This window comes from Mixophyes fleayi, chromosome 1, assembly GCF_038048845.1.
Source record: "Mixophyes fleayi isolate aMixFle1 chromosome 1, aMixFle1.hap1, whole genome shotgun sequence".
NCBI classification, from domain to species: Eukaryota; Metazoa; Chordata; class Amphibia; order Anura; family Limnodynastidae; genus Mixophyes; species Mixophyes fleayi.
The window spans coordinates 335470508-335542596 of record NC_134402.1 but is presented as its reverse complement, the minus strand read 5'-3'; the positions used below and the strand labels follow the sequence as shown (position 1 = coordinate 335542596).

Below are 72089 nucleotides of genomic sequence, written 5' to 3'. Positions count from 1 at the left end.
TGCCTGGGAGTTTACCAGACCAGACATTATAATCTGCTCTATGACGCCAACTTCCCCAGTTTACTAAAGTCTATAAAACAAAATCTCATTGACTGGTATAGGCACTACATTTCCTGGTTGGGGAGGATAACGGCTGTTAAGATGAACATCTTACCTAGGATCCTCTATTTATTTCAAATTCTCCCCATCAAAGTCCCTTCCCCTGTTCAGAAGACGCTACAGAGGCAAATACAGATTTGTTTGGTCGGGTAAACGACCCAGAGTACATGCCTACACCCTATACAAGCACGCCTCAGGGAGTAGATTGGGCCTTCCAATCATTCATAAATACTGTGTTGCCACCCACCTTTCTCAGATGGTCCTTTTTCATTCTCATAGACATACATGACTCTGGGTGGACATTAAAGCCAATCTTTTAGAGATCGCTTTGAACTTTAATGGGAGAAGGACATAGGGGAGACACTTGTGCTAGAGAAGTGGCTCAAAATTAGAGAACGAATTTCCAATTGTGCTATATGCATTCGTTCTAAAGAAAACACTTATAAAACACTATAAACTGCACTTGTACGTGATTTCTTCCAAATCCTGTTGGAGAAACTGCGGTTAAGATGGCTCTTTTATTCATATCTGGAGGACTTGCCTTAAGATTGTGAGTTTCTGACACTTCCTACCTGCCCATCTTACATCTTTTTACACCATTCCATTCCAGACACCAGCACGTGTACGATGGTTCTGATTAAACACATTCTTAATGCCACAAAATGCACGATAGCTGCTAACTGGAAACAACCTAAACTCCCTACTCTCACTGCAATATTTAATAGACTTTGGTAAACTTATTTGCTGTGAGGTTATAACGAGTATATTGTAAGACCAACCTATTCAATTTCAAGTTATCTGAAACACCTGGCTATCCCATTACAAGGCTACTGTTTGACTTTTTCCTCCACATAGATATCTATATTTCAACTTTTACACATAGCGTGGTGGACCCCTGGTCAAGTGAGTTGGTATAACCGAGGTGGACAATCGCTCTCCCCTTACTAACGCTCCTCCCTTACTTCCCCCTGCCTTTCTCACAAACTGCTCCTCAGCTATCTGGTATCCGTTAGATATTTCACACTTCTGGATACCTTTTATTTTGTCTACTTACATCTGTGCATTTGTTTCTCATTGCAACGTTGTATAGATGAATTTGCTCCCCACTATGTACACAGTAGTTTGGCTCTTAGTGTCCTCTCCCCTTCTCTTTTTTTCCTTTCTGTACCCCCCCCCCCTGATTTTTTTCCTACTTTTTTCTGTTTTGATATGTGTATGTAAAAACTTCAATAAACTATATTTAAAATAAAAACTAAAAACAAAGAAGCCAGCTCAGTGGATAAAGCACACCCCATAGTTGTGCTACTGCAGCCATTAACCATGTGAATGCACAGCATTTATTAGTCATATTGGGGTGGAGGCTAACATAAGCACCCCCAAAAGTTGGTTCCTGTGGTTGTAATACCATGCTTGCTTTGGAAATCAACAAATAAAAGAATCAATCTCACTAGCATACATGAAACAAGGTAAGAAATATCTAGGTGAGAAAATAACTTTACTTTTTCATGTTCCAAAACAATTAAAGCAGCAAGCCCACATAGATATTTTTTTCTTTGAATAGGAAGTTAAGTACACGCATGCATCTGCATTTTTCTTAGCTATCTTCCTACAAATCATTATCTCATTTTCAAAAGCTCACTGTTTTGCAAACAAAAATGGCTGCAAGAGATAGTCAGTCTACACATATACAGGCTCACAGGTCTTAGCATGTCAGATAATGGCAGATAAGGAAGAAGGAGGAATTTTGACAGTGTACACAGAGCTCAGAGGGGTCACAACATCAGGTGCTATGTAACTGTGGTTGCCGTGGTAGTCATAAATCATTACTAACAGCCTGAAGAAAAAAGAAAAACTAGGAAAATGGTACCACATTCTTCATATATCCTGCCAAAGTAATTTACGTAAAAAAACACCTGATTAATTCATCGGATTGCAGCTTTAATTAAATACCTATACATTGTACACTATTGTGTGTTATTAGACTAAAATGTATGTGTTAGATATAAAATATTTTGATGCAAAACGTTGACCTAGCTAAATTGTTTATTTTTGCACCAGAAAAGTTCTGAAATTGTATGGTAAATTGTGTTTTATGCATTTGTCTGTCCAGAGATATGTATGCCTCTTGTGTATATCTCTAAATTACTGTAACTTAAACAAAAATGGGTAGCTCTATATTACTATTAACGTGGAACTCTCATCATTTTTAAATAATTTCTCTTTTTAATTTCTCTTCTTTGCTGGCAGTTCATCCATAATGGCAGTAACGTTCAATGCAAAGCAGGAGAAGGAGACAATTTGAACAGGTGTTCTAAGATGACCTTTTCCCTTTAGCTAGGAGAAGAATTAAAAGTAAATTACAAGAGTTTTACCTATTTTTAACGCACAGTCAACGTAGTCAATTCCATATGTGAAGTTTTATGACCAGTTGACAAATCTATTCTAGGTACTTAACTGATTACATACTGTTGCTATTTCTTAAATGTTTGAGTCAGAGAATTGTTTAATATTCCTGTCTTATACAGTATTTTCTTTTCTGTTGCTGGAAACAAGCAAATTATTTATTACTTAGGAATTATACATAAGCGTTTCTATTAAAGCAAATATATATATAAAGTGTATGCATATTTTTGTTAAGCACATTAATTGTGAAATCTTTTGAGCTGCCTATTAAAATATTGTTTTTAATGTACCATGAAGCACCCCCTTTGTGTTACTTTTACAGAATATTTTTAAACCTGTGAAGATTCGGGGAAATTATATAAAGGGGTGCAAAAGCAGACAGAAGGAGAGTTATGGTGCAAGAAACCATTCTAGATATTGTTTGCTTGATATATATATATATATATATATATATATATATCTATATCAAGCAAATATATATATATTATATATAATATATATATATAATATATATATATATATATATATATATATATATATATATATATATATATACAGACACACACACACGGTGCTGTGCAAAGGTTTTAGGCAGGTATGGAAAAAGTGCTTCAAAGTAAGAATGCTTTCAAAAATGGAACTTTGATAGTTTATTTTAATCAATTAACAAAATGCAAAGTGAATGAATGGAGGAGAAATCTAAATCCAATCAATATTTGGTGTGACCACCCTTTGCCTTTAAAACTGCATCAATACATCAATTCTTCTAGGTACACTTGCACACAGTTTTTGAAGAAACTCGGCAGGTAGGTTCTTCCAAACATCTTGGAGAACTAACCACAGATCTTCTGTGAATATAGGCTTGTTCAAATCCTGCCGTTTCTTCATGTAATCCCATACAGACTCGATGATGTTGAGATCAGGGATCTGTGGGGGCCATATCATCACTTCCAAGACTTCTTGTTCTTCTTTACACTGAAGATAGTTCTTAATGACATTGGCTGTATGTTTTGGGTCCTTGTCCTGCTGCAGAATAAGCCAATCAGATGCCTCCCTGATAGTACTGCACGATGGATAAGTACCTGACTGTATTTCTCAGCATTGAGGACACCATTATTCCTGACCGTTCTTACTTTACAGCAATTTTTCCACACCAGCCTAAAACTTTTGCACAGCATTGTATTTGGATATATATATATATATATATATATATATATATATACATAATAAAATATGTACCTGACAAGCATGATTTTTCTTTAAAAAGACATACTAATTGTGGGATAAGATTAGTAATATATAAAATGATAATATTTAATATGCACAGTATAGAAGAAATAATGCCATCTAACCCAACTGTCCCTGCAAATGCCATCATATATTGGTACATACCTACATCTAGCCAGTAAAACTCCATATAGCCTCACATACCACCTCATGGCAAGTATACCTCCCTATATCCCCATAGGCAACTACATAGTCAATGTGCCCAATGTAGACAACCTCCGTATAGCCAATATTGCCACATAGCTAATTTTATGAAGGCATATGAGACTGGGATACATCTTCTTAATGGGCTGCAAAAAAAGGACCCTAGTGTATATGTGTGGTAGGGAATTTAGATTGTAAGCTCAAAAGAAGTAACTAACGTGAAAGAATATATATTCTCTGTACAGTTCTGTGTAATATCATGGCACTATATAAATAAACAATAAACCATACTTTAATAACATTAAATGTCCTTGAAATTGTGATAGAGTGTTTTTAATTTAATAACTTCCTGGTATAACTATTACTTTAAAGCATCATTTTGCTACTTTTTGCTAATTTAATCTATTGATATGAAGGTATGTATATAATATTATTGCAATATATGTTTAACTATCACATTCAATTCTGTAGTCTACTATTTAGACCACATTTATGATATATATGAGTGTAAGCTTTCACCAAATGGTACTTGGTAGTACAGTCAGTAATACCCTTAAAACATAATTTTATTGATTGAATAATGACTTGAGCGGACAAATAGCTCCTCACGACATTTTTGTGATTATTTGCCCTTTAAAAAGGCGGGGAGGTCTCTCGACGCAGAGAAGGCTTTTGATAGGGTCTCCAGGTCCTTTATGAGAGCTACCCTCAAGGCAATGGGACTTGAGGGTCAATTTATGTGTGGACTAGCTTCCTTATATCATAATCCATCGGCTACCGTCTAGGCTAATGGCACTGCATCACCCCCATTTCAAATTGCAAACGGCACTCGCCAAGGCTGCACACTTTCCCCATTGCTGTTTGCTCTAACGATGGAACCACGGCCTCTCGAGTTCGCAACAATCTGACGATCGAAGGGATATAGGAGGGTAGGACCGATTACAAGATCTCCATGTACGCAGATGACATTCTACTTACAATTTCTAACCCCCTCACCTCCCTCCCCGCTTTGCAGAGTGAACTTAGAGAATATGGTACAGTATCTAACTTTAAAATCAACATAGACAAGTCCGAAATCCTCACTCTCAACTTACCGCCCCACCTACTAGACTCCCTGAAGCACCAATTAAACTATAGATGGCAACCGGATAACCTCAAGTAGCTGGGAGTATATCTGACAGCTCAACATAGTCAATTATATGCAGCTAATTATCCCAGACTACTGAAACGAGATTTCAAGTAATGGGATAGGTTATACATTTCTTGGCTGGACCGCATAACAGCGGTAAAAAAAAAAAGGCGGGGAGCAGCTTACCAAAACATTGTGCAAGCTCACAAGAGCCCTTTTGGAACACATGCTCTGAATAATGTGTATTTGTTCGCTGCATGAGCAACAACTGTACTGCTTCATCCTTTTCCAAAAAGAACTGAAAGTATTGCTAGATACAGCTTTAGATTTGGGAGTTATTAATAAAGACAAACATAGGTTTTTATGCCCATCATACCCACTTACAGCAATATATTATCATCTACCCAAGTTACATAAGAGCATCATTTCACCACCGGGCAGACAAATTATATCTGGGATAGGGCCAATGACCTCTGCGTTGTCCTTTTATGTAGATATATTTCTACAACCAAAAGTTAAGAAATTTAAATCATACATTCGGGATTCTATGCATTTAATGGAAATGTTAGAAAACAGGGTGGAAGGAAAATTATGCCTTCCTAACTCTTGACGTGGAGTCCTTATATAGTAACATTCCGCACAATAAAGGCATCGAGGTAATGAAATCTATGTTAACAGATGACCCTAACCTGACAGAAGAACATGGCTGTTTCATTGTTGACTCAATACGATTTATCCTTTCCCACAATTATTTCTTGTTCGAACAGAAGTATTATCTTCAGGTCATGGGGACAGCCATGGGGACCAGGTTCGCGCCGAGTTACGCCAACCTGCACATGGGAGCCTTCGAAGAGGCCCGTGTTTTGGGGGTGGATTCGGCGCGGACCTGGTCCTATTTGCGCGTTACATTGATGACCTATTTGTCATCTGGGGAGGAGGTGAGGTTCGAGCTCAAGCCTTTGTGGCGGCTTTGAAGGATGATTTCAATTTGAAATTTGTCAGTCAGTGTAACCAGACGGTTATGGATTTTTTGGATCTCTAGTTATTAGTTAAAGAAGGGAGAATTGAAACATCCACTTTTAAAAAAATGGTAGATGTTGCCAATTATTTACATTTTAAGAGTGCCCATTATCACAAATGGAAGAGCAACATACCAAAAGGCCAGTTTATGCGCTTTAAAAGGAATTGTACTTCCAATGCAGTATTTGATGCACAGGCTAAAGATATGTTGGTGGATTTTAAATATAGAGGATACCCAGAAAATCTACTTATTCGATCTTTGGAGGAGGTTAAAAAAATGGAAAGGGTTAATATGTTAGAAAAGAAAAATGTCTCAGAATCATCAGAGACAGCAAATACACAAATATTACCCCCTGTAGCCTTTATTTCCAAATTCAATAAGAAATTGGAGCAAATACAAAATATTATTAGAAAGAATTATCCTATCTTACGACAAGACACCACACTAAGAAAAATATTACCAGAAAATCCAAAAGTGATATTCAAAAGAAACATCAACCTTAAGAATATCTTAGCACCTAGTCTCCTTAAAAAAAGATCCGACAGAATCCTCAGGTCAGAAGAATTCGAACAATTGGTTACCGAATAGAATAGAAGGTTGCTACAAATGTGGCAACCATAGATGTATTATGTGTACACATCTGGAGAACAGATTAAAAGATGTTTCTTATCTGGACAAAAAATTCAAAATAAAAGGGTTCATTAATTGTAATACCTGTTATGTCATATATGTTTTGAGATGCAGTTGCAATATGTTTTAAGTGGGAAAAACAACAAGACCTCTCAAAATTAGATTTCTAGAACATAGAAGGAAAATAATTATTAAAAATATTAATCATAGTGTCTCTAGACATTTTAATCTGGTACATGAAGGTAATATTGATGATTTATCCGTATGTGGAGTTGAACATATAACTTGTACACTTAGAGGAGGGGATCGATACAAGAAGTTGTGCACACAAGAGGTTTTTTGGATCCAACAATTAAATACACTAAGCCCAACAGGTTTAAACGAAGTGGTCAAATTAAATGATGTATTTTCATAAATGATCACCGCTTAAATATGTAAGTTAAACCAATCTCCCCTTCTTTGATCAGTTTGAGAGGTTATCAGATCAGATCCATCTATGACTACTCTAGATGGGTGAATACAGGGTATGTTCTCTATGGGTTAAAGAATTAGAAGTATATGCTTTTTCATAGATGTGATGAAATAGTGAAATCAGTTTTATCACATATTTTAACAAAATCCATGGCAAATCAACTTCGATAGATTGATTATATATATGATACATTTACCTTTGAACGGTGCAATTGGGAATAATAAATATGGACATGTACTGTGTATGTGTATATGTTATAAAACGATTAAATAAAATAAGTATTGTGAAACTCTTTTAGAGATCCCCTTTCTTAACATTGTTAATTTGATATGTATTAATATTGTTATTCTTAATTTACTATTTTCACTATTTATAATATTTATTTGTTTTATTTGTTATTATCTATTTAATAATTTTTATTATTTATATATATATTTTCTTGACATTTATTATCATATGTTTTATATATATATATATATACACATGCATATTATATAATGAATTTGCTGATTTTCAGTTATTTTATTGTTTTAATTTGAATCCACGTGTAGCGATTTATTTAGTTATGATATATATGAAGAAGTGTTTTTGAAACAAATTCCAAACTGTGATTTATGATTCTGCTCCGCTCCTGAATGGAGAAGAAGCAGTTAACTTGCGAACCAATTGATTATGTGCAGGTTTGTTAAAACGAGTGAAACAGACAGACTATTTAAAGAACACTTCTGAGCACAAAAGAAATTCTACTTCCTCTGATGAAATCACGGTTGTGGTGAAACGCGTCAGGAACGATAGGAACAAGTCGCACTAGTTTACTCCACTTGAACTATTTACCACTGTGAAGCAACGGATTGGAACAGTCCCTTTTACCTTATTGCCGAGGTCTTTGGATTGCCGGAGTTACCCGGCTGAAGGCTATACAAATCAGCCTGGAGGATTTCTAGGAGTGTATCTACACACCGATACCAACAGTCCAGGAAAGTAACAGTTTTTTCATTTATTACTACAATGCATTGATACAATTGCTAAACTGTCTGGACTTATCTCACAAGTTGTTTGACTTATGGTTATACGAAACACGCTCCACTCGGTGCTACCAATCAGGGTGCATTTTTGCTGTGAGGGGGAGTAAAAGTGTCATAAGAAACTTACACCTTTATAACATCTTTACAACATCTATGCAACCATTTCTTGACGAGACTGTTACGTTATTTAAGGGATCTGTTCCTAATCCTCAGATCTATATTTTTCATCTGGAACATTGATTGTGCTTACTACGGTGAAGTCTGGTTATAATATACTACAGCGACTCCCATTTATTATTCAATATTTTTGGGAAGGACTTCGGATATTTATTATATATAGTTTCACAGATCTAGATCATAATATTATTAATTCTTGCCGGCATTAGTTGAACAAGTGGTAACAGTATCAGTGCACTGATAATTGACAGTTGATTGCTGTTTTAACATTGTTATTTTTATTTTTGGTTTAATAAACTGCCTTTATATATTTCCTACACGTGGATTCATTTACTTATACTGGGTGGTGTTTTGGAGTCTCAGTGCTGTTTTCCATTTTATATAACTGTACTGCTTCAGCCTGTTTAAATGCAGAGCATGGGAAAAGTGTTTTGGAAAAATGTGTGGTTAAATTCTGAAAGGGTGCAGGATACTTGTTATCTTCCCATATACTTAAACTTGTACTTACAGAAAGTGTATAACAAGCTTTAGATGTTGACTGTACCCAGCAGAAAAAGTATTGTTGATATGCTGTTGATATTTATCAAAATGATTTGTATTTTAGCTATTTTAAAACTCTGCAATCATAGAAACAAAGAACTTAATGCCAGAAAAGAGCCTATATGTCCACCTAGTCTGCCGTCTTCTGTGTGTGTCTTTCACCTTTTTGTTGTTTTGTTAGTATCCTCCTTCACTCCATTTTCTGTGCTTACCTTCTCTTACCTTAGTTTCTTGCTTCTCTGCTTCTTATAGCTGGTTTCACTTCTCTCGGCCCCTCTTACCGACATCACAATGCTGCCAGTGAGAGGAGCCGGGATCCAGCCGGGGACACACAAAGTGAAATGTGGTGATGCATTGTAGCAGCACCGCAATGTAGACATTATTAGTGTTTTTAGTGGCCACAGTGGTGCCCGTGCCCTCCCAGAGCCGGAGCAGCTGCCTAATGGTGACGCCGTCCCTGACTACTGGGCTTCCTGGTAGCCGGACACTCCCAAGGGACAAGCCACCAATGAACCGTATTCATTTTTAGGCCATCCCCTCCTATCTTCCTCCTCTCTTCTGTCGAAGTCAGCAAATTAGATAAAGTAATTTCAATTAAAATCGAGCAAACTTGGTTGTCTTTGTTTGAAAAGATGCGTACGGCACGCTACGGCGTGGAAGGGCACGCTACGGCGTGGAAGGGCGTACGCAGCTGCAACACATGGCAACAACAGTATTTAGTCTTTTACATACATTCGCACAAACACGCACACTTGTAAAATAGTACACATTAATGGTAGTTGCAACACATAGTCATTTATGTCGAAATATAGTAGTATTTATGTGTAATATTATAAGTTATATGCATATCAGTAAAACATATGGTACACGTTGAAGGAATCATGTCATGTGTGGTGTCATACTAATCCCCTTCACATTTGCGACTGCCCGGTTCACTCTGCGAAGGGATCACAGAGCGCATTCGCAAGTTATTAATGTTAAGGAATTATGGACTATTATGATTAAGAAATCTTGGCGGGAAGATCAGAACCCATCCCCTGGAGAGATGACCCCCTCCTTTGGATTCCTGAGCTTAAACTAGCCTATGATCTGCAACCCCCTGGACCCTCCTGATGCCTGGACCAATAGAAGCAAGCCACACCTTTGCATTGTTTTACTGTATCTCTGTTTGCATATAAGCAGCAGCTCCTCATCTAGTGTTCAGTCACCTAGACCACAGACTTCAGGACTGAATGACTGTTCACTGGATCCAGAGTGCCTGCGATAAGTAACGGCTGTACTTATTATTATTTCGCTTGAATTATTCTGCTACTTTTTGAGAATAAATATTTGTGCGTTGGAAACACAAACCGAGATTCGACAATCGTTATTGGATAGCGACAAAACGCTCATAACAGTTCTATTACTTCCACAGGTGCACATTACGGGTTCCGGCTACAGAGAATATCCCCCCAGACCCTAATCACTTGATCCACAGGTAGATTATGCAATTTGAGCACTGCAGAGGCAGCACATTTGCAGTGTTAACAGATCCACTTATGCTAAACAGGATAGCAGCCTGTGAGTCAAGGGGTGCAGACATCTTAATAGTAATCTCAATATTTCCTGTTTAGTTAAAGTGAAGGATCACATACAATAAGCTCTCACCAACCCACTCCCTCTTTTGTTTCTGTGAAGCTGCAGCCTGGTGAATTTGCATAACATAACTGTATGACTGTAAAAGATGATTATTCAATTAATATGGTAAAATAATATTTTCCTGTTATTTTTCTGTAAAAGTAAATACTTTTAATGTAGCAGTGTGGTGATCACATGATCAGATCGACAGCTTTTTTTTTATGATATGCTTGTTAACGTTTATTTCATGTGGAATGAAGAATAGGGTACAAACTCTGAATTACTCGGGCGCAAATGTCCTATGTTGCTATTTTGTGGGGGATTTGAAGAACATGGATTTGCTACAGTGGTGACCGTATAATTAAAATGTACTGAGAAAAATGTATAACTACATCATTCCTAGATACAGTAGAGAAATGTGAATGGGATATTTAATATAGTGATTTGGGTGCAATATTGGAGACATATATATTTGCTTTGTTCCAAAATCAAGCATTGGAACCCCCCCCAATAGAAATATTACATGTTCCTGTGTTCTCCTCCTCTCTTCTCCACCTCTCCCCTTGGTATATTTGACTGTGTCCATCAGTTTTAGAGTATAGGTAAGTTTCTTGGGGGAATTAATGTTATGTGATGAGGTGCTATTTATAATATGAAAGGTTGGTATTAAAGTAATGTGGGTTGGCATTAATGTAATGTGTTAATTTTTATTGACCTGAGTGGAGATCAATGTTATGGGGTGGTTCTTTATTAAATGTCAGAGCTATTAATGTAATGTGTGGTTTCCACTTTGTTTCATGAAATATTTGTGATACATGACAATATTATATAGTCTTTTTTGTTATATATACACTCTCTGGCCACTCTATTAGGTACATCTCACTATTACTGGGTAGTATCCACCTTTGCCCCCGGAACAGCCTTAAATCTTCGTCCCATTGATTTAACTGATGGTAACATTCCTTAGAGATTCTGGTCCATGTTGATATGATAGTATCACACGGTTGCTAAAGATTTGACGGCTGCACATTCATTCTGTAAATCTCTTGTTCCACCGCATCCCAAAGGCAGTTTATTGGACTGAGATCTGGTGATTGTGGATTCCATTGGAGTACACTGAACTCCTTATTGTGTTTATGGAACCAGCTTGAGATGACGTGCGCTTTATGATGTGGAACATTATTCTGCTGGAAGTAGCGATTAGAAGATGGGTAGACTGTGACCATAAACGGATGCACAAGGTCAGCAACAATACTCAGTTAGACTGCAGTATTTAAACAATGCTTAATTGGTATTGAGAGGCCTAATGTGTGCCAAGAAAACATTCCCCACACCACCACCATCAGCCTGCACCGTTGACACAAAGCAGCATGGATCCACAGATTGATGTTGTTTATACCAAATTATGACCCTACCATATGCATGTCACAGCAGAAAAGGGGATTTGTCAGACCAGGCAAAACTTTTCCAATTTTCAACTTCAATCTTCAACTGTCCAGTTATGGTAGCCTATGCCCACTGTAGCCTCAGTTTTCTGTTGTTAGCTGAATGGAGTGGAAACTGGTGTGGTCTTCTGCTGCTATAGCCCATTCATTTCAAATATTGATGTACTGTGCATTCAGAGATTTTCTTCTGCATACCACTGTTGTAACACATATGTATTTGAGTAACTCTTGCTTTCCTGTAAACTTGAATCAGTCTGGTAATTTTCCTCTCACTGGATGTTTTTTGTTTTGCACACGATTCTCTGTAAACTCTAGAGAATCATTTAACTGTCAAAATCACCTAAATAACATTTCTTCCATGTCCTGGTGTTTGGTCTCAACAACAACTGGATCTCTTGACTCTGTCTGCATGCTTTTATGCAGTGAGTTGCTGCCACATGATTGGCTGATTAGATATTAGCATGAACTATCAGGTGTACCTAATAAAGTGGCCACTTAATGTATATAATTATAAATAACAAGCACCTATACTAACACTAATAATATATATGTATACCTCCAGCATTCAAACCTTTGCACCTTTGTGGATCTGAGTACTATGACCTAAAGAACCAACAGCAAACTGTGCAGGAAATGATTGGGCAGAGGCCAGCAGCAGTAAGTAGTTGGAACATAATATATATATATATATATATATATATATATATATAGTGGTAGGAGCCCGCTACTGCAGAAGCACACGCGAACAACTTCTTCCTTTTTATGAATGGAGTACCCTGATCTGTGAGAATTTCTTTGGGTATTCCCAAGCGTGTAAACATCAATACAAGTTCCTTAGCTATGGTGCTGGACTTTGTATCGTAGGGGAATTGCCTCTGGATACCTGGTTGCATAGTCAAGCACCACTAGTATATATTGGTGCCCACGTGCAGATTTTTCCAGTGGCCCCACAAGGTCCATAGCTATCCGTTCAAAGGGAACTTGTACTATTGGTATTGGAATGAGAGGTGCCCTGTACATGGGTTTGGGACAGGTTCTCTGACAAATGGGACAGGACCGGCAATACTTTTTCACTGCCATGTGTACACCGGGCCAGTAAAACCTAAGCAGAACTCGTTCCCGTGTTTTATCCTCCCCTAGGTGTCCCCCACAGACATGTGTGTGCAGGCTCGGACTGGCCTGCAGGGCAGCAGGACTATCCACCGGTAGGCCCCGCCACGTTATAGCCACGCCCCCTCTGTTGTTAGGGAGGAGCTAAGAAAACAGCTGACTCCCGACTTGCATACAATTCATCTATTTGGACATATGCGAGAACAGGAAGGGACAGATGCGTTCCGCAGTGGAACACAGGCGCCTTCCTCTCCAACAGTAACAAGCACGGGCCACGAGAAACATCCTCTGATTTCAGTACACTGGGTACCCGGCCACCATCTCTATATACATTGAAACTGTAAGTAAACAAAGTTAAATTTGAAAGCATCGCAGCAATAACCATGTGATATATGTGGACAGTGATCTGAATATTTTTATTTCACTAGCAGAGACTTAAAGAAATACCAATTCCCATCTACTGAACTTGTATGCTATGAACATTATTTTATTGAGATATCAGTGACTGTGTTACATCTGGATCAATGCAGCATTTATACCCACTGCCATTTGCCTCCCAGTAGCTAGACTAGTCCAGGTCTTTATATATACCTAGGGTTGTCTGATTTTTTATGTATGTTCAATTGATGCCATACCAAATGTATGTATATAGAAATCAATGCCTCATAATATAAATACTGTGGTTTAATTGGAGTATTTTATTTGTCTATATTAATGTATTTTTATGTATTTTAACCAGGATTCAATAAATTGTAATAAAACTAACATTAAATGTTATCCCACTAATTGAACCGAGCCTCTTGCTCATAGCCTAATACAAGATATAGAAAAATACGAATTGTATTCAAGATAAAAGAATACAAATTTTATTATTAGTATTACACTTGGAATAATACATAAGTCAATGAGCGCTTAACTTTCAGCATATTATTAGTACGTAGGGAGGGATAACCTGTGTTAATGCTGCTCTTGCAACAGTAGGGGTAGAGCACAACTCCTCCCCCCCTCCCGTTTTTGCCAAACACTCCCGCTAAACATACTACCACACAGGTGTAGAGAGCCGCGTCTGGGCTCTCTGAACCTGCGCGGTAGTGTGTTTTTCACTTTGAGCAGGGCAGATGAGAGTAGGAGTTCTGGATATCCAACCGCCCAGAGGAGCATGAGCAGGTTAGTAACTAAGTGCGCAGTCAGCCTGTCAAGAGAAGGATGAGCACACTGCATTCTTTATATACTACACTATGGTGCTAGCTGTCCTTCGTGGGCTGACCACTCTCCCTTTAGTGTCTGGTCTCGCCTCTATGATGGCTGGCCACACCCCCTCTGGTGGGCCCCTAGCGTTGCAGTCCCCCGGTGGGCCCTTCATGCCCCAGTCCGACACTGTGTGTGTGTGCTGCTTTTAACACTAGGGGTACATGGACCTGAGGAACCATTAATTGTTCTACTTTTTCCCCCCTGTACATTAGCAACTCTATACAGGAAATTTAGTTTTAACAATAAAATATGGTATACCTTCTGCAGGCTGGGTGGCTTTCGCTACCCCATTTACCTCAGTCACACTTTTAAAGGCATGTTCCAAAGTGGCATCATTAAGTTGGTCTCGAACAAAGTCCTGCAGAGGAAACAAAATTGGTATTGCGGACCAGTCCGTATCCTCACTGACAGGCGGGGTGGGCTCATCTGCGACATCACCGACCAATGCTAGTTTGGACTGTCCATCTTTCCCCGCAGGTGGATGCTTTTGTGGAACTCCTGCTGTGACTCCCAGGATGGCATTCCGGTTTGGCGGTTCCCAAAGATCGATGTCCAGATGTTGTGGATTCTTAGGCAGTTCCTTTAAGACCGGGCTTCCAACCGTTGCATCAGTTGCCGGCATGTCCGGCAGGATCCGCTCACCGAGGACATCATTAAACAGTGGGAAGTATCGCCCCAAAATGAGTGGATATGGGAGTTTAGGTGCTATGGCTACCACCATACCAGCTACCACCATAACAGTTTTGTCTTTGAGTGTGACTGGTAGTATTGTTCTTTCATACTGCTCTGTCGTGCCATGTACGCAAAGAACCTTCACCTTGGGCAACCGAGAAGTTATGGTTTCAGGTAAGGCAGAGCTGGAAACCAATGATAGTTCACTCCCCGAGTCAACCAAGGCCAGAACAAGGTTTTGATTGATTAGCACAGTCACCCGGAACAAACAAGGACTTCCTGATGTGGGACTCATGGTAAAACAGCTTGGAAATGCAGGCCCAATATGTGCCACGGAACAGTCCATGGGTTTCTGTAGTTTAGGACACTGCCTTAAAGTGGCCTGGCTCACCACATTCAAAACACTTTAGATTAGACAGCTTTGCACCTGGCCCTCTGTCCGTAGCATTTTTGCCATTGGGCCCTGTAGCAAGGATTGTCAAACCTGGCTTTTGGCGTGGCAGCGGCTTTGGCACAAATGCAGGTTCTTTAGTCATTTGCTGTAGCACATAAAACCTTTCTACCACGGTGGCAAGCTCTTCATAAGTTTGTGGATCTGATTGCAGAACCCACCTTTGCAGATTGCGGTTCAGCCCCCGGATGCAGTGATCTATCACCAGAACTTCAATAATCCGAGAAGCCGAATTCTTCTCAGGCTGCAGCCATTTCTTTGAAATTTTAGAAAGCTCAGCCACTTGCGCTCTGACCGGTTTTTCTTTGTCATAGCGCCATTGGTGATAGCGCTGGGCTCGGCCTGGCCCGGAAATATATATATTGTGGAAAGAGCCCGCTACTGCAGATGCACACGCGAACAACTTCTTCCTTTTTATGAATGGAGTACCCTGATCTGTGAGAATTTCTTTGGGTATTCCCAAGCGTGTAAACATCAATACAAGTTCCTTAGCTATGGTGCTGGAATTTGTTTCGTAGGGGAATTGCCTCTGGATACCTGGTTGCATAGTCAAGCACCACTAGTATATATTGGTGCCCACGTGCGGATTTTTCCAGTGGTCCAATTTTATTGTCAGGATGGTAAATGTTTTGACACCGTATACTTGCACAGCAATCATGGAGACCCTAAACGCTAGCTATACATAGCTATACATAGACCAGCTCTCTCTCAGGACCAGCCAGCTTTCCCACCGTTGGTCTCAGTGAACAAATGGCACAAACAAGCTTTTATACATGATACTCCTACCCCAGCCTTAGCTTGATGGACAGATGACACACCCACCTTCTCTTTAGAAGAAAACGCCCATCACTGGCTCTGTTTCAACTAACAGACACACCCTGTCTGTTTGCTGAGAGGAAGCAGCTTTTAAATCATGTAAGTTAACCAACTTTAAACTACACATAAGTCTTTACTTGGCGCCAGAGGCAGGTTTAAATAGAAGGGGGCCAGGGATTGGAGGGGGCTGGGGAGAGGCAACGGGACGGACCAGGGTGCATGCGCCCGACAGCAGAATCCGGCGGAAGAAAGGCATCAGGACGTCCTGGCCGGGAATCACCAGGCGTCCGTTCCCAGATTGCAGAGAAACAGCAGGGACGGCACCTGACAGTACCCCCTCCCTTCTTCTCCCCCAAAGAAGAGTTAGTCCTCTCCAGAAATCTAGCAAGGAGACGAGGAGCATGTAGATCAGCCTCAGGAACCCAGGATCTCTCCTCAGGGCCGTAGCCCTTCCAATGTTCCAGGTACTGGGAGTTGCCACGAACAGAGTGGACCTTCAAGATTCTTTCTACTTCATACTCATCACTTAGAGATGTTTTGATGGGCGGAGGGATGACTGGTTCTTTGAAGAATTCATTGAGGACCAGAGGTTATAGCAGGGAGATATGGAAAGCGTTGTGGATCCTGAGGGAAGGAGGTAAGGAGAGTTTATAGGAGACTGGATTGATGATTTGGGAGATAGCAAATAAAATGAGGAGCCAGCTTCATGGAGGGAACACGGAGTCTGAGGTTACGGGTTGCCAGCCAAACGCGGTCTCCTACTTTCAGGACAGGCAAATTTCTTCGGTGACGATCAGCAGCGCCCTTGTACAGCAGTGAGAACTCAGAGTCTTGCTTGGGTCTTGGCCCAAATTTGAGAGAAATCATGGATGAGAGTCGGCTGCGGGAACTGGAGATGCCGGAGTTTCTAATAAGAGGGGAGGAGTAGGGTGTCTTCCATAGACAGTAAAAAAGGGAGAGTAAACCGAGGAGGAATGTAGATGATTATTATGTGCAAACTCTGCCCAATAGAGAAGATCGCTCCAGGAGGCTTGGTGCTTGGAAGAAAAACACAGCAGGAAACATTCCATATCCTGATTAACCCGTTCGGTCTGTCCATTCGTCTGAGGGTGATAACTGGAAGAGAATTTAAGTTTGGTCCCAAGTTTAGCGCAGAAGGCTCTCCATAATCTAGCCGCAAACTGAACTCCACGATCAGAGATTATCTCCTGAGGGCACCCATGGAGACGGAACACATGCTTTAGGAACAATTGTGCGAGTTCGGAAGCCGAGGGGAGACCTTTACAGGGAATATAATGGGACATCTTGGAGAATCGGTCTACCACGACCCAGATAGTGTTGTAGCCGTGACTCCGAGGTAGATCGGTAATAAAGTCCATGGTAATACTAATCCAAGGAGAGTCGGGAATCAGAAGAGGAAGCAGAAGACCAGGAGGAACCTGTCTGGGAGTCTTGTGACGAGCACATACACAACAGGCCAAAACGAACTTGCGCACATCAGAACCAAGGGAAGGCCACCAGTAGTATCTGGAGAGGAAATCCTTAGTTTTCTTGTAGCCAGCATGACCTACGAATTTAGATTCATGAGCCCAACTTAGCAACTTGGGACGGAGATGCGGGTTTACAAAGGAGCGTCCAGGAGTAGGAGAGATCTAGTAGATTTGGTTAGAGCCACAACTTGAACAGGATTGAGGATGGTTTTATTGTCCGGAAGAACCAGGGAGTCAGAATTGTCAAAGGATCTGGACAAGGCGTCAGCTTTGAGATTCTTGGACCCAGAACGAAAGGTAAGTATAAGTTGGAAGCGAGAAAAAATAAAAATAAAAAAAGAGACCAGCGAGCCTGGCGAAGATTGAGGCACTGTGCCTCCTGGAGATAGGTTAGGTTCTTTTGGTCGGTCATCACTGTCATGGGATGAAGGGCCCCCTCAAGAAGGTAACGCCACTCTTCTAGTGCCATCTTGATAGCTAGGAGCTCCTTGTCCCCAATCCCATAGTTACTTTCACAACTGGAGAATTTTTTAGAGAGGAATCCACGTGTCTCAAAGGAACCAGAAGAAGACTTTTGGGACAGAACAGCCCCTATTCCCACGGAGGAGGCGTCCACCTCGAGAAAGAAGGGTCTCCCCTGATCAGGTTGTTTGAGAATGGGAGCAGAGCAGAAATTAAAGCCTCCTTAAGGGTTTTGAAGGCAGCAACCACATCCTGAGGCCATGGCTTATAGCAAGCTACTTTGCGAGTTAAGGCCGTAATAGGACCAATGATAGATGAGAATCCTTTAATAAACTGGCGGTAATAGTTGGCAAATCCGATGAACCGCTGAGTAGCTTTAAGACCACATGGTTGTGGCCAGTTGAGGATTGCTTCCACCTTTAAAGGGTCCATTTGGAGACAGGTGCCCAAAACAAGGTAGTCGAGGAAGGGCACTTGGGAACGTTCATTTGGGCATTTGTCAAGTTTACAATACAGGGAGTGTTTCCGGAGTCAGGAGAGAGCGGTCCTAACATGGCTGCGTTGAGAGCGCAAGTCAGGTGAGAATACCAGGATGTCATTCAGATAGACGATCACAGACTGATAAAGAAGATCTCGTTGACGAACTCCTGGCAAACAGCGGGGGCGTTACAGAGCCCAAAGGGCATCACTAAATACTAATAGTGCCCATCTCGAGTGCTGAAGGCTGTCTTCCACTCATCCACTTTTCGAATGCGTACCAGATTGTAGGCTCCTCTGAGTTCAAGTTTGGAGAAGATCTTGGCCCCCTGGATGCGGTCAAACAATTCTGTAATAAGGGGAAGCGGATAGCGATTCTTGATCATTATTGCGCTGAGGTGACGGTAATCAATGCAGAGTCTTAAGGAACCGACCTTCTTCTTGACGAAAAAGAATCCGGCCCCCGCGGGAGAGGAGGATTTTCGGATAAAGCCTCGCTGGAGATTTTCAGAAATGTACTGGGACATGGCTCCGGTCTCTGGTAAAGATAGCGGATATACCCTACCCTTAGGAATGGTCTTACCAGGAACGAACTCGATGGGACAGTCCCAAATATGATACGGAGGCAGACTCTCTGCGGCTGATTTGCTGAATACATCAAGGAAATCAAAGGTTCCAGAAGTGTAGGCTGAGAGGAGAGCGAGAGACAAGGCAGGTGGGTGGATACACCTTAGAGAGAAATCTATTAGAGCAAAAAGCACCCGAGGATACCTGGGCACGATGCCAATCAAACTGAGGAGAGTGAGTTCTCAGCCAGGGCAAACCCAAGATGATCAAATTGACGGATTGAGGAATGACCAGGAACTTGATCCACTCGTGATGAAGAACCCCTACCTGCAACCGGACTGGACTAGTGATACGCAATTCACAGCAGTGAGTACCAACGGTTGAGGCAACAGATGAAAGGGTATATGGAGTTTGGACACAAGAGTGGCGTATATGAAGTTCCTTTTGTGGATATAGAATCCACAAAAGAGGAACACTCCAAAGAGACATCCGTAGACTTAAAGGTAACTGGCATCAAGAAGTTGGTATCCTTGAGAAAACATGGAGTATGGAGACTGGATCCTAGGACGACCTCCCTCTTATCGCCTAGGAGGTGGAGTTTCCCTGCCTTTTAGGACAGGTCGATAGCAAATGACCGGACTCCCCACAATACAGGCAAAGACGGTTTATTTAGAGTGACAATTTAAAATATAGCAAAATTATATCATAACCATGTCCAGAGAACATGAATGACATGTCATGTTGGGAATGGAGTTATACTTAGACTATACTTACGCTTACATGTGCCCATCAGCAACTTGTCCATGGAAATAATTGCTAAATATTGATAACTATACACAATCTGACACAAGACTAATCTGTGTGGTTCCCTGGCAGTAGTCCCTCATGATTGTTATCCAATGGCAATTACAGCCTGCTGATGCCCTGTAGTGCCATTGCTACAGAGCAGCCACAGGTTGCCCATACCAGTCTTGATGTAGCGGGAGAAGCTCGGGAACGCGCAGCTAAGTATGCTCCCTCCCGAGCCGCGAGCCCTCCTACGTAGATGGAAGTGGTTGAAGCTGAGTGTGAAGGCGGGTACGCGCACGTATTGGTGAGGTGTGGCTCGGCGGGGGTTCGGGCACGCGCGCGCAGGAGGCGGAGGCGCGTTCCTGCATTGAAGTCAGAAAGTTGTGTCCGACTCCCGGGGACCGCTCCGGCTGAGCGGCAACATGGACGACCTGGGTGAGCGATGGGCTCTTGGGACGGTGGTCACCTATCTGTTTCTCTCCGTGATGGTTGTGTCTGTCTGTGCAGGCAGTTCTGTAAGGACTCGTTGCAGCCGAGTTCCTCCTTTTTGGTCGCTTAGTTCAGTAGTAGTATAGCGCATCACACAGTCCTATGAATGTCATGTGTGTGGTGCAATTGCTACTGTGGCCTGGAGCCTGGGATAAACTTACAAGTGTCACTCTTCATTTGCTCCGTTGAAGGAGCAATGCTTTCACACTGCATGCAGGTCTGTAGCTTGCTTTGGGGAATGCGGTCCTGAGATGCACTGGGTATAGACTGCCTGTGATTTGGAAGATAAGGGTGCCTTGCTATAGTCCGTGAGTGGTGTTGTATGTATCAATATGTTCCCCAAACTCACATATTCTGTGTTAACGTTCTTCTGATGCTGCACTGTTTGTGCATAGACACATGGGACTAGTTGAGCGTGTAGCACAATGTGGATAAATAGCATCACTGCCATATGCTTTAATTGTCATGTTTCTTTCTAAATGTATTGCCAGCAAGCTGCATATGTATATGTTCACGTTTTGGTGGTTGTTCCTTAACTTTATAACAGTCCAGAAGTCGTTTTTAATGTTTAAGCACTGCATTTCAATTCTAGAATATTAGCATATTTGTCTAAAACCAAGCCAGGCCCAGAAATGTCCCGCTTGTGTGAGCATAGTGGATCATTCTCCTTGCTGTGAAATGGACTATTCAATTTGTCTTTTGGAAGTTCCATATGACACATACTTGGTGTATGTTGCAGCTTTAAAAGGTCTCTGCACATCCTGTATGTGACAGAATTGAGTTACTACAGGGATCACAAGTCTGTTAGTAATGGGATTGAATGACAAGTAGTGACACAGTGAAGGGATATTTGTCTGCCCTATTTGAGAGACTTTACAAACAGGAGAATATATTTTATATATGCTGGAAATTTCTGATGCGTACTCTTGAGTGACATATCAGATTCCCTGATTGATATTTTTAATCTGTTTACGGTCTCAATTTCCCACATATCTTGTTTATAGTGAAGAAAATGCACGTGTAGTTTGTCCAGTGGTAAAGGTTTACAGTTTTAAATGGTGCCCTGGGCATAGAGATTGTCGACTGCAATCGGAGAAGGGATTGGCTTCTCTTGTTGTTATTTCAAGGGTTGGCTTGTGTGTTTCTTGGCTTGCCGTTCAGGGTTTGTTTTAAATAAAGTGTATGTTGGCTTTTAGTCTTGGCAGGATATGCAGCCGTGCTTACCATGTTTATGGTAGTTTGAGGTGACTCCGTCTTTGCCCCTTTTGTGTAATATTGTGGTGTATAGTATTTGTTTCTCATTAGGTACTAAAAATGTAATTATTGTGTAGAAAATAGTTGACTATCTTAGATACAGATTATCCCCATGTCAGTTGTTGTTTGCTCTCTCTTGTTTTTTTCTCTAAATTGCTAGGTCAGTAATTGGTGACCAAAAGCAAAATACTGTTGTATATTCAGTATAGAAATATATTTTCTGCTCTCAATTTCTTATTCAATAAAGGCCAGCCTTATTATATGCTCTAAATGGAGAGAGCTCTGTGTTTTTTAACATTTTTGCACGAGCTGGACACCCATGTGATAGAAGCTTACCTCTATGTCTGTATGTAATACCCAGGCTTGTTTTATTACTGTTTGTTCCCAGTTGTAAAGCGCTACTGAATATGGTGGCTTTATATAAATAATATTCTGTCCGTTCATGTTGTCACTTAGGTTATGCACGCTCTAGTGTTTCTATAATTGCATGTTTAAAGTGATATAAATTTAATATAATATGCGCTTAGATACGTTTACCAATGCATTCAAGTTGCATTTCTTCGACACATCTGTGACAAGGCAGGAAACTTATCTTGTTCATGCCAAACACACCGAAATGTTGCTTAACCACTTTCCATTACCTTTCCAATGCGCGCTCCCTTTGAGATGAATGTTTTCATCAGCGTTGATGCATGTCAACGCACTGAAATGAAAGTGTAAACATTAAATATTTAACAATGCCCTGCAGCAGAATGCAAGTAAACACAGGTAAATTGCAAATAGGGTTCAAAGAAGTTAACTTTCACAACCCTTTACATGCATTTAACTGTATTAGAAATGCATCTTAAACACAATTGTGACACCAAACTTGGGAAAATCATAAGAAGAAATCCTGACTAGGCATATTAATCCAGGTGTATTGGGAGCATGAAATTCCAGCGCAGATGCATTTTTCAGAAAGAAAAAACATGTCCTGGGGAAAGTAAAAAGCATAGGAGCCCAACCCAGTAATGTTTGACTGCCTGAAAATATTTACTTGTCGGTAATACATAATGTTGCTATGTAAATATTTGTACAGTAATTATTGAATATATTCTGCTGAGCTGTCTCCTACCTTACTACCACATTATTTTTAATTGAAAGGACCACAAGGTTTCCGCAGCATACTTAGGCTGTAAATAATTTGACTGTGTGAGTAAAGGTGCGATAACTACTGGTGTCTGTTGCGTTTACCTGCTTAATAGCTTGTCAATTCATTTGCCATAATTCATTCTGTTCTGGTTAATGTTGTCGTTTATCTTCAGTTATAAATGAGCAAGATTACAGCTGTATTATAGAGATATATTTAGAGGGGTGAAATTTGCTGGCAGTCTGTGGTGTATCTTTAGCGTAAACCTTATACTATACTGTTTTAAAAGGCATTACTCCACCTCTCCTCACTCATTATTAATCCAAAACACCTCAGTGTCTGGGTAATGGTGGCAAGCATTTCTGTGGTCTCGACATGACTGCAAACATTTGCTATAGAAACTTTATCATTTTCACATCCTGTAGTGCTGGTAAAAACGTGAACACTGTTTTCACAAATGCAACAGATCTCCAGGTAGCGTTCTTATCATTTTGGGAATTGTTTGGAGACTGTAAGATGAGTAAATAAAGGGTTGTAATATTCATCATGTTTGAAGTTCTGATAAAAAACAGTACTTGGTCAAATCACAAATCATTCACTCCCTGTAAAACGTTTCCAAATCTTTTAAATGTTTTTGTAAGAGAATGCAATTTATTTAGACCTGCATGGTCCTCTATATCACCCCTTCCTCTCTAGATTTTGAGCTGGCATTTGAGTAATAAGGTGTGTGTTGGTGTTGCAAGACATAGTTTGGAGGTGGAATTGTAGGGGGAAGGGATCCTTGCTGTTGATAGATGGGTGTGGGAGGAAGGGCCTGCTTCCTTACAAAGCTGAATTTTGTTTCCTTTCATTTTCAAATGTTTGCCCAGATGTTGAACCTCAAGCAATTGCTTTTGCTGTGGTCACTGTCTTGCATTCTACTCCATGCTACAAATTGGGGCAACCTACTTACCTTCCTCATTACAGCAGAGAAACTGATTGCTGTAAAGTATTCATAATAATGTACAAATACCACATGGCGTATGTACTGTGCTTTCATTCTCTGTTGTGAATGGGTAATATCATGTCACTCATTCTTTATGTAATTGCATAGATAAATTACTTCAATTAGTAAGCTGGGGTCTGACCTTTGTCCGCTATTATATAGATGGATACTCGCTTGCTCATATTTCTGAAGAACAATCAAAATTATGTTTACAAATAAAACACTGGTAAATAATGTATTGTCAAGTTTTTTTCTGCTAGTAATTTACAAAGAATGAAAAGGCAAATAACTTATTTGTCACTATCCAGTTACTGACTTTATTCATAACATACATTTCTTTCCCAGCCTACATAGTTGCGCTCCGCTGCATTTTTAAGTGCGTTATATACCTATTTATTGTGTTTATTCTGTTGGAAAGTTACTGTAGGTCACTGCAGCAAGTGTCCAAGAATCAGTAGAAGCTGATTACACTCAGGAATCTTGTGATTGAGTTGCTGATTAGTTTGTAGTGACTTGTGCTCTTGGTGTCCACATAAGGATTGATAATTCTGAGACTCGGTGCAGGAAGAGATATGGTGTTTGATCTCAGTTTGTCCTTTATATTATATGCAGCATATAGTCTCTGCCATTCCTGTGCAGTTACTCACTGTATGAGTATATGAGGTTACACGGGATTGGATTACAGCTCGAAGTGGTGTGTAATGAGTACTGGATATGAAGACACTGGGGACTCTGTTTCACTTTTCATGGATGGATATGCCTGCTTTGTACAGCTGTTTGCAGTTTGTGATTTACTTACATTTATGAACAGCAGCAGATGCAGTTGGTCCTTTGGAGATTGATAAGACTACTACCCTAGGCATTGTCTGTCTTTTTCCATAACTTCACCAACTTTCAAATGCACTTTTGTCTGTTTTCTATTGTGGAACTTATGATCATTTTAGAGACTCAAAAATAACTTATGTTTATATGTACATAAGACCAAGGTTTATATATTAATATAGTTCAATTTATTATACAAGGATTTGGGTTCCTATGGTAATAGTGTGACAGGATGTGCTTACTGAGTCACCTTGTCAGGGAAAATGGTTTTACAGATTTGTTTTGGGGTTCCTCTTACCGTCAGTAACATGCCATTAGTGACCACACCTACCGGTGCTGCTCTGCAACCAGACACTTGCCGACTATAAGAGTCGGTTATGCATCACCTTGGTGCCCAATGTTGTAGGAGATAAGTTACTGCCATAACCAGGCTCCTTCACTGGAGCTGCTTACTTCTGAGTGATGTGTGTCGCTGCACCAGTTGCACCTCTGTTGTGATTGGTTCCGCCTGACTGACTTTCTTTGGATCAGGGTAGCAGGGGGAGCGTCGACTCGGGGTTCAAGACTTGAATGCCACGGGGACGGTTCGCAGTGGTAGCTCTTGTCTGTAGGTCACATGATTTAAGTGGATTTATGCTTTAAGAATAGCAGTGTATTGACCAGTAATAGTGTGTAAAGAAGCTGTTAAACACAGCTAAAAAGTATTGATACACATAGATGAACTGTTTACATCAGGCTTTGCTGCCCATTTTATAAATTTGTCTTCACGCATCTTATCATTTAAATCAGTCCTGGTTTATTCACTTATCTTGTTTGTGAATCAGCCTGAACCTTAATCACACTATTAAAATTGCACTCTGGGATGGGGGTGAGGTTTTTTCCCCTCTGACCATGCACTACCAGGATGAGGGTTGGTTCAGCTCCCTCTGTATTATGGCATGGATAACTGCGACTGGAGGCTTTATCTATAAATCTCCCAGGAGATGTGCTCTGGGGTCTGGCATCCTCTCCAAGACTAGGAGGTATATTTACTAAACTGTAGGTTTGAAACAGTAGAGATGTTGCCTATGGTAACCAATCAGATTCTAGCTGTCATTTTGTAGAATGTAGTAAATAAATAACTACAATATGATTGGTTGCTATAGGCAACATCTCCACTTTTTCAAACCCGATGTTTAGTAAATATACCCATAAATCTGCTCCACAGGTATGGTATGAGGCCTTAGGGCAGCACACTTCCTTCTGCTCCTTGAGGCATACAGGTGGCAGCACACCAAAAGAATTAGAATGCAGTGCTGCTGCTCTCTGGCCCCCACTTGGATAAGGGTGTTGCAGCAGAGCCCTACTCATACACTCGCTCCTGCAGGGTTCATGGGGATACCGTTAGGGCTTCCAGCACTGCCTTCACCTGTTCTCTGCATTCAGTATCGCCAGATTCACACTGAACCACCAGGGTGAGTTAAAATCTGTACGTTAAACATTTTAAATAAGGCACACTCCGCTGACATTTCTGTTCTACATTTAAGCTTTACAGTGCTATTAGCACTGGTATTCAAATTATAAGCCGTCCAGCTGCATTTATGCGGGTTCCAGATTGATATATATTATAACACACACAGTGGTGCAAGTGGGCTGGTATATGGCCATACCGCCACTTCTCATTCATTGTAAAACTATCAAATCTCATTCACTTACATTTTCCACACTTGTAAATTTGCACTTTGACCACTGTGTGTGTGTGTGTGTGTGTATATATATATATATATATATATATATATATATATATATATATATATATACACACACATCAATATACATACACACATCAATATACATATATATGCAGTAATGTGAAAAATGAAGCACGCCCTCATTAAAATCTGTTTCTGTATATTATTGTATAATTAGCAATCATCTAGTTCTGTCTAAGCCCTAAAATTGTATAATTAGGATCTCTCATAGTAGATTTTACATTTGCTATTATTTATTCAAAAAAATAAGCCAACATGAAGACCCCATGTGTGAAAGGTCAGCACACCCTTGCTGCTTTCATGTCCATAATATAAGCTGTGGAGTTTTTCTAAGTTATATTGTCCTGTACTCTCCTTTGACTTTCTTGTTCCCTTTAACCACTTAATTATTTTTTTGTATATGGATCGCTTTACAATAGGATATCTGTGTGCAAGAAGGTGTCTGAATTATTATACATCGGTTATTAAACACTATGTTGTCGTTTTCTCATCTGTGGGCAGTGTCCTTTCTGTAGATGTGAGGTTCTCTATGCATTGCTGATGTTGCGGAGGTGCAGCAAGTGCCAGCATGCAGGGAATGTCGGGATTCCTTGAGACTGTACTTGGCAAACCTTCCATTTCCCTCCTGTGATAGGAACAGGCCCTGGGGGCAGCATTGCAGAAATCACTGTGGAATGTGATCGTACTGTGTCCGCCTTCTGTGGGTTTTTTTGTTGTTTTTTTCTCTTTTCTTTTGAAATTCCTCTCCTTGCCTGTTAACATACTGTTAACTTGGCAAACTATCTCATTTAATAGTTATTTAATAGTTTGATTTTTGGTCCCTACTGTTTTGAACTTAGTACTAAAACATTATTTGTATTGTAAAACGGTTTCTGGTAAATGAATAGTCCCATGCTTGAGAGCCCCACAAGATATTGATTGTTAAAAGACGCTAGCTGGCTGGCTTCTTCATAGCATCTGCCCTGTGAGTAAGGGTGAGTAATATGTAACGGAAATGGCTGTACTTCTGCTTAACCACCTAATAACCAATTATATGCCTTTCCCCCACCATCTTAACCAAGTATTCAGTGAATTGTATTTGGTGTATGTCTTTCTATAAGTTAAACTATTGTCATTTTAAATTTAAAAACATAGTAAACCTTACCTCAAACTATTTCTAGATGTACAACACTTTGACTATTTTGCTTTTATATAGGTAGAAACAGTAACTACCTTATACCTATATCTGTTTATATTACCTATACTACATGTAAATCTTTACCTGTTTACTGTATAATTGTGTGTGTATGCATAAAATTGAATATATTCTGTTTGGAATTCAAGTCATTTGTAGTTCTGATTTCTTAGTCTTTCAGATTTTCGTCAAACTATTTTTCAGCCTTATTTTTCGAATGCTGTGTCGTAGAGTTTATTGTGAATCAACATAGGGATCATAGATCATTAAGGCTAGACCACTCTTTTAATGGGCATATGTAATAAATATTTGCTTGCAAAAAAAGTGTGCTCCATTGTGTGGGCATCCCATTGATTTATCAGTTGGTTTTATGTATGATCCCTGTGACCCAGGATCATATCCATGTTATGTAGTTTTTGAAGTATTTGCTACAGAAAACTGCAAACTGCTGTCCTCTGTTATCAGTCATTCTAGGCAGTAAAATGTTCCTTGTATTGTCAGGTGGGTTACAGCCAGGATGTCAGGAGTGAAGAGCAATAAAAGCTCTCCCTCTCCAATTAAATCCTTATTTGAAATATATTACTCATAAGCTCCTGAGACCTTGTATATTTTTGTATTAATGTTAGTAGTAGTAGTTTTTTTATGTAACGAATTTATAGGTTATTTGGTCCTTTTTTAAATACTCTGTCCATGAATCTGCATTGTGTTTGGTACTTTAAGCAGGTATGAGTTTTGGCACATTTCATAGGTGAAAATATAGATCCTGTGTTTAGTTTATGTTAATGCTCTCTCCTGGAGAGAATTGTTTGTTAATTAATCAAGTTTGCCATATATACATCAGCTTTTCTTGTTTGTGAAAGGACTGCAACATACCTGTACATAAAAGTGAAACGTGCACATGCAGTTATAGGTCTGTTCAATGTTGATCAGATAATTACAGTATACAAACTTAACTCATCACCCACCGAGTATTACTTATTAGTATTTTTTACGGATATTGAATTGACTCACCAACTTGTTTAAATTGTTTAAGCATCTTAACTTTAATGTGAAAAATAGATAAAAAAGGCCTATTTTTTTGCAAATACTGATGATGAAAGTATCAGTTAGATACTCTGCTAAATAGTAAAAAATCAACAATTAGAGTTCTGATAGTGGTGGTATATATAAAATGGACCATTTGTGCCTATTTTGCATGTTTTACAAAAAACAATTTAACTACTCTTTAACAATTAGAAAGTGATTGGAATAACTGACCAGATTGTAACGCATTTCGCTAACTTTGGTAGTTGTGACCCTAACACAGTCTTGACCTTTCATTCAGAATCTAACGAATGAAGCATCATTGCGGTGTATTGCTTGTGGCTGCGCCACGTCTGACCACACTCTTATCTGCTTTCCTTTTATGCCTCACTCTGGAAGTGAGAGCAGCCAGGAGTTTTCTGGGTGTGTATCCAGCTGCTGACCTTTTGTCCTCTGTACTGTGTCTTTTTATGATCATAACTCCTGTGTGTGTGGGATATAGCATATGACTGACAATCCGGAAATGGCTGAATTGACTCACACTGAGAAATGTCTGACTGTTTGCTGAGCAGCTTCCATCCTGTTTATCTAGTGCACCCATTTACCTTTCTGCAGATGTAATCTTAGAGGCACGGATGCAGAATTTGCTATTTAGGACTTAAGTATTGGATAAAATATGGCACTTTTTTGTTTTAGCTTTCCTCACTTTGATATAAATCAGTCTTCTAGAAATAATGTAAAATGAGAAAATGTGACCCTAATTCAATAATTTTGAACGACTGTCCTACAATTCTGTACATATTAGTTATTTCTCATAGGTTCCTTCCTATTCATCAAATTTCTTTAGTGTTCAGAAGCTGAAAATACTTCTAGTATGTACTTATACCTTTTATTATTGTTTATATAGCACCAGTCATATTATGTAGCACTGTACAGAGAAAATGTAGAAAATCACACACATCCCTGCCCTGGTACAGCTTAAATTCTAAATTCCTTACCACACACACAGGTCCATTATTTGTCAGAAGCCATTTATCCTACCAGTAACTTTTTGGACTTTGGGAGGAAATCAGAGCACCTGGAGGAAGCACATGCAAACTCCACACAGATAGGACTTTGGTCAGAAATGGACGCAGAACACCAGTTCTGAGAGGCAGCAATGCTAAACACTATGCCACCATGCTGCTTTTGTTTCTAATGTCGACCCCTGTCAAGCCAGAATATTTAGGCTATGGCTAAGATAGCGATGATGCAAACAATTATCGCGTGTGACTGTATGTCATCATCACCATTTTGTCTGCATTTTTGTAACACTACATCCCCTGTACTACAAGCTTTGATTCTGAAACTGTGACTATTGTTTGAGTATGTCGGTCAGTAAGCAAATATCGCTGGTACCATAAGGGACCCACAGTTACAAAGGTGCTGAGCAGTCTCATATAACTGATTACAGACACTAGAGGTTATTTATTAACTGCAACATATGGGGACTCCCAGCACATTTCATTAAGTGCATGTGTACCTCTCTGGCTGCCTACTGCATTTATATGTGCGCTTCCACATCACACTTTTGGGAACCACCTTCAGTAAAATCACTGTCCACTTCTGCAGGATTGTTAGTCCAGGTGAAAGTCACTTCAAAGTCTATCCTTCTGTCACATTAGGACCTCCGCTTTAATGTCTCCCCCTTGATTTACTATTCACCCCTTGTAATGCATCTTGGTGAATCCTTATTTATTTCTTTACTCAAGCATGAGTGAGGGGTTTATTGGGAACGTCTTTATTACATATGTCTTGATCATATTTGTTAATCGGTTTATTACATGGATACTTGTGGGGATATCATATGAAGGTTGTCCCATTGAATGGATTGGATATCTTGCAGTCTTTGGCACCTCTAAAGTGCCTGTAGAGAAAGTCCTTTTGTGGAGTGAAAAGAGGTTTGTGGCCATACGCTAAACCAGTATCTCCTCCCCCATATGCACCCTCTCAATCTCCTGCATTCATTTAAATTTTTTCCTGCAAACAAATCTACCTTTGCATCTGGGAGCAATACAAAGTTTCAGTTCTCCTGTCCTGCTTTAAGCCAGGCACGCCTGTACCTGCACTCAGAAGATGCAGCCTTGTGCACCACTTGCAGAAACTGCCATCTTGGGCTAATCTATTTACAAAAACAGGTGCATGACATTACAAAATGGTATTTGCCTATGTGATCATTTTTTACTTTATTATCGCTATAGTTTAACCCTTACCTTGAACATCTGTAAAGACATCCTTGTAGTGAATGTGATATTTTATTAACTATAAAGGGTTGGGACAGTCTTAAAATATAAACCAATATTGGTTTAATTGTGATTTGTCAACAAATTATTACTTTAATGGTCTTTAATTTCAATAATTGGTGATTTCTATGTTAAAGAAATGCAAAAATAGTTTGACTGATGTAAGTAACCTTTATATGTCATTTAGCTGCAATTCACTCACTCTCTGTTTTTTCTGTACTGCAGACGCATTACTTGCTGACCTGGAATCCACCACATCTCATATTTCCAAGCGCCCTGTATTTTTATCAGAAGAGACTCCGTATTCCTTTCCCAGTGGGTGTCATACGTATCAGGAAATTTCCGTGCCACCTGCACATACTAGTGAGTCTCTCAATGGCACAGTTACTGACTCCCTGGATTCCTGGACCAACAGCTCCAATAAATTTTCCCAGCAGCAGGTAAATACTATGACCGCTTACATTGTCGTTGGGTTAGTTTTACAGATCCGTCTAGGGGTAAACCTGTCGCTACTAACTACTGGTGCTGCTTGGCTACCAGACATTAACTGACTAGAAGGGAGGAATTCAATTGGCTGCGTTACTGCCGAAAGTAACACGACCTGCGCACTATTACCATTCCTGCCTGCGGTAATAGTGTGCTTTATTACTGTTAGACGCAAGCAGAAATCCGGGTTGAATTTACCGTGTTCACAGTAATACGTTTAATGCAGCGTTTTTCCGGGGGGGGCATTGAATTCCCCCCGAAGTGTCAAATGTGCACCCAATTGTACACCAGGCTCCCTCACTGGCATCTGGGACCACTTACTTCTAGGTGCTGTATGTAACTACTGCAGCACCTATTTGCTGCTTGCTGACTGTGGCTGGTTCCTCCTGACTGCTTACTTTGGATCAGGACTGCTAGTTAGTGGGCAGCATATTGACCACTACAGAACAGTAAAAATATGGTGATGGCTCTTCTGTATGTCACATCTTGTACATCTGCATCTTGCAGAAACTGAGCAGTATTTTTACAAATAGTGATGCTTATTGCTCCTCAATTGTCAGAAAAGAGCTGTTAAACACGGCACCCACGTGAAGGTACTGGATGTACACGTACTTTTTACATGGAGCTTTGTTGCCCTTTTCTAGTTTTCGTGCATGTGGGATGCCTGCTCTAGGTTTAGCACTTCCTCCTAACCTAAACTGGCTGCAAAGGTAGCCAGATCCTGGGCAGCAGTCTACCTGGTTTCACTTTTGAAGCTCTCAGGGCTCTAGTGCGGTGGTGCTTTGCAGCTACTGGCTGTCCAAGGGCACCGCTGCTCTGTCCAAGGGCTGCAGCTGCTGCCCTTCCACTGGACCACCAGGAATGAGGGACCCTCTGGTTAACAAGCGAATTGATTTAATCAAACCTAGTATTGTAAAAATGCTGCTGGATGCTCCCCGATCACCATTGGACCACCAATGTTAGATCTATTGATCATTTAAACATTTTCCACACGTTGATAATATACCTTTTACAGTACCACATAGATTGTATATTATACATGGTAACACATGTGCAGGGCACATACTGCTTTATACTTAAATGATATTTGTTCATGTCAAGTGTATATAAGAAGGTAAGATACTGATTAGAAGGGACTGGTTTACACCTCCCTTTATAATATGCATGTATTGAATGCTGTTGTAACTCCTAACCTTATATAAACTTCTGTCTAACATCCTTCTTCTCATGGTCAGAGTCCCCTCTACACTTCTCTTCCGAGTGAGAGTGTGGGATCCCCCTCTGCTGGCGATGAAGAGCATGTATACAGGTAAGCAGAATATACAATATTCATCTGCTATTACACTATTACTTTCGGTTCCGCCACTCATCTGATATTTTTTATTTATCTTGGGACAGTTTTCCCAACAAGCAGCGATCCGCAGAGCCATCTCCCACTGTCATGAGTTCGTCTCTGGGCAGCAATCTGTCAGAGCTTGACCGTCTGCTCCTGGAACTAAATGCTGTGCAGCAAACCCCATCAAGTAGCGTATCTGCAGGTGAGGTACTTATACTCAGTGGTGCAGCGGTTCACATGCCAGTCGTGATCTCTTTTATGAACATGTCCCCTGTATAGGTGGCAGCCAAAAGGAATAAGGAATTGGCATCCACTCTCTTAGGGTCATACATGACCATGCCATGCAGGTCTGTTATTTTGGGGACTAATTATTGTTTTGGTTAGCATAATAACCTTGTAAACTAAAAGTCATGGCTGTGCCAGTTACTAGATCTCAACACAGATAAACATGTATAGTAGATTCTGGTCCTGTACATTGACTTCTATCAACAAAACATCAACCAATAGAATGTCATGGAAGAATAATGTTACATCCCTCAAAGAGAAACCCAAACACTTGTAGAATTGAAGTTTTTCTGACAGCTTGTGTTGGTTAATTTCCTTATTGGGACACTTTTTAGTGTTTCCTCTTATTTCTTACAGTTATCTGTTTATGGATATTTTATTTTCATGTCTACATGTAAGTTGCTTCTGGTTAAGAAGTGCTTTGATTCAGGCCGTAAGTCATGTTGATTCTTCCTTAGATGATTTGTGCAGAAGCATCTCGCAACCTGTGGCTCCTGCCGCTCTCACCAATGTCTCAGACAATTCTGGTATGAAGATTACGCAGTCTTTGAAGGAAAAACCTAAACGTAATGGTGCAAGGGGAATAGAGGATGTCCGTCCAAGTGTAGAGAGTCTCCTGGATGAACTTGAGAGCTCTGTACCCAGCCCAGTGTAAGCATGTTTACTTTTTATGTTTCCTGTCACAATACTATCCTCCCTGTTACGTCTTCTTGTAGTTTAATATTAGCTTTGCTTCTCTCTTGCAGCCCATCAATCACTGTGCCTCAAGGGGAGATCAGCAACCCCCAGAGGGTCACTGCCAGCCAGCAGCAGACCAGAATCTCAGCCTCTTCTGCCACTCGTGAACTGGATGAACTCATGGCCTCACTCTCTGATTTTAAGGTATATTATACAGCCAGATATTTCACCTTGGCACCTTTTTTTTAATTTTTTTAAATACGTTTTATTAATAACATCTTATCTTAAACAGTGTTACAAAAATTCTTGAATGGTACATTAGTGACACAGTATACACACATGCAAATAAGAGGATCTATAACACTCTCACAGTGCTTTTACAATAGGAATTTAACTGTGTATTAATCTAGTACCATAAAGACGTTGTTTTTGACAATTCAAACGGGGAGGGGGGGTACAAGACAGTGGAGAAAAAGGGGTATGGTACAGGGCTAAAGGAGGGAGGTAAGAAAGAGTTGGGAGGGACTGCAGGAAGGGGAAGTGAGTTCACGTGTTAAATAGGAAGTAGTCTAATCTGGTAGTTTCAACAAAGGTCCGGTTCCTGTTAAAATTGGAGCAGAGGTTGGTTGTGGTATGAGGCCCGTGGAGACCAAACTTTATAGAAGGACACGGAGGGACCCCTCAGTACACTGGTGATGTGCTCCATCTGGTAGGTATGTCAAACTCGACCGCAGACCATTTGAAGTGTTTGGGGTGTTGGATTTCTCCAGGAGCCAGCTATTTGACAGGTTACTGTGCTAATTATATGTCTGTGTGTGTGGAGGTCTGGGAGAGGTGTAGGGGCAGTAGTACGTGCTTAAGGTCAGAGGGGACAGGGGCATCAAGGAATGCCGAGGTTAGTGTAAGAACTGATGTGCTGTACGGGCATATTTTGGGACAGTCCCACCAAGTATGCATAAAGGTTCCAGTATGGCCACAATTTCTCCAGCAAGTAGTGCTTGTTTGTGGATATATAATGTGTAGTCTAGAGGGGACTTAGTACCATAAATACAGTGTTTAGCATTTTCCTTAATGCAGACATTTATAAAACAACGCGCTGTCCACTTGTAAATGTCCGACCACTCTTTGTGGTCTAGTGACGTTCCCAAGTCAGTGTCCCACTGTGTCTGGAATCGGTCCTTCACATCTGTGGTGATGGGCAGTAAGGCATTGTATAGCGTGGAGATGAGACCTTTTGAGGATGGTCTGGAGAGACACAAATTCTCACACACAGTGGGTGACCTAGATGATAGCTGGGCTTTGACCTTTTGGTGGTAATGTCTAATCTACCAATATTTACAGAACTGTCCCATCGTAAACCCACACCGGTCCGCCAAGTCCGAGAACTGAGAGAATGTTGGAGTCCTGGTAATATGGTTTAGCAGTAATAATTTGCCCTCACCTGTCCACTTTGTGTACATGGAGCGTGAGAATCCAGGCGTGAAGGCTGGGTTAGACCGGAGGGGTTTCAGGATCGAGGGGGTGGTAGAGAGAGATTCCATTCTATTACACCGTGTCCAAATTGAGGGGGAGAGGGCTATTACTGGATGGGTTCGAACAGGGATTGGGCGTTGAGCAGTTGGAAGCCAAAGAACAGAGCAGATCGTTGAGCCACCTAGAAGATCTGTTTGTATATCGCCCCAGACCCTGGTTCCAGGTGGGGAATGCCATTGCACACATTTGGCTAGACGTGCCGCATATTAATAATTGCAGAGGTTAAGGATGCCGAGGCCACCTGCCATAGGGGAGCGTTGCAAGATGCAAGCAGAGATCCTGGGTCTCTTGTTTGACCAGATGAATCGCATTATAGAGGTTTGTAACATTTTTAAGGTTGAGGGGGGGGGAACTCTGATTCAAAGAATGTGAAAAGGGTATAGCAGCCTAGGGAGCAAATTCAGTTTCACTGATGTAATCCGCCCCACCCAGGATATTATGAGCTTGTCCTTAAATATCATGTATTTTTTAATACAAGCTATAAACGGGGGATAGTTAGCTCGATAGAGATTTTACACTTTTCTGGTGAGTGCTATACCCAGGTATCTGATGTGGTCGTAATTCCAGTGAAAAGGAAAGTTCAGCTCTAGGAGCTGTTTTAGCTTTAGGTGGAATATTGAGATCCAGGATATCTGTCTTAGCTGTGTTGATTTTAAAATTTGATACTATAGAGAAGGTGTCGAGTTTTTGAAATAAGTTGGGTAGCGAGATTAGAGGGTTCGTGATTATAGGAAGTATATCGTCTGCATAAAGTGTAGTCTTATGGGTGCTAGAGGGCAGATGTATAGCGGTGATGTTGGGGTTAAGGCGTATTTTCATGGCTAAGGGTTCTATAACTAATGCAAATAAGAGGGGGGAAAGGGGAAAGCCCTGTTGGGTCCCATATCGGATAGGAAAGGAAGGAGAGGAACACCCGTTCACCTGGACAGAAGCAGTAGGGTTAACGTACAAGGCTGAAACCCCTTTGAGAAAGCTGTCTTTGAAACCAAAGGCTGTAAGAGTTTTCATCATGAAAGGCCAGCCAACACGGTCAAATGCCTTCTCGGCATCCAAAGTCATGAGAAGGGAGGGTTGTTCACATTCGTTAATATGTTGGATGAGGTCTATGGTCCGCCTGGTATTATCCGCGGCCTGCCAGCCTGGGATAAATCCGACCTGGTCGGGATGTACTAATTTCGGGAGTTCAGAGTTTACCCTATTCGTAAGGACTTTGGCGTATATTTTCAGGTCTACGTTTAGTAATTATATGGGGTGATTGCTACTACTTTGCCCTCTTTCGGAATGACCATGATTCAGGCTTGCGTTGTGGGCCGGATTAAAGGGTGTCCCGTCAAAGATACAGTTAAACCAGGTGGTTACTTTTTGTAATATTTGGCTGGAAGGCCATCCGGGCCCGCAGCAGAGAGGATACCTTCATGCTACGGCATGGCTGTAATAGTTTCTTCTTCTGTTCTATCAGAGCTGAGGAATTGGATCTCTGTGTCAGATAGCTGTGGAAGGTGGCAGGAGTGTAGATAAGCGCTTATTCTTTCGTCTAGGTCGGGGGAGGTGGCGGGTCTCAAGCGTTCAAATCATATAGTGATGAATAATATGCTTAGAATTATTTTAGTATCGAGTTTGGGTTTTATGTTGGTTTCCCTTGAGAATTTTTAATAGATGAAATTGCGTAGTTCGGTCCATTTAAGATTACGGGCTGTTATTTTGGACAAGACCGCGTTGAGCTGGCCCCTCACTATCGTCAGTTCCCGCAGGTGTGACTGATCTAATGCGCCTCCCAGACCGTTGACGGTGATATGTCGTGGGTCTCATTTAGGGCAAAGAATTTGGTAAGCGTCTTGTTATTTCTAGGCATGTTGTGGGGTTGAGCAAAAGGGTGTCGTCTTATTGCCAGGTTGGGCTTCGTTTCGTGAGATTTACTATACTATAACTAGCTGGAGAGATACTCCCTTGTGGTCTGTCCAGGTAAACGGGTGGACCCCAACTGCAAGGAGTTTGGTGACTAATCTGGCGTCTATCAGAAAATAATCTATTCGGATGTATATGTTATGTGGATAAGAATAGAAAGTGTACCTCTATCAGTGCCATTGACCACCTGCCAGGCGTCTAGGAGAGAATGCTAGTTGTGTAATAAAGCAAATCGATTAGCCTGCCGGGCAGTATGTGTTTGAGATTGTGGTGAGGCCATGGTCGTTGGTGATCTATCCAGTATCTATAATATAAATGCTTAGTGGCGTGTGTTAGTCTGTCTGTCTGTGTGTGTGTAAAAAATAAAACCAAGCTGCAGCGCCACCTGCTGGGCGGAGTTATACACTGACCTACTAAACTCTTAGTGTGTGTGGGAAAAAAAATCAGAAAGGGCTGAAATTTGGTATACTAAAATGTTTTTAATTTAATTTGTTAATTGTTAAAAGTGTTTTTAAAGATTTAAAAAAAAAAAAAATATATATATATATTTCTTGAAGGAGAAGTGACAGTTGGGAGTGGTTGGTGGTTGCCGGGGGTGACAGTGGGGAGTGGTTGGTGGTTGCCGGGGGTGACAGAGCGAGAGGAGTGTGATACTCAGGACCACTGAGAGAGATCCCTGTGTCTGGATAGACATCTGGATAGATGTGGCGATGAAAATGAAGGATGAGGTGATGGAGAAGAATGATGAGGTGGTGACATGTGGACAAAACCACGTTAAAAAAGGGTGCTTACGTCGGGAAGTAACGCTCTTCCCCTGAGGAGGCCTGGGCTATGGCCCAAATACATGACAAGAACCTTTTTAACACCTTAAGTAGCTTGATTTGACTAGAATGCATGAGTATCATGCACGGGTTAACTTGTTGGGTCTATAATCATATTAAAGTCGCCTCCCATAAGCAAGTGGCCTTCGGCATGTTTATTTACAAGACTAAATAGATTCTGGAAAAAGGGGATCTGAGCACTGTTGGGGACGTAGCAACAAACTAGAGTGACTGGGAGTTGGCCTAGTGTACCTACCAAAATGAGGAATCGGCCTTCTAGATTTCCAGTCGAGCAGCGCACCATCAATGAAACAGGTGGTCGTACAGGAACAGCCACTCTCCGATGTTCGGATGTGGCTGGAGCAAAAAACGTTTGCAGAAAGACTTTTCCTGGAATGTCACGTGTGGTTGGGCAAGGTGGGTTTCTGGGAGAGACTATATCTGCGTGTGACTTTTTTAGTGCGGCCATAAGTGTGGAGCGTGTCTGGTGTGTTTAGCCCTTTGACATTAACAGTAATTGGAGAGACATGTTAAGAGGGGGGAGTCTAGGACGTGTTGTTGAGGGGCCTCTCCGAGTCTGTGGACCGTGGTAGGACCAAGATTTAACAAAATAGCAAGAAGTCGCGTGAAGAAGATTGGGAAGGGTGAAAAGTGAGCCATAGAAGAGAATTTAAGCAGTCTGCAACCAATCAAGGAGGGAAGGAGAAGGCCTGTCATGGCATATCCGGCCTATGGTTGCTCGACTTTGGGTAGATTTGGAGGTGTTGCTACAGGTTTCAGCAACAAGAGGGTATGGATGAGGGAGGGATGGGGGAGTTCTAACGAAAATTAGGTTCGGGTAGTGGGTGTAGATGTGCAGGGGCTTCAACAATTGCAATTTAAAGCAGTATGTAAAACATTAACATGTATGGGAATACTATTTTTACTATTTTCAGGACAAATATATATAACAGTAGTAAACAATTGTGAAAGAGCAATGTAGGTTTGGTAAGCTATCAAAGCAAAATAATCATAAAAAGATTAACATCACCATTGCAGGATTGTCCATAGAACACGTAACATAGGGAGAATGCATATCAGCTTGTCCCGATGCCTTGACTTCTGAGTAGCGCCGGCAGTGTGAGGCTCAATTAGTGGTAGGGTCCTGCTTAGTTGAGGGGTCTGTGAACTCCGTCTTGTTGCTGTCAGCGGGAGGTTCCCACGATAAGGCGTGGGTTAGGCCTCAATATGAAAGTTGCCGAATTACGGGTCTCTTGTTAGCAGGAAAAAGTTTGTTGCGATCTGCCGGGGGTCCTGTGGCTGTGTCCAGGCTGCTAGCGCAGGTTAGGGAGAGGATATCCCAACTTTTCCTGGAAATTCCCGGTGTAATAGCAGGAGCAGATCTAATTCACGTCTGCTGAAGAAGGCTCTCAGGCCACGCCCCCTTTTTGTCATTTCTTAGGCAACTGATCTATTGAAATAGCACCACTAGATGGAACTGTCCGTTTTTCTACTGTGCTGCTATGAAATTGAAACCTTATTTAAGGTGTTGCAAACCTTAAAGCATGACATGGTTATTTATCTTCAAAGCTTTTGTGTACTTTATGCACATTATGATGCAAGGCCTGTATTATTGCTGGCAATACCTTGCGATTGCTTGCACTGGAAGCAGCGACACTGGAAGTCTCCATTTTCAAGGATTATCGTATGACTAGTTATTTACCTGCCTCCTTTTATGTTAATCTACTCATTCTATTAGCTTCCAAAGTTTCAACATGCTGAAAAACATGACTTCTACAGTTGTGTGATTTATTCTTTTTTAGTATAATACTGTTTCTTCCAAGACACTGAATGTATAACCCATTTAATCATCAACCCTCTACTCTTGGTGGGCATAAGAAACTTGCCCATGTGTGCTGGACATGCCAGTCTAAGGAGCAGCATTTTGTGTTCCCTGTATTTTGGACTGGTGAACTATGCATTCTCTAATCAGTATTTCAGATAAAAAGGCCACACTAACTTAAGGAATCTCCTGTCTCAATATTGTTAGTGGATGGATATTCACAGCCTGATAAAGTACTTTGGGGCATATTTAACAAGGACCGCAAAGGAAAAACCGTTTTCAATCCTTATCGCATTGATAAGGATTGAACTATTTCTCATATTTATGAAAAAACCTACACAGGAACAGCACTTCCGATAAACTACTGTTCCGGTGGGGGGGAAAAAAAAACTTGCTTACCACTCCATCTTCGTAATGTGATCCTGCGTGGCTTCTTCGTTCCTCCTTTCAAATCCTGTGCACATGCGCTGATTGATAACTCGGGCATGCTCACAGGCATCCAAACAGCACTAACCCGAAGGACCTGGGTCATGTTTCAGGGCTGCACATACGCTGTAAAGCTCTGCGCTTCGGAGCAGAGCTTCACAGTGCTGAAAACGACCAGAAACGGTAATGTACGCCAGCCTGAGCTGGTGTACATTACCACATGTGTAAAAGTTTTTTTAAAAGTTGCTAAATTGCGGTACATAGCAGTCCCCATAGACATCTATGGAGACTGCTATGTATTTCGGAAAAAAAAAATGCGAAGCAGCAGATATCTGATATCTGCTGCTATGCACCAATAATAAATTTGCAGGGTAGTTTTGCAGCTATTTCCCGAAAACTGATGTTTTCGTGGGATTTACAGGAAAAATAGGCCCCATAGTGAGGAGAAATCCACTACACACTTTGATGTTTAATACGATAAGTCTTATTCTGAAAATAATGTAAGTAGTAGAAGGGAAGGTTAGATCCTCAGTGGGCTCAGTGATATGATTCACACATGAGGTGCGTGGTCATTGATGTGACTAACAGAAGTATTCGCACAAGCAGAGGTTGCTTGTCCTTCCCCAATCACCCATTTCTGCTTTTTTAGTTCTGCTTAGAGAATCTTTTTATAGCGTGGAGATGCTTACTAGTCCTCCACCATGTGCAACATTCTAAAAAAAAACAAGTTTTATATATTTTATTTTGTTTTGACTGCTTCCTTTAAAGGAAACCTACATCAGAAAGGCACGTAACATGTGGTATATGTTGTGTAATATTCCTGTAAATGCTTCAATATTGTGACAGAACTTGTTCGTATTCAGGCTCAGTGGGGGAACTTTTTTAAAAGGGAAATGTCACCATATATTTTTTATGTCCATAAATGTAGCAGACATCCTGCTCATACATAAGAAATCCTATATATTTAAGACCATTTGTTCTTTCTCTTACGGACATGTGAATCTTTAGAAACTACCGCTTCTTTCATGAGTTCAGTGTAAATATGCTGCTTTTAAATATCTACTAACTGAACTGACTGCAAAAGACAGCTATTACTTTCATCCACAAGACATGCAAATTAAATACAGCAAACTAAATTCAGACCAATTAAATAAGTAGTAACTTCTTTCTGCTAAGGGGCACAATATTTTGTTACCGGGTGATGTTGCAGATATTTTGAATATATTTTTAATGAACATTCATATTTTTCACAAATTGCTTAGCGATTTTGGATTTAAATGAGAGCTTTTCAGTTGGCTCAATTCAGCATTAAAGCTCACTGTTACATTGATCGTGTAAAATTGTTAGAGTGCTATAAGCTTTGCCCTATTTTTCAGCTAATCCAACTCCACCAGCAAAGCTGAGAAAGGTAATTGAGAAGATTGGGTTAAATACCGGATTAAACAGCTATTACTAGGACAGATACGCATTGTAAAATATATGTTGGTTCACCTGTCCAAACATAACCTGCTTCCTCTGATGCAGGGTAGTTACTGGGATAAAAACTTAATTACAAACCTCAATGGGATTTTATTTTGACTTTTTTTTTTTTTTTTTTTAATACCTGAAACTGTACATCAATAATCAACTATATTTGATTATGCAAATGATCAAAATACTCAGCTTTTTTATTGCATTGTTTCCCCTTATGATTTATGTAATGGATAAAAAAAATACTATTTATACTAAAGTTCATAACAAAAGCTTTTAGTATATTCTGTGATGGTGCCAGATACTAATGGCCCTTTTAAAGCACCACTATTGCCTTTGTCATTGCAGAGAAGACCGTCTTCTCTATAGGTTGTCTGCTAAAAAGTCATCACCCCCTCCAGTATCTGCCCAGTTTGATTTTAGTACTGCAAACAGAAGTACCATTTACTTAGAGGGCAGAGGAGGGAAGGGGGAGAAGAGGTGAAGGAATGAAACCGAGGACAATTTTTTGTCGTTGTTATTCACAGAAATGTCTACCCACATATCGAGCATAAAACAAGACAATCTTTTCACATTCACTTTTCAGCCTTTTCTGATGTGACATGCTTTTCAGGTTATCTTTTATATATTTTTTTAAATATTCACATTTGCTTTTTGTGATGCTAAAATTAGTGCCAACACTGGTTGGTAATCGCCAGTAGCATTGTTAGACTTCATTCGCAGTCCTTCCAGTTTCTTATGTTTCCGTTCTGGCTATTAAATGAATGTTTGTTTTTTCCTCTAGTTAAGGCATGAATATTTTGATATCTGTTGGTTTATCTTATTTTCTAAGAAACCTAGTAAGTGACTATTAAGAATATGTAAAACATTGTTGTACTGACATTTGTATTGTGTAACTTTTGTGTTTCTTTGGCTTTTTCTTTTTGCTTCTAATGCAGACTTGTCGCCATACTTTATCTGGACCTATTACTGATTTGCATAAAAATAGCCCTACATCTCCTCCAAGCACTTTATGCACTACTTCTCTGTATGCAAAGCAGGTGAATGGGTCTGATGCTCTCACACGCATTAATCCCACAGTTCTCCTGCATATTGATGAGGAGGAACGCCCTACCTTAACATCCTCTCTTAGGAAAGGAACTGTGCTGCCCAACCATGAAGTAGAGATAGATGTGGCTAATAAAGATCAGCGAGTAACCTGCCCTTTCAATGCTTACAGTCTGAGAAAGGACATTTATCTGCCAAGCTTTCACAAAAAGTCTCAAGTTAAGCAGAAAGAACTTGATGTTTGTCCTGTACAATACATGCAATCGGAGCTTGTTGTCCAGTCTGATGGTGCTCATGATGTGCAGACTCCTCTTGAAACAATGACCTCTGCTTTATGGAAACCACATGAGAACATGATTATAAATAAAGATCTCTCATCAGAAAGCGCCCATCTTCAGTGCTCAGTCTCCACGAGGAGTGCAGATAATGGACTTTATCATAAGTTTACGGAACCTTTGGGTGAGCAACTCAGCAGCAGTACCTCAGATGGAGACTTTGGACAACATTCAACATTTGGATGTCAGCTTGACCCAAAGACTACAGACACTTCCCTGACACAGGAATCACACCAAATTGTGTATCCAGAGACACCAGCACGGGAACGGGTGTCTGCCTTACGTCAGGCAAGCATGTTGTGTGTGGAACTTGTCCTGTGCATGGAACAATATGCATGACTGAAGTATCCATTACTATAGGTGCATGGAGAAATATATGATCCTGCTGTGTTTTCTAATACCTGGTGTGTACGACGTGGCAACACTTGGTACTGCTCCTGCGTGTGTTGGTGGTGTTGGAGCGTAACATGGTGGTTTAATAGTGCACTTTGTGTGCTGTTTTTGAGTAACATTGTGTTGTTTGTTCAGATGAAATCTGTGATTAAAAGAACTAAAGAGAGTCCTAATGTGCACCCGATGTCTCGCGACCTCTCTCCTCGTCGGAAGTTTGGACCTGCTATATACAACAAGAGTCCATCGCAAGATCGTTTAATTGAAGAGCTACATGGGCGGTTTGGCATTGATAAGCAGGAGACTTTCAAGACCCCAGAGGATAATTGGCTGACAGAGGGCGTGATCATTACTTCTCAGCCAACTAAAAATGAGCGGTTGTCTGAACAGAGGATAGAGAAGGTAGTTAGAGGAAAGGGAGAGTCTGCCTGGACAATGTATTGCATGGAATTTTTGGAGGATTTGTGAAAGTCTCTGAAGTTATATATATTTATAATGCTTATGCTTTGAATTATGATATGGAGGCTTGGATTATTTTTTCTTAAATAGTAAATGGATATAGGACCTGTGCAAAAGACATGTTACTTTTGTTATACTCTGTTTAAGTATTTATGTAAGGCCTATTATAGGGAGATGTGTTACTGTGTTTTTAATACAACTGCCAAGAGTACGCGAAACGCACTGATGAGCAACTTGACCATGCGTTTTGAAGTATATTGGGGACTCGAAATGAATAAATGGCAGGCTTTTTTTCACACCTCTTTATATATCTCCTTTTTTAAATTATCTTGTGCATAGTTAATGTTGTTTTTTTTTTTAATCATATTTTACTCAAAATCTCAGTCTTGTATTTAAATCACTGTAAGATTTGAATACTATCATACGAGTCTTGGCAAGGCACAAGCTTATAAAATGCTGTAAACACACTGGGTATAGCATTGACTCGAAAGGGCTACCGTATGAGTTACATTTCCCAGAAATCTGTTATATATAGGACCGACTTATTTGCCTGTTTAAGTACAAAAAAATGACATTTACGACAGATGTATACTGCAGTTATAACAAAACGAAAAATAAAAATTGTGTGTATATAAAATATATGTATACATATATACACACACACACATGCAATCCCTTTTATTGATTTGGATTTCTTGTTTTCTTTTACTCCTGTGTTTCTTATTTAGATAATTATACCTCCAGACTCTCCACAGCTAATGAGAAAAACTTTATCTGTCACTACTTCTCCCCGAACATTGCAGACAATCAGACTTGTGTCTAAATCTACATCCCCAGCACAACCCCCTAATTTCCCTCCTCCTTTTTCTTCTCCCTTCTCCTCTACTACCACTGCTGCTTCTTTCCTTCCACCTCCAGCCCCTCCATTGCCCCCCAATCTGCCGCCTCTGCATAATCCTACATTAAGTACACTTCCCCCTCAGCCGCCATCTTCTTGGAAAAGATATAGTGATGATTACCAGGATCTGTCCAGACCATTTCCTCCTCTGGAAGAATCTATAACCCTTTGTCAGGATGAGCCCCATGTCCCATGGATCTTCACCTCTGCTCCCACCAGAGCCCTGCCTGCTCCGAAGTCCTGCGTCTCTGTGGCCTGCCAGACGGACAGTAATCCACTCTTTCCACCAATTCAGGCATGGAACTCATTAAATACTGACTGTTCTCCTAATTGCTTCTTTAAAAAGCAGCAAAGCATGGCTGGATTTGGAGCAGTCTGTCACTATGGCATAATTATGTGTGACGTTCTGGTGGGATGTATTTGTTGATTGAGACGTTTGAGGGGTTTTTTTGTAGGATCTCCATCTTGAAGTTGCCTTCATGAGTTTTTCAGTGTTTGCTTTTTAGAATTTTTTTTTTTTTTTGTGGTTGTGTTTTTCCTTTTTCGTGGCTTTTACAATAAGTCAATTTTGCATCTTCTTGCAGATGATCTCTCCTTTTGCCTCTACTAGTGCTGCAGCATTTGCTGCTCGTCCACCACCGATCCCTTCTCTATCTGACAAGGCAGGTTCTTTTTTCTGTGTGCAGATTTTAACAGTTGTGACTTTTGGAATAGTGCAATGTTATGAGTTGATTTGGTTTTAATTTTGTTTTCATGTGTCGGTAGTCGTGTAAACACACGGTTTGATACCAATTGGGGACAGATGGTGCATGTGATCCAACAGTCTGCTCTTGTGGTGTGTTTATTTGCATGCTGAATCAGCATATTGTCCAGTGACTTGGTGACCAGTTTTCTCTCTTTATATTGGTCTCTAGTCACTCGTTTCTTTCCTTCCGGCCTTCCCTACTTGGCCTCCCCAAGAAGACAAGGATTTCATGCCGGGTTGTGATTACAGTAATGGCTCCTCTATGCCCCTGACTACATCCAATGACACACCTTTGGTACTTACTTGGTCTGACTCTCAAAATATTAACATGTTTATCCAGGGTATTGTATTGCAATATAAAAATATTGTATTCTAACTAAGAGCTTGTTCTTTTTCCCTTACAGTTTATGGCCCAAGGGAAGCCCGTGAACAGCTCGCCTCCTCCCAGTGCTCCCAAACCAGGCAGTCAGCTGGATAACATGCTGGGCAGTCTACAGTCTGACCTTAACAAGTTAGGAGTGGCAACGGTGGCTAAGGGTGTTTGTGGTGCTTGCAAGAAACCAATTGCTGGTCAGGTGATTATCATGTTCTGGTCTTAGGGTAAGGTACTTGGTGTAAATACAAGATAAGCTGCTAACGTTTACTCTCATTCAGGTTGTCACAGCCATGGGAAAGACTTGGCATCCTGAACACTTTGTGTGCACGCATTGCCAGGAGGAAATTGGCTCACGCAATTTCTTTGAACGAGATGGGCAGCCATACTGTGAAAAGGATTACCACAATCTGTTCTCTCCTCGCTGTTTTTACTGTAATGGACCTATACTGGATGTGAGTGCTCATACTTCTAGTGGAACAGTGTACATTCATAATCTTGCATCTATGCACTTTAGCTTATCTGCATTTTTCCTTTTGCTCTTTTAGAAAGTTGTGACCGCTTTAGACAGGACATGGCATCCTGAACACTTCTTCTGTGCGCAGTGCGGAGCATTCTTTGGGCCTGAAGGTAATGCATTTATGTGCTAAGAGGGTGTTTTGTAGATAAAGACTAACATTATATAGAGAAATTGAAACTTTGTTATAATGTGTGCTTAAAAATTCATTGTTTGTCTTTATTACAGGGTTTATGCTCGACAATTTCAGCATGTCCTTCTGGGAAGCAAACTGTGTATTTAAATGCTCACATTTGCCTTTGTTTTCCAGGTTTCCATGAGAGGGATGGGAAGGCCTATTGCCGTAAGGATTACTTTGACATGTTTGCTCCTAAGTGTGGTGGCTGCACCCATGCCATCCTGGAGAATTACATCTCTGCTCTGAACACCCTATGGCACCCGGAGTGCTTTGTCTGCAGGGTATGAATCTCTATGTATTCCCATGGTTGCTGTGCCCTTACCTCTTGTTTTCTCTCCAACTTCTTTTTTTTCTTTCACATGAGGAAGCATTTATGTAAACTAGAAAGAAAACCGCTGATTATTAAAACGAATGCAGTTCTGTCATTCTGACAGTGTTAAAAAAAAATGAAAGGCAAAATGTAGTTGCTTGTGGGCTTCTCCCAAGTTTTCCCTTTTGTAGCAGTTTTCATATGTATCCCCCCTAATGTGTATTTTTTTTATTTATTCCATTGCTCAACTTTCTTTCCATCATTGTGCAGTTGTAGACATAGCTCTGCAGTGATCTCGCATCTCACCCTCAGTCCTATGTTGTTCAGCACTTTAAATCTCATCCATTTCACATTGGTTCTTTAACTCCTTCATATACTTGCTGTGTACCATAAATCTCACAACACACTCTCTACAGAATGCATCCATTACTTGGTGTCTTCATGGTTGGTGTTGGCCTTGCAAAACAAATGTATGCCCTGCCATTAGCCCTGTTCTCTTCCCCTGCTGCAGTGCCTCATGCAATCTTTAAAATGATGCACTTCTGCTACATGTTTAAATTTTGATTTTCCCCTGCGGCCACAAACTCATTAAAGGAACTAATTGTCTTTTTCATTATATTAAAAAATATTTGTTTTGCTTTCAGGAATGTTTTACTCCATTTATCAATGGGAGCTTCTTTGAGCATGATGGGCAGCCATACTGTGAGGTGCATTACCATGAGCGTCGCGGTTCGCTTTGTTCCGGGTGCCAGAAGCCTATCACTGGCCGTTGTATCACCGCTATGGGGAAGAAGTTTCACCCAGAGCACTTTGTCTGTGCCTTCTGCCTCAAGCAGCTCAACAAAGGAACCTTCAAGGAGCAGAATGACAAGCCATATTGCCAGAACTGCTTTGTCAAGCTCTTCTGTTAGAGAGCATTGCACTGTATTCAAACATTTCACTCATGAGGGTATGAGCAGCTCTTGTGGGCATCCAGGGTGGTTAATAAATATCTGGACATTGATGGGGATGGAGCATAAAATGTAGAGATAATTCATATATTGCTTTCACCTCTACTACTTCATTGTCTTGTAAGGTGCTCATCTTTGACTGTTGGTCACTTAAATTCTTGGTTCAAGGAGGCCCCTTCGCATTTCACAGTGGGCAGCAAAAAGCTGCTCATGAGTAGAAACCATGATCCCCCTGTTCCCTAGGTTTGTATAATATCAATGACTACATGGCATGTTCAGTTTGTGTTGTGTGCTATGCAGCACTTTAGAAAAACAAAGAGACAATCTTCTATGCAGAACATGAAGGGTTGTGTGTGTGAGAGGACTGTTTGTCAAATGGCTTAAAAAGGAGTCTGCTGTAGGTTCCCTTGTTTAGAAAACAATCTGGCTCTCCTCATATCCTCACTTGAATGAGATTGGCAGCTCTGGTTTATATTGGTTAAGCTGTGTTATAAAAGGCCTGATTTGGGAATAACAGCAATAACATTTTATACTGACAGTTACTGGTAACTTGTCACCTGAATGCTGAGCAGCTGATCTCGCTTCAGGTTTGTTGTTTTTTATTTTTTGGGGGATTTCTAATCACAAATTACCCTCTTTCCTCAATAAAAAGAGTGAGATTTCTTACACTGTTTAATTCAATTTATTGACAAAATTTAAAATCGGCTTTTTTTTAAATAAAGTATATGCCTATATATAACAAATATACACAAAATAAATCCAGTAGGACTGGATTTTTTTGCTTTAACTAAACTTGGCTATTAACATTTCAGTATTTTGTGTGGAATTACTAGATTAACAGTTTTGGTTATGTGTTAATTAAAAAAACAGTATTTCAAAATGAAGCATCTTCAGTCAAATATAAATCATGCCAAAATTCTAAGTGATGTAAATCGTGCATACTTGATCATTTTTCTTCAGAGTAAAGATGCCTAACACTTTTTATTCTGTAAAGGTGCATTTTATTGTGGGGGCATAGTGCAACAACTCTGTGGTGATTGTACAGAAATCTTCAAGCTTCAGTGTTAGCTGAACTTTTAAAAATAAACACACATCAGCACGAACTGCTCATATTAAAACTATGATTGTTTGAAATGCCAAAGAGAATGCTGGATTGGTTACTGTGGGCAATGCTTTTACTTGGTATGATCCTAGAATGTCCTGACACCATCCAATTTTTTTTTATTTTATTTTTTTGTATTAATAAAATACAAATATATTGACTAAAATGTCTATATGATGCTTTGAACTATCCATGTATTTCAAATGAATGTCTTATTTTAAATATGCCATTAATGACCTTGATTATAGAATAGAGAAATGCACACCAATGGGGTTTTCATCCAGTTTTAATGCATTTTTCATGTAGAATCATTAGCACACCGTTTTGAAGATTTGGAGTGTAGGAATAATCCCTTTGGAATGTGTTTTGGGGGGGAGGGGGGGGGAGGCACAGTTTTGGTGCATTGTAATGGGCACCAAACACTGCAGGTTTGAACATTCCCAGAGTAGTTTGTGCACAGTCTATGGCATACTTGTAAATTCACCTCAGGAAAGGTTTTCAAGAAATGTCACAGATCTTAAATAAATTCTCAAGTAGGATGTGTTCTCTTTCAGTATGGGTTCCTGGGACAGCATCCTTGTTGTACCATTTCAAATAAATAGACTATATTTTCTATTACCTCACATTCAAAGCTTGTAGTGAAACATTTCATCTAAAGCAAAAATGAACAGGGCCAAACAGGGCTGCTGTCTCTGGGAGTTCAGTGCTTCTAGAAGTTTCCTGTCACATTTCCTGAATTGATTGAGTTACATTGTATAAAGCGAACATGTTTTACTGCACATTGCAGTTACTGTTGTAGTTTATAAACCAGGTTTCCACTCTGCATATCAACAATTATTGGGTTCATAAATACAACCACCCTTTTCTTTTCTTTGATTTTTTTTAGCAATGCTTTCCCCCCTTCACACTGCTTTATGTAACGTTTTGCTTTTTTGAAAGATGGCAATAAAATTTACAATTTGGTTTGGATTCTTTTATTTTTATTTTTATTCCAAACGTGTATTGCTTTTACAAATGGCTGATAAATCCATTTGATAAATAACAAGAAACAAAGAATACTGTGAGGGCAAGGGGAACAAAAAGATATCAGGAGGAGCAGTTAGAGGGGTGGGGGGTTGTCTGGTTTTACATATTAAAACACATTAGCACATATAGATGCTATACTCCTACAGATATATGAATGCATCAGGCATCTGCTAGCCATTTGATCAGCCACCCCATGAATTGGAAGACCTCTTTTGCTGGGATCAATCCTGTGGGAGTGCAGATCTGCACAAACTATACACTGGTCAGCCACAACATTAATACCACCTGACTAATATTGTGTAGGTCCCCCTCATGCCTCCAAATCAGCTCTGTCCCCTTGAGGCATGGACTCCACACAATCTCTTAAGGTGTCCTGTCATATCTGGCATCAAGACATTAGCAGTACATCCTTTAAGTCCTGTAAGGTACAAGGCGGGGCCTTCGTGGCTTGTTTTTCCAGAATATCCCACAGATGCTTGTTCGGATTGAACTCTTATGTTCCTCAAACAATTCCTGAACAATTTTTGCAAAATGGTAGGGTGCATTATCCTGCTGAAGGGAGCCCACTGCCATCAGAGAATACCTTTGCCATAAAGGATGTACTTGGTGTTGCAACAATGCTTTGGTAGGTGGCACATGTCAAAGTAACATCCTCATGAATAGCAGGACCCAAGGTTATCCAGCAGAACATTATTCAGGGCATCACAATGCCTCCACTAGCTTCTCTTCTTTCCATAGTGCATCCAGGTGCCATCCCAGTTGTCTAGCCATCACAATTTGGCCCTTGTCAAAGTCAATCTTCAGGAATAGTGTCATTGGCCTAGTCCCCTAAATGACATCACACAGTTTTAGCCAATTACAGCAGGGGGTGGGGCCACAATGACACGTTGCATTTTAAGCCCTGCCTCCCACCACTAAACTAATGGTGTGCCAGGAACTGGGAGGTTTGCCTGCTCTCCTGGGAATTCGTGAGTCTCCCGAACATTCCAGGATAGTAGGCAACTATGAACTAACTGCTGCTTAATATATTCAACCCTTTGACAGGTGCCATTGTATCAAGATTATCAATGTTCACATAATTTGTCAGTGGTATTAATGGGGCTGTTTGGTGTATAAATAATTATTGTAAAATTGTGGTGAGGAGGATCTTTAATCCAGCACAACAGGTTGTTTATCTCACAGATGTTAAAACATATAGAGCAGGCCTGTCCAACCTGCGGCCCTCCAGGTGTTGTGAAACTTCAAGCCCCAGCATGCTTTGCTAGTAGACAACCTGTTGATAGCTGGAAGGGCATGCTGGGACTTGTAGTTTCACAACATCTGGAGGGCCGCAGGTTGGACAGGCCTGATATAGAGTATAAGACATTGTTGCTGAGGATGGAGCTGAAAGTCTGCACATAATGAATAGCAATTGATCTGTATGAATCTGATGTCCCGAACTTTCATTGTATTACAGAACGAAACACTGGGTTAACATGGCCTGACATGATTCACCATTCAGACATTTGTTCTGCTGATATGGCGCAGTAAAAGCAAAGTGAGCCTCTCTGAAGTAGTTTACAATGTTGCTCCCTGCAAATTCATGATAATTTGCTAAATTAAGCCAACCATCTAGGAACTCTTTGTGTCGTATACAGCTTCCATCTCTTTGTGTGCTGTATCTATAAAATTATGTAAAATAGGATAGTTATCTAGTTAAATCTTTGGAATGTAGAGCAATACAGGTGTCAGTTTTCCTGAAAGTAGAGATTATGTATATTTTCTCTATGTATTCATTTACATGGAATTTATGCTCTTTGATGGACCTCGAATGATGCAGAAATTGAACATATTTTAGGAACCCTGTACATGAAAATTTTTAATAGTGAGTTAAAACCCATAGGACCTGGAGACCTGTAGTTTAGTAATGTCAATAAACTCCTAGATTCCAGAGAGAGGTTATAGTATGGTTTAATTTATTTTGTCCATTTCCAAGCTGCTCAAGTGTCTTAAAAGTGCTGAAAGGTTGGACACACACTAGAACAATTATATTTTCTGTGTAAAGGGAAAAGGGTTTCCCACTTGCATGTTGCAATCAGTGACCTAATCTGTAATGACACTTGATATAGAGGCCAGATTGAAAAGTTAACGTCAAGGAGATCAAGGCCTCCTAATTGTGTTACTTTGCAGTGTTTGTTCCATAGTAATTTTACAGTTTTTTAATTGTATTTCTCTGCCTCCTAATTGTGTTACTTTGCAGTGTTTGTTCCATAGTAATTTTACAGTTTTTTAATTGTATTTCTCTGCCCTGCAGGTTAATGGTGAGATTTCCATGATTGTAGGTGCACATTTTGTTTTGCAGGGTGGGTATAATGTTCTTATGGTACAACTGTGTAAGGTCGCTGGTAACTTAAATACCAAGGTATTTTATAGGTTTGAGGCTCAGAAGATACCAAATCTACTGTATTGTGGCCATCCACGGGTGATCTGCTGTCCGTTCTAACTGAAACATGTTAATTTTATACCCTGAAAAAATGACTCTGGAAAAGAGAACTGGTAATCAAAGATGTGGTAATATGTAATCTGCAACAATGGATAGTTTATGCTCAGTTTGTTGTTGGTTCCCTGAGTAAGGAATATTGTTTGAGTGCATTTGCAATTGGTTTGCGGGATCAATCAAAACGAAGCTTTTAGCTTTAGGTGAGTTAAATATTCAGGCTGAGAATATTATAAAGTGTGCCAAATTTGATGCTTTGCCAGCAGACCTTGTCAAAATCTTTCAGTGTATATAAGTAGTAATGCACTGCTAGCATCATTTGGTTGAGCTTGGGACACCAATGTTATCACTTTAATATTTTTTATTCCCAAACTTCTTTTCGCAAATCTAAGTTGGCCCTGGTGTAACAAGTAAGAAAATGCAGAATAACTAACCGCTGTTATTTTCAGAAGTATTTTTTTATATCTTAACTGAGGGGAGATATTGGTCGATATGAGGATGGGTGGGGTGGACCTTTCCCCTCTTTGTGAAGGACCCAGATGTAAGGTGACTGCGTCCTGAAATATTTTATTAGAGACTGCATCAGGCTCAGGGTGTTAGTGGGTACTTTGCTTAAGGATGCTGACGGAGAGATGTCCTAAGAAAACTCTTGATAAGTTAGTTATCAGTTTCTCTGTTTGTTAGAGCCTGCTGTGGGATGCTTTTTTGAGAAATAATGTAGGATACTTCCTTGACTTTAAAACAATGTTGTCTGCACCGCTGAACATTATTATATGCAATTACCGGTATGTCCCTACTGACTACTGCTTTAGATATGTCCCAAAGAAGTATAGGATCATGTTCGTGGCAATTGATATTTGTAAAATTAGTCCCATTTTGAGTCTAGATATTATATGAATTCTTGCAGGGGTGGTGCAAGCTTTCAGGGAACCTCCGAAGTTGAAAGAGGTTTTGTGTGTCAAAATAAGATGAGAATGTGGTGGGTAGGGCATAATGAGAATCCAACCTGAGGTAGAAAATGTCTTGTACCTATACAAATCGTCAAGGAAATCCAAAGCTGCTGCCTTATTATGTAAAGGTGTAGGTCAGGCCTGTCCAACCTGCGGCCCTCCAGATGTTGTGAAACTACAAGTCCCAACATGCCCTTCCAGCTATCAACATGCAAAGCATGCTGGGGCTTGTAGTTTCACAACACCTGGAGGGCCGCAGGTTGGACAGGCCTGGTGTAGGTGGTAAAAGCTTGCGTTTAAATCTTTTCATCTCATCTGTGAGCACATATACACTACAAATTTGGTCTTCTGGAATAATTTTATCATATCGAACCTATTTTCACTATTGTATTCTTTGGGCATCAGTTATACATTTTTTTTTTTGAGAATTATGAAAACTATACCATTTTATATATTGCTGGAGAATAATAGACTGACCCACCCATGACCTGATTAATTTCAAATTGTCATTAGTTGAGGTGTGTCTCCTACAGGAGCAGTGACTGGAGATGTAAGATGCATGTGTGGGGTTAAAGGTACAGGGGCCTGGATTACCACCTGCCAACCTGTATAAAAAAAAAAATGTAGAAAAAGGACAACAGGTCTGTATCACCACTACTTTTGTGTAACCACTCATTTAAGAGCTATTATTGAGTAAAAAAATACTACTAATATTCTGAAAGTTCCTGCTCTGTTCCTGTGAGAGGTGTGTACCTTCTGAATTATTGTGATCTACAGACCTGCCACTCAACCCGTCATTCTTGATAAGTAGTCAGATGGAACAAGCCACAGTCGCCAGCTAAGAAGTGCTGCAATCACTACACACTCCACCCCAAACGAAGTGGTCCCAGGTGCTGGTGAAGATGCCTGGTGGTGGCAGCCCCTATTCTACAACTGGAAATCCTATAGTGGTGCACATTTGAATCGATTGGCAGGTGTATTGTGGCAAGTTTTGCCAGTTTGAATGGTCAGTAATGGCAGGTTACTGTTTGTAAGGTGAATCCCTAAGGCAATTCTGTAATAACACCTTCCCAGACAAGTAAGTCCATCTTCTCTTTATATGGATGTGAGTGCCCGGGGGAAGGTAAGTGGAACAAATTGAAGGATAAGAAACCAAAGTATAACTATACAATCAGTTAACCTTTTAAGTAAATTACTGTTTTTCCAAAGGAGGAAGGCTAATCCCAGCTGAAGTTGGAAATGTCATTAAGGATCACTGGAAATCCCAGTAAACAGGTTAGGAAACTGAAGGGCATACCACTGAGGGGATCAGTATGGCTTGTACAGTATGTAGATGAAGGAACATTGAATTCTCTGCTATAATTTATATTAGGTCTGTCTAGTCTGAAAGATAACTGGTGGCACCGTGACTAGCTGGCCGTGGATTCCATTCTGACCAAGCCACTGTCTCTGTTGGGTTTGTATGTGTGTATTTAAGTGGTAGATAATTTAGACTGTAAGATCCACAGTACATGGACTTATATGAATGATTAAGATCGTTCTAAATAAAGTGCTGCCTAGTATGTTAGTGTTATATAAATAAAGGAACAGAACTCCATTACATAGGTGTATTATTATTACTATTTATATATGACACCGTGGTGCCTCACTGGTTTAGTGATGTTGGCCCCTTTTTACAGGTTCTGGTGGAAAAGTGATACAATTTCTTTATGAACACCATTGAGTAAGTGTGTGTAAACTGTGTATATAATATATATTTTCAGATACACAGTAAGAGTACAATAGTGCGGTTAGATCTGACCGAAATAAGGAAGAATACATTTTAGTTCAGGTAAAATGCAGACAGCAGGATATACATTAAAATGGGAGTAGCAGATCAAAGATTATACCAATATTAAGTACAGTGATTAATATTAGACATTATAGTCCAGCAAGGAGAGTAAAGTATCTGACATTAGTAGCCTGTAGAACAGTTAATGGGGTGATGAAGAAAACCTACTTGAATTGTGTTACATTTTGATGTGAAAAGACTGGTAGACCAAGGCAAACTGCACCCATCTCCTGAAAAGCTCTGTACATATTTAAGATAATTTCTTTCTTGCACACAGGAGGGCGTCAGAGTAAGCAGCAACATATGGAAAGCTATTTATATTGGGACGGTTTTCTCTGTAGTTTTCCTATTTTAAATTAAACATTTGTATTCTTCTCATGTGCTATATCCTAGCAAACCACATTAGCTTAAATTTCCTTTGAGTGGATGGAAATGATGGCAGCAGACATTAGAGTTAAGCTGGGTACACACTACACTGTTTTCGTCCAATAATCGGCTCAAACAGCCGACATACGACCGCTCGTTCAAAAGTCGGGCCAGTGTGTGCAGTGACACGATGGTCGAAAGTCTGCCCAAATGGACGATTATCGCCTCATTTGGTTGGTCGTACCGATTAATATTTTCATTCCAATCTCATTTCCGCTGTGTAGTGTGTATAAACTTCCGACCGATCCACATCAGTGAGTACAAAATTAGTCATTGTTCACAACAGCATGGCTGTAAAAAGTCGCTAAAGGGACATCTGCTCTTCCCTTTATCGTCCTAAACAAGGCTAGTGTGTATGCAGTCCATGGACCGAGCGATCGGACAATCGATCGCATGTAAAATCGCTCGGCATAAAAAGTTGGCCGCAATTTCTGTAGTGTGTACCCAGCTTTAGATGTGTTGCATGTGAAGTCCGGAGACTTTCTACCGTTTACAGAACACTAGCTCCTCCGCAATCTCTGAACAGCACTCGCTAGCACCCTACTTATGTATCTGGTACTAAGACTGGGCAAGATTAAAGGCTACACGTGATTGAACAGATCCAGCTGCCTAGTGTGACCTATTTTTTGATTTGTGTTCCATTGTAAGACACAGAGGCCTCATTTATTTTAGTGAGAGAGAGAGAGAAGGAGAGAAGAGAAGAGAGAGAGTTTTTTTAGGGCCAATTTCTGTTAGCTTGAGTCAAGTGATTGCCTTACTAATACATTTTGACAAGGAGCTACAGAAATTTAACGTGTGAAATAAAACAAAGTAAATGTGCTAACTATATTTTAATTGTAGACTAAATACTCGCAAGGATCGAAGACCTATGAACATCTTGTTTGGACGTCTCTTCCTTCAGTTTCTCTGGCAACTGCTTGTTGTACAAAAAATTGCTTTCCCAAGATACCTAGTGGTGATGCAGATGATTCCGCACAACATTTTGATATTTGCTCTGCTGTAAAAGAATTGCCCAAAAATCGTGACAGCTCTGCCCTAAAATTAACTACTAATTCCATTTGGAAGGCCATTATCAGCAATTACATCATAGTACACAAACTTCTATGATGGTGGGATGAATTAGTATTCTTTGAGGAAGATTAGCATTGAACCCTGCCACCTCTCCTGTTTCTGAGTGAGCTATGGTACAATAAAATGTAACTGCAGATTTAGACCAAGACTGTCAGCCCTATTATTTCTATTTCAGCAATTACAATTAGCAATGGAGCTCTTCTCTTTGGGTGTTACCTGTATAAAGCAGTAGCCTGCTTGTCTTCCTCTCCATCAATGACTCTTAGCAATTGAGCACTCATCTTTGGGTGTTTATTACACCCAAACCTTATTAGTGCAAATTAGGAAAAATACAGTTTAATCCCTGCTAGGCCCTCCACCATCCTTTGCATGTTAAAAGTAGGATTGGTTACAGTTATGGGCAAGGTCACACAATGGCTGCAATCAAAAATTGACCCTAGTCTCTGTCTGTCTCCCTCTCTGTCTGTCTTTGTGTGAGTGTGTGTATATATTAGGGAATTTAGACTGTAAGCTCCAATGGGGCAGGGACTGATGTGAGTGAGTTCTCTGTACAGCGCTGCGGAATTAGTGGCGCTATATAAATAAATGATGATGATGATGGGTACATTATCAGAATGCTCACGATTAGACATATCACTGGTGGATGGACTCTCCACAGGGATTGGTGTCATTTCTGATTCTGAGCATACATTATCCTCTAATACCTTACTGTTTTCTTGCAGCTCGGCTTTCACGCGTAACAGTAGTTGTGCACCACTTTTAGACTCCAAATTACTTGGTCTTGCTTGGTCACGAGTGACCGTACAAGAAGAAGGCTCGGTAACATTTTTTGATCTGCCACTAATAGATAAAGGCGAAGGCCTCATTCTTTCTTTGCCACTGCGTGTGTAGAATGGCATGTTGGCAATTTTTTTTTTATCGGCAGTTAAACTTCTTTTTCGCTTCAACACGTTAAAAATTTTTGGGGTGTGTGTTTTTTTTCCCCTGATTTAAAAAGACTACGTACTTTTACATCGCCTTTCCCAGATGACGTACTGGGAACACTACCATCAGGATTGGTGACAGAACCTGGTTGCTGATTCTGCTCATATGTGGACTGCTTTTAATCCATTTTAATGAGCCCAAAGCACTTGTAGTGCCAACAATTGTATTAGATAGATACTGCTGATAAATATGACTTTTTTTGACAGCCAGAAAAATTACTGTAAAACACTGGGGAATATGGGACACCCCAAAAGCACTTGGAGTGCAAAATATTGTTTTAGATACTGCTGACAAATATGACTTTTGACAGCCAGAAAAATTAATGTAAAATACTGGGGAATATGGGACACCCCAAAAGCACTTGGAGTGCCAAAAATTGAAAAAAAAAAAAGCCTCCTCTATTCTCCTCTCTTACTGCTCTAACAATTGCTAATACAATTGGTATTAATATTAGAATTGTATAGAAAAGAATTGAAACAATAATCTGTACAATTATTGCTCTGTCCCTGCGCTTATATAGCCTGTGACCTAACCCTGCTCTCTCCCTCTGTCAAAAGGCGATGGATTGCTGTGGAGGCTGGTATTTATGCTTTTCGCGAGAACCGAGCTCAGAAATATGAATACGTCACAATGATGTTTTGCCTCGATTTTGATACCGAACGGGCGAGAGAGTACCGAGCGTGCTCGGCTCGGTACTCGGATAGGCGAAATTCGGATGGATTCGGATCTTGGGGAATCGAGCCCGCCCATCTCTAGTAAGAACCCACCTGTAACCCTATTGGATGCTCTGAAGGAATTCTGTATTGTCTGTGTGATTTTTATCCAGCGATTGCACTGGTAATAAAACATTATTATGTTTTTATAAGCATTTTCATTCTTCTGTTTTTTATGGTAATAGGTACATGTTGGATAAAGAAACAAAGGTACCTTGTTTAAATATACATTTAAAGAGTAAATTTATCACAAAAGCAGTCAATTACATTAAAGATTTAAGATTGCACATTTATGCATAATGAGCCATATAGATTTTAAATCCAATAATAGACTTGTTACACTATATTTTTTTGTTATCTTTTCATATGTGACACTGGATTCAAAAATGGAGGACTTTTTCTGAAGGAAAGAATTTTTTTAAAAAATCACGGTGAACTTTAGTTACACAATAGAACTGTGAAAATCTTTTTGGATTTTTTTTTTATAGTTACTTTTAGCAATTAAACACACTAGTGCTGCATTCCACCTGTTTGTTGAATTGTCTCACTTCCATAAATCGGGTGAAGTTTATTTCAAATTACATTTTTTTTTTATTTCTTAGAGACCTGGTCCCCGGTATGGGAATACTGATTAGCTAGAGCATATATGAAGGACTTATCTCGCGTTAAGTCAGAAGAGAAAATTCCCTCCAAGGCAATTTTTTTTGAGAGCTAAGGAACTGTTGTCGAACATCAAGAAAGCTACATAATGGGTCTGACCATTCCAAAATTCCCCTAGTGGATATGCATTTAACCTATTTAAATAACTAATGGAAATCTGAACATTATTTATATGCACCATAAACATCTTAATGAAGCTTTGTTTGATCTTGGGGGCAAAATACAAGGAGGATGTTAACAGGGGCGGAGCTAGATCTTTTTTTCTTTTTTTTTTTATAGGGGGTTTAGTCCCCACCCCCCTTTTTTTTGTTCTTTGATCAGATGTAGGCTGTCTGTGGGCGTACACTATGTACAGTTCCATGTCATCAGACAGGCAGGCACATTATGCGCCCCGGTCGCATGTAGTGCTCCCAGAACTGCATGTAGTGTACGGCCGGAGGCAGCACGGCCCTGGTAGCGGAAGCGATTTCCCCGCTTATGATTTAGGACATGCCATAAACGCAACCAGGTAACCTGAGAAAGTTTATAATATAGAGAGAAGTCAGTGTTTCTTAAACCTGGTCTGCAGGACACCATAACAGTGCACGTTTTTCATATCTCCTTGTTTTAGCACAGGTGTATTCATTACTGACTGACACATTGTAACAGTTCCTCAGGTGGTATAATTATTTCCTTTGTCACCTGGAAAACATGCACTGTTAGGGGTCCTGAGGACTGAGTTTGAGAAGTGCTGGTTTAAGTAACGTAGTACTTCTAATCCTGTAAAAGCTATTAATCGAAATAAAGTATAGAACTTTTCTCTGCAATCTGTCAGTTTTCAGGACCCACACTAACAGTACCCCAAATCAATATAATATCCTTGGTAACATAGCTGTTTTTAGATTTGAGATCCAGCCCAACAAAAAAAAATTAAGTAGTTGGTTCAGGCTTGCTGGTATTTTAGTAAATGTACAATAATTAGCATTGTAAAGTGAATTGTATATAGAACTAACTGTCACCAAGATAAATAAAACCTTTGACTTCCAAGAAAAGTGTATTTCAGTATCTATCCTGTTACTCAGCTGTTGATTAGTGGTGTTTGACTAGGGTCAACTAGTGGTTCTTGAGAAGCCCTTGTAAATACCGAGACAAGATTCTGTACCACCTGCTACTATCAAAGTAGGACCCATTTCGAAGTTAGTTATTAGGTGGTTCCTCCTACTACTGGCACACTTTTACACAGGAATAAAGCTGCCTGTGGGAGGTTGCCCTGAATTCCTCATTCAAGAAGTGTCATCAATCCCAGTGGTTCCTATTTTCAAGGGTGATTCCCAAATTGTGATCAAGATTAGTGTGGCTTATTCATTTGATTGGAGGTTTTGGTAAAAAGCCATAGGGGATCCAACTGAGCAGATTAAGAGCATATATATATATATATATATATATATATATATATATATATATATTATAATCTTTAATTTATAAGGCGCCACAAAGGGTCCGCAGAGCTGTACATAACATACCAAAAACAGTGAGCCATGACACATGATACAGAAAGAACAAAAATATATACACAGACACATGTAACATGGTAATGCAAATCAAATTATTACTGGGACAATGAGTGAAAGTGATGGTAGAAATCAGCGAGAAGTAGGCCGAAGCTTAAGAAAATAGGGCTAGGGCAGCAGGCCAAGAGGTACAGAGGGTGATGGAATAGTAAAAGGAGCACACAAGGAAAGAGGGCCCTGCTCCTGAGAGCTTACATCCTAAAGGAAAGGGGAGACACAAATAGGGTGGTACTAACTGGGGGAGAGAGTTAGGAGGAGGACTGATGGACTTGAATAAAGAAATGAGTCCTAAGGGGATGCTTGATGCCTTTGAGAGTAGATGCTAACCTAATGAAATGTGGAAGATCGTTCCACAGCTGGGGAGCAGCCCGGGCAAAGTCCTGGAGATGGGAGTGAGAAGAGGTGATTAGTGAAGCAGTGAGGCGGCAGTCAGAGGCAAAGCGGAGGGGGTGGCTAGGAGTGTAGGTAGAGATGAGATTGGAGTTGTAGGGAGGGGAGGATTGATTAAGAGCTTTAAAGGTGAGGGTGAGAAGTTTAAATTTAATTCTGTAGGCCATGGGGAGCCAATGTAGTGACTGTTGGAGGGAGACAGCCGAGATAGAGCGGCGGGAGAGAAAAAATAGTGACCTTAGTGAGGGCAGTTTCAGTGGATTGGAGGGGGGCGAAAACCGGATTGGAGCAGGTCAAGGAGTGAGTGATGAGAGAAAGGAGGTGAGACGGTTGTAGACAACCCGTTCAAGGAGTTTGGAGGCAAAAGGAAGAAGCGAAATAGGCCGTTAATTAGAGAGAGAGAGGCGGGATCAAGGGACGGTTTCTTGAGTATGGGGGAGACAAAAGCATGTTCAAATGAGGAGGGGGAGATTCCAGAGGAGAGGGATAGGTTGAGGAGGTGGGAACAGGCTTCAAGAAAGAGGGAGCGGAGGAGGTGGGAGGGGATTGGGTCCAGTGGGCAAGTGGAAGGGGGAGAGGAAGAGAAAAGGATATGGACTTCATCTGCAGGTACCGGAGTGAAGGAAGAGAAGGAGGGTAAGCTAACAAGAGGGGAGGGGAGAAAGGAGATAGCAGTCGCAGGGGAGGGTGGGGTAAGAAGGGACTGCTGGGAGATGTCATGGCATATAGACTCAATCTTGGAGGTGAAGTGGGTAGCAAAGTCGACAGCAGAGAGCATGGGGGAGGAGTTGAAGGTGGCAAAAAGCTGACGGGGTTTGGAGGATGTGGAAGAAATGATAGCTTTAAAGAAGGATTGTTTAGAGAGCGATAGGGCCAAACTGTAAGAGGCAAGAATGAACTTGAAGTGGAGGAAGTCAGTATCAGTGCGTGACTTTAGAGCCGTTCTGCAATGCAAGAGCATTTTTGAAGATAGCGGGTAAGTTTAGTGTGCCACGTTTGCAGCGTGGACCGACGAAGCTTGATGGTGACAGCTGGGGTGACAGAGTCAAGTTCAGTGGTAAGAGTGTGATTGTAAAAGGAGACAGCCTCGACCCTCTTTCCCTCTCCAACGGGACGAGGCAGGGCTGCCCCCTTTCGCCCTTAATTTTTGCTCTAGTGATAGAACCCTTGGCGGCGATGATCAGACAGTCGACGTCAATCTCAGGTGTGACAGTGGGACCGTGGGAATTCAAGGTATCTCTCTTCGCGGATGACATACTTCTTTCTCTGACAAATCCTCAGGAGTCTTTACCAGCCCTATATAAACTTATAGATGAATATGGCCTCCTGTCTGGCTATAAAATTAGTTTTGTTAAATCTGAGGCCATGCTCCTCCATGCTTCCCCTTCCCTTAGGTCCAGTTTACAGACTAATTTTGCACTGCGCTGGCAGGTAAATAAGATCAAATATCTTGGAGTTTATATCACCTCGTCCTATGAGAGATTGTATCGGGAAAATTTCCCCCCCTTCTGTCAAAAATCAAACAGGACTTGGAGACTTGGAAGAGCTATATCATATCGTGGCTGGGGAGGATTATTGCTATTAAGATGAACTTGGTCCCTAAGCTTCTGTATCTTTTCCAGACTCTTCCAGTGAGGGTTCCTGACTCTGTGTTTAGGGATTTGCATTCCTCCTTTCTAAAGTTCATATGGCGTGCCAAGCCCCCTAGAATTTCGATAGCAGTGCTTAAGAAGCCCAGGGCCCGGGGAGGCAGGGGATTTCCAGACATTAAATTTTATTATTTGGCATCCCACTTGACCCAGGTGGCGGTAACTTATGTGCCTTATCAGTCCATAGCCTGGGTGGACCTGGAGACCCACTATGTTGGGGTCCCCTCCATGGCATCACTCTGGGGTTTGGCTAATATAGATAGGCCACCAGCAGCTTCCTCTCTTCAATCTCTTAAATTCTGCTTATCCCTCTGGGACTCATGCCGGGTCAAATATAAATTGTTCTCCCCTATTTCACCTCTGACTCCCCTTTGGGGCAACCCACACTTCCCTCCTGGCAACTCAACCCAGCAATTTAAACACTGGATAAAGGCGGGATTACGGGTGGTCTTGGACTTGGTGGTTAATCAAACTTGGGCTTCTATGTCAGAACTTTATCATAATTCTGAACCGTTTCGTGCGCTCTTTTTTGAGTACTTCCAGGTTCGACACTTCGCCATGTCTTTGCCCCCCCAGGAGGCTCTTCGGGTCCCGACCTCCTTCGAGTACATGTGTTTACATTCACCTCTCACTAAGGGGATGATCTCCCAGATCTATAATTGGCTCATAGATTATACCTTCGATACTCCAGGCCGACATGAGCGGGAATGGGAAAATGACTTGGGTCCTCCCCCAGACGACTTATGCTGGGAGGAGGTCAGGGAGGGGATTGCCAAGAGCTTGATCTCTACATTAATTAAGGAAACTGCCTATAAAGTGTACTATAGGTGGTACTATACTCCTGATAAGTTGTCTCGAATGTTTCCTACGGCCACTCCGAGCTGCTGGCGGGAATGTGGCCAGAGAGGTACGATGTTACACATATGGTGGACCTGCCCTCGCATAGTTCCTTTCTGGAACATGGTTCTTACACTCATAAACTCTGTGTCAGAACAACAGATAAGTAAGGTCATTCCTTCTCTCTCGCCCTATACCTGATGAGAGCGCGCCCTCTAACAAGCTTATCTCCCATTTTCTGGCAGCCGCTAAATCCCTAATAGCAAAGCACTGGAAAGACCCTAGGGCTCCCACTATGCAGGAGTTACGGTCGTACAAAGGGAAATGTCGCAAGCATGGAAAGTATAACGTGCTACCTTCATGATAAATCATATAACTTTGATAAGGTGTGGGCCCTGTGGTACTTTCTAGAAAGCCGTAGCAGCCTTTCCAGTACGGCTCCTCCTCCTGCAGATGGAACATAGCTCTTGGGCCGCCTCCGGACCCCCCAGTCTGGATTTGGTGCGCGGAGGGTGAGTAATGTCTGTATGCTACCCCTCTTTCGTGCAGTCATTGTAACTGTGTGTCCTAGCTTTTCCTAGCAATGTTCCAAGTTTGCGTGCCTATTGGTTTATTAGCTATATTGTTGACAATATTTGTGCCTTTCTACCCCCCACCCTCCCTTCCCTTCTCTTTCCCCCACCGATATAAAAGTATAAAAATCAGAGGAAACACCTTGATTATTAAGATTTTTCTTGTCCAAAATGTTATCTGTACTGTTCCTGTTGTTTCCTCTTCAAATAAAGAGGTTTTTTTTTAAAAAAAAAAGGAGACAGCCTCATCGGGGCAAGAAAGACTGGTGATGGGAGAGAGGAGCAAGCTAAAGGAGGAGGAGAAAGTGGTAGGATCAATTGTGTCAAGATTACGCCTGGTGAGAGTAACCTTGCGGGATAGGGACTGTGAGAGAAGGAGAGATGCTAAAAGAGAGGAAATGGTGGTCTGAAAGAGGAAAAGGTGAATTAATGAGGTCAGAGACAGTACTGAGGTGTGAAAAAAAACAGATCTAGGGAGTGGCCACTGCGGTGGAGGGAGAGGAGGTTCATTGAGAGAGACCAAGGGAGGAGGAGAGGGAGAGAAGTTTGGAAGCAACAGGGTCTGAGGGATTGTCTATAGGGATATTAAAGTCCCCCAAGATGAGGGAGGGAAGGTCAGAGGAGAGAAAATGAGGGAGCCAGGTGGCAAAGAGAGAGCAGCAGGAGAAGTAGTGTCTCCTGTAGTGTCATCAGGGGATAGCCAGGTTTCAGTGATGGCAAGCAGGTTGAAGGATCTAGAGATAATGAGATCATGGATAGAGGTCAATTTGTTACAAACTGACCCGGCATACCAGAGATCACAAGTTAGAGGAGATTGTTGGGGTTGCTCGACTGCAAGGGTGAGTATGATATAGAGCGAGGGGCATGACAGGGAGAGAGGGTAGGAATTGGACAAGAAGCAGAAATAAGAGGTGATTTGTCAGCAGACAGGAGATGAGGGGCAGGGGAGCAAGAGGTGGGGGAGGAATGGAGATGGGGCAGATAAGGGGGTTTATGGAAGGGAGAGGCAGAAGGTAGGAGTGACGTGAGGGAATAGATTACCTGGGGGAAAAGAGAGGGAGGTGGTAGGTAGGAGCAGACGGACGCTGAGAGAAGAGCAGCGAATGGGACAAGAGGGAAAGGGTGTGAGTGAAGGGATGTGCACCGGCCACTTTTGGTGTCTCGTGTTTTGTGTTTTGGATTCGGATTTGCTTGAGGTTTTGGGTTCGGATTTGTTTCGCAAAACACCTGACGAAAGGTTTTGGTTCGGATTTAAGGTTTTGGATTCGGATTTATTTTGAAAAAACCATAAGTGCTAAAAAACAGTTTTGTGGTTTTTTTTTTCACTCCTACGCTATTATTAACCTCAATAACATTCAATAACAATCATTTCCACTAATTTCCAGTCTATTCTGAACACCTCACAATATTTTTTTTAGGCCAAAAGGTTGCACCAAGGTAGCTTGAGCACATAATGCCAAAAAAAGAGGTACAAGATGGAATTGTTCTGGGCCCTCCCTCCCACCCCTCGCGAGATTCGACGCGAGACTTGGACGACAGAGCCTCTATTTTCATTTTTTTGCCCGCCGGAAATATCCGAACAGTGCTCGGATCCCGTTCGGATCCGCACTGTTGGGGTGGGCTCGGATTAGCGGAATCCGAGCCCGCTCATCTCTATGTGAGTGGGGAAAAGGTGGAGAGAGGGAAAGATGGTGTAGGGGGCAGCGAGTCAGATCAGGGGCACACAAGAGAGGAGTGAAATAGGGAGGGGGAAGAATATGGAAAGGTTGGGCAAGGGAAGCAGAAAGATAGAGGCAGATGACACAAGTGAGAGAGGAGCAAATCATGATAAAGCTAGAGAAGGTGTGGAATAGACAGTTGAAAGTAATCCAGAAATCAAGGATGGTAAGGGCTAACAAGTGAAGTGAGGAAGTGGTGAGAGAAGGAAAGGTGAGTGAAGCGGTAGAAGGAGAGAAAAGAGGAGGAAAATATGTAAAGCTTGAGCCAGGGAATAGGAAGCAGTAAGGACAGCAGAGAAATCAGATGGGTGTGGTTAGAGAAACAGTTAGATTAGACAGTGACATTAGGCATGATTGGAAGACAATAGTATAACATAAAGCATATCATACAAAGTGCACTATGCTGGTTAAATAAGTTCACAGGACAAGAGGAGGAAGCCAGTTAAAAATACAAGCTAAGTGGGGCAACAGTGTGGTTTAAAGGTGGGAAAACAATCAGCATTAGTGGAATCAGCAAGTGCTATTAAAACTGCACCAGCCAAAATAAGTGTAAGAAACAGATCAGCAGGGAGTGTCCAGGCAGTTGTCAATGCAAGTGGTGGAGGATATCAGAGCTCAGGCAGATTGTGGAATGTTGTCCTCATGTAGTAGTGTTTGCAGGTAAAAGGTTCCCCTCCTGTTCATCTCTTGTATATATTTTACTATACTAACTAAATTAGTTATTACACTTGTAAAAATCCTCACTAGCTAACAGCCTCTACCCCCCTCCCTGAAAAGTTGTGCTTTTACTGTGTGGCTAATTACAGTGCGGGATTGACAGACAACCGATCCATTGCAAGTGGTGTGTTCACAATCTATAGCTGGCCACATCCAATTAGTTTAGGTTGTAAAATATGATTGTTATCCAATTATAAAAAAATATGTTGGGGCATACAATCTGTTATATATTAATGTATTAAGGAAGGGATGGGATGGTTTGCTAAAATATGTGATCGTAGCAAGTGTGCTTCAACATTTCATTGACCCGACTGTCAGTGTCCAGCAATGCAATAGTTTGTTCGGATGCTCAGTTCGCCAGGACTACAAATTTTACATTTTCGAATTCTAAAATAAAGGTAGAAGTAGAAGTGATGCTACAGCCGCTCCACTAGAGGCGCTGTTCGTTTCTGAAAGGAAAAGCTGCCTGATTGAAGTAACGCATGTTTCTTCAGAATCCCTAGTTAATTGACAGCTTGCTTATCCAATAGAATGCGGATTGTCAACAAAATATAACCAATCCGTGGCGTTTCCGTAGCTGTCCTGCTTGTTGGTTGGCTACCATCGTGTAATATAAAATCGCTGGTCCCGATGCGCGATCTCTTTTACCTCCCGGAGTCCTTGTGTGAGGTATGTGCGGCCTAATAGTAATGGCCGACAAGCGGCTGTCAGGCCTCCGGTCCAGTACACCATCCGATGTAAATGTTTACCGATATCTAACACACTAGTGCTGGGCTACTCCTGTAATAGTAGAATCCATGTGTATGATGGATAATCCCGGTGTACGTTCTTTCAGCACATGGTTGTTTATGAGAAGAAGCCACGCTACTGCAACGTGAGCTTCAGCAGCCAATACTTTTTGAAGTGGCCACTACTTATGTGAGAGGGCAGAATGCCGATTGGTATTTCTTTTTAATAAACTCGTCTGTGGCTCGTTAATAATGTTGTGGCCATATATTTGCACATCCTACAGCTGCTATAATTACTAGTATTCATAGTCAGTCTTAAATATAGCTGTGTGAACTGACTCCATTCTTCTGCCAATTGAAGTGATTAAAGGTACATATAAATATCTTTACCGAGCTAATGCCTTTATGGTTTTGATGTGTTTTATAACTTGTACCCAAAGTGAGATTAGAGCCTAACATACCTTTTGGGACTGTAGGTGCCTGTAATTTACAGAACTGTAGCTCTTGTAGACGATTACATGCACTCTAAACCTGTGAATTGAAAAGAAAAAAAAAAAAAAAGTTCGCTTCTTGCCACTTCTTCTGTATAAGAAACTTAGGCTGTATACCTTTGCCAGAGTGCAGGGAAATTATGTATTGATCATCCAAATCATGGCCTGAACGTGAAAGCCTGCTGTAGAGGGCTACAAGAACATGGTGGAGATATATTTAGGGCACACTTAAGTTTTTCATTTGTTTTATTCAGGAACTCAAGCCTTTAATCTATAATTTAAACAGAGGCCTCACTTTAGTGGGTGTTTGCTCATCCATAGCAAATGCTGCATTAGATTATCAAACTGATGTCTTGGCGTATGTGTTAGACTAGTAATTAATTTTTGTACTGTCTTTGTTACACAGGATCATCAAGTCTTTAAACCCTTTTTGTGGCAATCCTTGGAAGCACTGACAAGATGCCCAGGGAAGACAGGGCTACGTGGAAGTCCAACTATTTTCTGAAAATCATTGTAAGTTTCTAATTTTATTCAAAAACTAGTTTTGTTTGCTGCTTCCTTGTTATCCAGTGTTGGTCAGTTTGACAATTAACCATCTTCCTTAAAGATAGTATTTCTCCTCTCACTAGAACACCTCTGTTATTGACATATCTGTTGACGCACTTGTCTTGTACCTTGCAATTTATTGTATTAAAATCCAACTTGAATGATTATTGCATTTCACACAATTGCTTATGCCTTTATTTTGTTATAGCAATTGTTGGATGATTACCCAAAATGTTTTATCGTGGGGGCGGACAATGTTGGCTCAAAGCAAATGCAACAGATCCGTATGTCCCTGCGAGGGAAGGCTGTCGTGCTGATGGGGAAGAACACCATGATGCGTAAAGCTATCCGTGGACATTTGGAAAATAACTCTGCTCTGGAGAAGTGAGTGATGTTTTGTGAGGTTGGTTTGTATTTTTGATGTGGTCAAGCCTTAATTTAATTTTTATATTTTTTTTGGCAGGCTTCTGCCTCACATCAAGGGAAATGTGGGTTTTGTTTTCACTAAGGAGGATCTCACAGAAGTTCGAGACATGTTGTTGGCCAATAAGGTGAGTATAAATGTGCTGTGGTTGTTGGTTAAGGTATAATTACCCCTCAATGTGATAACATATTCTAAGAAAAGCCAAAGTCTGATACCTGACTGCTTTATATTGCCACTATTTTTACAGGGAAAAATTTGGCATCTATCTTACACTGCATTGCTAAGGGTACTACTATAAAATGTATAGTGGAAAATGTTGGTAATTAAAGACCAGCCTCCTCAGAATCATGATAAAACTGGCCAGTGCAGTTATACTGTATTCATGCGATCAATCAGTGGTGATACTAAAGCATCTACAGCAATGGTGCACTTAGTTCAATGTTGAAATAATTAAAAACTAATTCTGTCAATTATCTTTTTTAGGTGCCCGCTTCTGCTCGTGCAGGTGCTATTGCACCTTGTGATGTCACAGTGCCCGCTCAGAATACTGGTTTGGGCCCTGAGAAGACATCCTTCTTCCAGGCTTTGGGAATCACCACTAAAATCTCCAGAGGAACTATTGAAATTTTGGTAGGCGATAGTGAATAGCTTCTACATCAATGCCAATTTTGTAAAATGTTTTTGTTTTTTTGTTTATACCTTTGAGTAGCTTCAAATTCTCGTAGCTAGTGCATGAATTCATTTTAGAGTCTTGCTGATTTTTATTTTTTCTTCTTAGAGCGATGTACAGCTGATTAAAACTGGAGATAAAGTAGGTGCCAGTGAAGCCACCCTCCTGAACATGCTGAACATTTCTCCATTCTCATTTGGTTTGATCATCCAACAAGTCTATGACAATGGCAGCATTTATAGCCCAGAGGTTTTAGATATCACAGAAGATGCTCTGCGAACTCGCTTTTTGGAGGTATGTTACCAATGCAAGTGTGGTGTTTGTGTACAGTATTCACAGCTGGGCAGGAAAAGGAGACAAGTTATAACCTCATATTTCGAATGTTTGTTTCTTAGGGGGTTCGCAATGTGGCCAGTGTTTGTCTTCAGATTGGTTATCCCACCATTGCCTCTGTGCCTCACTCAATCATCAATGGGTACAAGCGGGTTCTAGCTCTTGCAGTGGAAACAGACTACAGCTTCCCATTGGCAGACAAGGTAAGATACTTTATAAAGAATAGCCGTGTGAGTGAAGTAACTTGATTTGGGTAGATGATCAGGCAGGGGAAAGTAGTAACTTTTAAGACCTTAATAATATAAAAAGAAATTGAGGAAACCAGGCCATTTAAGATGACAATTAAGGAATTTTCTTGAGCACATTGAAAATGATCACTAAACTGAACCCCATGGTATTGTGTAGGAAGGGTAGTCTTACAGAATGGCTTACAGTAACATGACTGTCCACGAAGTACAAAGCATGTAAACAGGTTAACTGTAGGGGTAACTATAGTTTAACACTTTAGAGCTCCAAATCTTATGAAACTACAGAAGAATGAATGGAAAGTGTGACTGCATGGACCTTTACCCCCTTATTACACTGCTTTGCCAGGAAGATGCTTGGTATTGCTGTATTTGTAGTTATTTTACCAAATTGAGTTTCTCCAGCCATCTGAGGGATAGAAATCATGTGAAGGTAAAATTGATAGGTTTTGAACAGCAGGGTCTTGTTTCAGCTCTGTTTTATGTCAACCTATTCTGAATTTAAATGTACTAAATAAAAACACAAAACCTAATTCTGAAGCTGAACTACCTGAGTTATGATTCTTTGCCGATGTTATCTTACTATAAATGATAGTTTGGTACCATAGTTTGCAGTTTGATGCATACCTTTAATTTTGCACTTTTATTTTAAAAATCACCCGATGTTTACACAGTTGTCCTAGATTTTCTGTGTGTTCACTCTAAGCTGCTTATTGCAGGTCAAGGCTTTCCTGGCAGATCCATCAGCCTTTGCTGTCGCTGCTCCGGTTGTGGAGGCTGCTTCCGCACCCAGTGTTGCTGCCCCGCAGAAGGAGGAAAAGCCAGAAGAGTCTGAGGAATCTGATGACGATATGGGATTTGGTCTCTTTGACTAAGCCTGTTATTGGTCTAATGCTTCAAATAAACTTACATTCACCTTGGACCCCTGCTTTTGTTTCATTTGTGTGATGGGTAAATGCAGCTCATATTCATGCTCTGGGCTGTGACGGGTAAATGTTTACATGCTAGATTGTTTAAGAAGTTCTATGTAAACACTGTGCCAAGAAACTTCTGTATATTTTTGTCATTGAGATTCCCCGGTGCAGTGGTGGTTAGGGCTGGTACAGGAGAAGCATAGTGGATGGAATAAAAGCTACTGTCTAAGGAAAAACAATTTCAATCAGCCGCAATTATTGTACAAGTCTCCTATAATCAAATTATTTCCAGAAATAACCACTAAATTACACTAACCATTTATAGGAATTTTAAATATGATCCTACTGCCTCATTAGATTCTTCTATTGCAGATGCAGGTAAGAATATTTAAAATCTTCATGTGACTTTCCTAATCCTTAACCTTTTTCATAACTGTTCAACTTCTGGATGACTGGTGAGACTACGTCCACCTCCCAATGGTTCATAACATTCCTCACAATCTAGAGATACTGTCCAACTTTCTAAATACCGTAGAGAATATTGATTTCCATAATAAATATTTGTTGGCTATGATAGAAATGTGCTCACTGCATGGTGAGATGCCTCCCAGTGAATATGTGTGGAAAGGGTTTGGACAATCTACTTCTCACCTCCTTTTTTTGCTAATTTATAGTAAAATGATTACAAAGTGTTAAAATGAAAAAGAACATTTTTTTTTTTTTTTAATCTGGGGGACACTGCTACCATGGGTTGTAAGAAGGGACCATGGAGTTGGCACTTAGCTAGTTAACTTGTTTAATGTATCAATGCTGACAGACCCTTCCCCTCTGCAACCCCCCCTGTAGCTCCTCAGTTTAGATTAAGTGCCCAAGGAAGTTGTACTTGCTTTTTGTGCTATAGTTTTTTTTTTTGATACTTTAATTTACTTTTATATTTATTTTTTAAGGAAGTATTTTTACTTTTGCATTTTTATCTGAGGAGTGTACTCTAGAGATAGAAAGCACACTCCCATTAGGCAGCGGTACTACTGTCTTGTAAGTGCCAGACGGCTCTCGCTGGCAGTGCTGACAGCCTCCCGACAAACTAGCGCTGCCTTCACAGCATAGAGCACCGAGGCA

General features: G+C 40.7%; 2 protein-coding genes across 3 annotated transcripts; both read left to right on the top strand.

The window, feature by feature from the left end:
• Positions 1-20379: 20379 nt before the first annotated feature.
• Positions 20380-50018, top strand: PXN (paxillin). Of its 2 annotated transcripts, XM_075214882.1 has the most exons (16): positions 20380-20509; positions 31209-31423; positions 32705-32778; positions 32868-33007; positions 33549-33741; positions 33837-33972; positions 42684-43415; positions 43656-43919; positions 44705-45169; positions 45459-45536; positions 45789-45914; positions 46024-46194; positions 46274-46447; positions 46541-46622; positions 46820-46968; positions 47642-50018. In XM_075214882.1, exons 1-16 carry the CDS (start codon positions 20497-20499, stop codon positions 47906-47908), a joined length of 3279 nt encoding a protein of 1092 aa, XP_075070983.1. In that variant the 5' UTR covers positions 20380-20496; the 3' UTR covers positions 47909-50018. The 2 variants fall into 2 exon arrangements, with proteins under 2 accessions (XP_075070983.1, XP_075070991.1); XM_075214890.1 differs by lacking the exons at positions 42684-43415; positions 43656-43919; positions 44705-45169; positions 45459-45536; positions 45789-45914.
• A 17179-nt stretch (positions 50019-67197) lies between these two features.
• Positions 67198-70978, top strand: RPLP0 (ribosomal protein lateral stalk subunit P0). Its single transcript, XM_075214872.1, has 8 exons — positions 67198-67288; positions 68245-68351; positions 68593-68768; positions 68848-68935; positions 69292-69438; positions 69587-69772; positions 69874-70014; positions 70776-70978. Exons 2-8 carry the CDS (start codon positions 68298-68300, stop codon positions 70929-70931), a joined length of 948 nt encoding a protein of 315 aa, XP_075070973.1. The 5' UTR covers positions 67198-67288; positions 68245-68297; the 3' UTR covers positions 70932-70978.
• The last annotated feature ends 1111 nt before the right edge of the window (positions 70979-72089 follow it).

What these genes read in the sequence shown, in the direction of transcription:
- PXN (XM_075214882.1), top strand. An exon ending in CACTCTTTCCACCAATTCAG is followed by an intron (nt 45,170 to 45,458) that starts GCATGGAACTCA and finishes ATCTTCTTGCAG; the next exon opens with ATGATCTCTCCTTTTGCCTC. An exon ending in CATCCAATGACACACCTTTG is followed by an intron (nt 45,915 to 46,023) that starts GTACTTACTTGG and finishes TTTCCCTTACAG; the next exon opens with TTTATGGCCCAAGGGAAGCC.
- RPLP0 (XM_075214872.1), top strand. Translation starts at nt 68,298, where the DNA reads ATGCCCAGGGAAGACAGGGCTACGTGGAAGTCCAACTATTTTCTGAAA. An exon ending in ACTATTTTCTGAAAATCATT is followed by an intron (nt 68,352 to 68,592) that starts GTAAGTTTCTAA and finishes ATTTTGTTATAG; the next exon opens with CAATTGTTGGATGATTACCC. An exon ending in ACATGTTGTTGGCCAATAAG is followed by an intron (nt 68,936 to 69,291) that starts GTGAGTATAAAT and finishes TATCTTTTTTAG; the next exon opens with GTGCCCGCTTCTGCTCGTGC.